At 38.3% G+C, this 72,089-nt stretch overlaps 1 protein-coding gene across 2 annotated transcripts; it reads right to left on the reverse strand.

Annotated features, from left to right (window-relative positions):
- Window positions 1-29,576: 29,576 nt before the first annotated feature.
- SLC35B3 (solute carrier family 35 member B3) lies at window positions 29,577-58,078 on the reverse strand. Of its 2 annotated transcripts, XM_084875610.1 has the most exons (10): window positions 57,956-58,078; window positions 54,121-54,414; window positions 51,556-51,677; window positions 45,904-46,058; window positions 44,553-44,660; window positions 38,377-38,474; window positions 35,381-35,473; window positions 34,875-34,986; window positions 31,650-31,719; window positions 29,577-30,735 (listed from the first exon to the last, which is right to left on the reverse strand). In XM_084875610.1, exons 2-10 carry the CDS (start codon window positions 54,319-54,321, stop codon window positions 30,585-30,587), a joined length of 1,110 nt encoding a protein of 369 aa, XP_084731736.1. In that variant the 5' UTR covers window positions 54,322-54,414; window positions 57,956-58,078; the 3' UTR covers window positions 29,577-30,584. The 2 variants fall into 2 exon arrangements, with proteins under 2 accessions (XP_084731736.1, XP_084731737.1); XM_084875611.1 differs by lacking the exons at window positions 51,556-51,677; window positions 54,121-54,414; window positions 57,956-58,078 and adding an exon at window positions 50,815-50,922.
- Window positions 58,079-72,089: the final 14,011 nt, after the last annotated feature.

A 72,089-nucleotide genomic window follows, 5' to 3' on the forward strand; every position in this document is an offset into this window, starting at 1 on the left:
ACTTTGGCTGAGCACTAGGCTTGCATCCTACAATGGATGGCATTGCATATAAAGGGGAGACATAAATCCCCTTCGAGCTCTGGGCTGTTCCACTCTTCCATTCACTTTGGCCTCCACCCCTGCCCTCTCTACAAATCACTTCACTTCTCTTTTCTTCGAGATTGTGTGGATATTCTTAACTCCAACCTCCTCCACCTCCAGTTTTATTTATATTTCTTTTCCTTTCTTCTCTCTGTCCTGTCTCAGAAGTGTCTGCTTTCCAAAATCAATCCCACCACCATTCATGCTGATTTGTTTCCACTGTCACTGAGGCTTTGTTCCATTATTTGTCTCATCTCTCTTGCTTCTTTAAGTTACTTCTGTAAAATGACAACTTAACAATTTGCTAGTGAGTTTGATGTCCATGTCCAAGGGGAAACATCCTATGGGGTGGAGGAGGGCAGTGCCTCCCACACAGTGGAGCACTTTTTCAGAGAAATTTTGGGTAAAAACAAGTTTTATAGAGCATTAGAAGAGGCAATGCACCCTGGTGGGTTTGGCTCAGTTGCTGGGCATGTTTGATTCTCAGTTGGTTGGGGCACATACCCAAAGGGCGGGTTCAATTTCCAATAGGGGGAGTGCAGGCAGCAACTGATCATTGTTACCCTCTTACATTGATGTTCTCTCTTCTTTCCTCTCTCTCTAAAAATCAATAAACTATTTTTTTTAAAAAAAAAAGAAAAAGAAGAGGCAACAGAAAAGCAAGTCCTGATTGGCTAGGAGGGTGGGAATTTCCTGAGAAGACTAGCAGACCCCATTTTCCAGGGCAAGGTAAGAGAGCTAAGGTAAGAGAAGATTGTGATTGGTGTGTATTAGGGTTTCCCTGACAGATGTTTCCATTAATGCAGATTGACCTTGGATTTAAATTTGTGACATGGACCAGGCCATTGGGACAGCCTTTATTTTGTAGGTCCAGATACAGATATGAACTTTATCACTTATTTCCATAAATAGTTTCCTGTTAGATGTCAGTCAACTCAGTTATCACCACAAGTGATCTTTTTTTTCCTTTAAACTCAGCTACTTCTTCAAGCTATCTTCTAATTTTTCAACTATTTAAAAATATAAAAACTGTTCTGACTTCAGAGCTGTACAAAAATAGGTAGGCAGTACTTTGTTGATTTCTGGCATAAAGAGCCCCACAATGGTTGATTTCAAGCTACTAATCATTATGGCTTACAAAATTGGTGAAAATGTATTCGTTCTAGCTAGCTGGTAAAATCTGGCTCTAACAGGATGCTCATAGATTTTAATTTGTTTTTAAAATTTTCCACTGTCAAATAAATTTGTAAAGGCAAATCAAGGAGGTTTTTGTACAGCTAATTATTCACAAGCACGAGTTTTCCTCCTGTGTGTGGTGACTCTCATGCTTCCTAATGGATTGGCCAACAGCTAGAAATTTCCTTCTGAGGAGCATTTCTCAGCAACACAGGATGAAGGTGACATTTTAGACTTTCCTTTTTGCTTTTCTCCCATGTGCAATCAGACGCTAATGCTGTCACTTTTACCCCTTATTTGTTATCTTCACAATCCTAATTCTAGAGTCAATCCCTCCCAACTGGTCTGTCTTCATTTCTGCTACATCAGTCTTCCTAGAGTGAATCTCTGATTTCTTACCTGGACAATGCACTGCTTTCCTCTCTGGATCTCTGCTTCCACTTTGCCCCACCCAGTAGTCCCTAAGATCCTGTTAAGTTGTAAGTCAGAGCACACCACTCCCTTTTAGTGACAAACCATCATACTCAGAAGATCATGGGAAAGATTTTTATTTGGTTATGAATGAAATGAAGGCACTGGTCATGTGAACATCTGAGAAACACAAGTGCAAGGACTCTGAGAAGAGCTTGTTTGGTGTGTCCGGGGACAGGGGTGAGAGTGAAGACTGAGGTGTAGACGATGAGGTCCAGAGGTAGCTGGGGCCAGATCACCTGATTAACATTCTAGTCTGGTTGGTCTATTCCCTATTCTCTGCCCTGCCCAGGGGTCTCATTGCTTCCCCCAAACCTAGCATGGCTAGCTTATGCTTATTCTCTGGAGTAATTGTCAATGGTGCCTCCTTTCACTATCACAGAGCTCAGGTTTAGATGATGTTATATGATTACCATACTGTCACCTCCCTCCAATTTCCATCTGTCACAATCTTCCCATTCCAATGTCTTTTCTGATCCTCGTGACTGGCTGTGGTCTATTCCTGTCTCCTGGTTACAGCTATTTACAATCTTCTCTTCTTCCTCCTAGAGTTCTTCAACACAGAGACTGTGCTTTGCCAGACACCACCAAAGTGCCCGCCCAGGACATGACATGCACAGAAGTACATACCCGACATTATGTGCTGAATGATAAATGACTGACTGACTAGAAGTTCAACAGAAAGAGCCATTACCAGTCTGAGGAGTTTGAGATTTATTTCCAGCCTCCTCAAACACTGCTTTCATCAAACTGACCCTGGTTAATAACCCTCAGTAGTCCTCTTTTCCCCACAGAATCATTTCTAGCTCAAATATCTGGAAGTCTAGATACTGTCTGAAAAGCACCATAGAGTAATGATAGTTAATTCTAATAAATACACTAAGAGAAATATTTGTAAAGGGGAAGATTTTCTGTTGTGCATAAGAACATTTCATACTAAGCATGATTGGCTACCTCCAGTTTTATTTTGTTTTTCTGGAAGTTTTTAGCAGAGTCAAGTCCAAATTCTATCCTGTTCCTGTCATAGTTTTTTAAAACATAGCCTTCTCCTACTCTACTCTCCTGTCTCCTGCATTCATGCTGCTCAGCATGTGCTTACAGACCAGCAGTCTCAACATCACTTAAGTTTGTTAGAAATGCTGATTCTCCATCCCAACTTCACACCCAATGAAGAATCTGCTCTTGAATAAGGTCTCTCAAGTACATGAAGTTTGAGGAGCTAGGTGAGTTTTCTAGTTTTTAAACAATAATCTCTCTTACACCTGTTGTGACAATTAAATAAAGCAAAGTATTCTGGTGACTGTGAAGCACATTACTGATGTGAGTTACAAAATGCTGTATTAATCCCTGTCCTAGCCTGCTCCTGCACCTTTCTTTGCCTGAAGTTTCCCTCTGTCTGGAATGCCTTTTCTTCTTTTTCTCTAGGAACCTGGATCATATCTCTTATGGGCTGAGTTGTGTTCCCCAAAAGTCCCAGGACCTCAGAGTGGCTGTGTTTGGAGGTAGGGACTTTAAAAAGGTGACTAAATTCCAATGAGGTCACAAAGGTGGGCCCTAACCCAATAATCCAGGTGTCCTTGTAAGAAGAGAGATTAGGACACAGACACACAGAGGGATGACCAGAGGAGGTAACATCTGCAAGCCCAGGAGAAAGGCCTCAGGAGAAACTCACCGTGCTGACGCTTTGATCTCTAGATTTGCAGCCTCCAGAACCATGGGAAAATTTCTGTTGTTTAAGCTGCCTAGGCTGTGTGAACTTTATTAGGGCAGCCCTAGAAGACTAGTACACTGCCTCTCCCGGTGTCTGCTTCCTCCACCACCCCAGTCCCACACTCTACTATACTGGGCTGAATCTTAATTAACTTAGCACATGTATATGCCATATGTCTTCAGATATGTTTTTGATTGGGAATACTGTGGAAACTCTATACAGTGTCCATCCTACTTGCCTGCGAATACCGGTTAATCAATATATATTTGCTGATCATTGGTTAAAAGAAGAGGACAATTTAGGACTGTGTTCCCTGTGAAGTGTGCTGGCTAGCCCAAGATAACTCTTCTCCCAGCAGATAAGCAAAGCATGTTTTGCTTTAAGCCTACATTAAACATATTGGTGCTGGTCTCATGGCTTAATGTGAATTCAGTTTGGGGCAGCCCAAACTGTGAGAAGAAGTAACTTTTAATGCCTTATCTTTTTATTTGCTTTGGAAATTTCTAACTTATTTTATTCAATCTCTCAGCCCTACTCCATGCCACAGCAATTTGGGATAAGCAAAGAAAGTGTTCTTGTTCCTATTTGAAAGATACAAGCAGAGGTTCAGAAAGGTCAGGAGGCTTTGCAAGGCCCCTAACTAGCTAGTAGTGTAGAAGACTGCTGGCACTTTGACAACAGATAGGTTCTCTGATGAAATTGCCAATGAGTGGTCCTCAAAAGAGAAAAAAGAAAATTTTCTTCCCCTCATTCCCTGAAAAAAAACCACCCTCAAATATTAAAAATTCAACCAGAGCTTGCATGTGAACAAGTCAGAAACCTTATTTTTCAACTCTTTATGCCACAACTTCTTAGATTTAAAACCAAAAATTGAAAGCAATCTCTGTAGAATTTCTCTGGGGAGAAATGAGTACTTCAGCTTATATTTTTCCTGTAGTTGCTCTGAGCCTTGGGAATTACCTTGTCCATTTTCATTCAGAATGAATGCTTTAATATATTTCTTTAATCATTTGTTGCATCAGAGAATATTGTTTCATGCATATTAAAGACTTGAGCATGTAACAGACCAGTGTTCTGACTAATAAAAGCACTCAAAGCATGTCACTATTCTTATTGCTTTTCTTGGCTTCAGGATAGATGTGTTTTATTTGGCAAATAATGATAAAAATAATGATGATAATGGTGGCTGTATTAAATAAAGGGAATTATTATCTTTTAAAAAGGTGCCATAGCCCTGTACAGATCATTATTCTTCTGAAGGAATTGACCCTCTACCCTATTTCTAGAGTGTTTTATTGCCCATTCAGAGAAATCATTCAAAATGTACTAAGAACCTTCTAGGTGCCCAAGGATCAGACTGTGCAGAAGTCATCAAGATTTCATTCTTATCTGGAAGGTCTTCTAGTAGGGTATGGGCCCACAAGACTTTCACGAAATAAACAAAGGAAGAAAACACATGCTTTCAGAAAAAAGAGGGAAAAAAGGGGTTCATAGAGGAATGGGGCTTAAGTGGCATTTGGGGAGAAAAAAAAAAGATTGGGATGGTGGGCAAATGAAGGAAGGGATTTAGGGAGAAGAGGAAAAATATGAACAAAGGCACAGTGTTGGGTATTCATTTAATGAACATTTACTCTTTCACTCATTGTTCTAAGGTGAGGGGGCCACAAAGATAAAAGACCTGGTCTCTTACCTGGAGTTAAAAGTTGAACAACCCAGGGAAGATTGAGTTGTAGAATGTCAGTGCCATGCCAGAGCTGAGCACGGCTTGCTGTCGACCTCAGAGAACGGCTTCATTGCACAGTGAGGGAGAGACAAGAAGAAAACAGTATTCCTTGGTAAGAGGAATCTTAAGACCAGAAAGAATTAATTGCATGAAGAAGGAGAGAAGAACATTTCAAGCAGATGGAATCATTTGGTGAAGGCAAAGAGGAAATATGAGAGGGAGAACTAGTCACATGTCTCAGTTTAGTCGGAATGGGATTGTGACAGTGACAGTAAGCTATGAGGGTGGAGGAAAGGTCAGGGGCTGGGTGAAGGAAGACCCAGTAAATCACAGTAAAGGATTCTGGTTTTATCCTTAAAGCAGCATGGAACGAAACCACACTCATAGAAAGGCAAGAAGGAAGAAGGCTTGGTTAGGCTTCTATAGAGGTTACTACCCTGTTTCCCCAAAAATAAGACAGTGTCTTATATTAATTTTTGCTCCCAAAGATGCTCTAGGTCTTATTTTCAGGGGATGTCTTATTTTTCCATGAAGAAGAATACGGTACACATTTATTGTTAAATGAAAATAAAGGAAATTTATTACCTCTATATGGTATGGTAGTATGGTAGTTGTCAACACAAACCAGACAAACTGAATCCTACAGTATCAGGAATTTACTCATTTATTCAATGACAATCTGTCATCATCTTCTGGAACATCATCATAACAATCCAATTCCTGAATTTCCTGGTGAATTTCTTGTGACTCCATTTCTTTCAGAATCAGTGGACCAAATCTCTCATGTTTAGCCTAGGGGGCGGGGGGGGGGGGCTTATTTTCGGGGGGATGCCTTATATTTCACTCAGAAGGAAACCTGTAAGTAGGTCTTATTTTCAGAGGATGTCTTATTTTCGGGAAAACACGGTAGTGTAAGAAAAGAGAAAGTTTGTAAAAGAAAGCTAAATGAAGACTTTTCTTTTATAAGAAGTTTAGATTCAAGCTGGAAGTAATGTAGCCACTTCAAGTTCATGCCTTGTTCTGGCATATAAAGAAGAGTCATTTAATGTGCACATGAAAGCATGCAGTCAAAATAATCAAATCAGATTGTGGGAATGAGGGCAGTCGAAGTCATATTCTATGACTTAGCAAACATCACATAATGATGACAAGTGAAAAATTAATGCTATGTCTTAATGATCTCACGATATTGATCTTTCTCAAATCATGCTTGTGCCAATTTCTGATGTGTTTAAATTTCTTGTATTAAATAACATGTGCTAATGTGAATCTGAGCATCATAACTGGTACTTTTTTGGAATTTTTAATTTACATTTATAGAGTTAAAATTTTCAGGAGTAGCTTTACCTGGCAATGTATTAGAACTGTGAAAAGTCAGTGGGCATTTTCTTCCCTCCTTGATCTCAATCAAGAATATTTGAATGGCCTTTCACAATAAGGTAATAGAAAATAGAAATGTACTAAGTATGAATTATATTTTTGTAATCTTTCAGCATGATTCTGAAAATAAATTCACATAATCTTGCTGTTCAGTTTGCAGGCCTGTCAAATGCTCTGACAGCTTTTCCACACAAATGCCCTTTGGGTGGGTGATGTAGTTAATGGCAACCTTCTGTATGCCTTTAGGATTTATTGGTGAAAATGTAATATACTGTCATTTAAAGATTTTATATGTTTGAGGAGTTAGTAAATATGTATTGTAAGTATGAATCCTCCTACAATTTAGAAGTGAGTTCTAGATATGATGAAAGTTGAAACAAATAGTATGTTTAACAAGCTCATGCATATATATATATATATATATATATATAGTAACACTTAAAGCATCAAGATCAAATTAACCTAAATTGCTTAAAAATTTTACATGATGGAAAATTTATAAATTGGTAGAATAGATTTTTTTTTGAAAAAAAAAATACTTAGGAGTCTAGAAAGAGTATCTTAAAGGTCACAATATTTAATGAAATCTCCAAAGAAACTTTTGGGAAAAAATATGAAAGATTACCAATAGAAAAGAGTTGATAAGTGGCATATCTGAAATCCAAATTAAATAAAAATATAAAACATGTTTAAATTATTCTAGGTCATGTAAAAACTGGAAAAAAGTTTTATGGTAGCAAGAACACAGCAAAATATTACACTCTAATAAGGTTTATAAGTTCTGACATTGAAAGATTAAAATAAAATATTAAAAATGGTTACTATAACATGTTTTGGAGATAAAGTTATGCTGTTTTTTTCATCAGAGGCGAGTTGCATAGGAGGTCAGAAAACATTTTACCATATACAAATAGTCTAAAGCCTTACTCATCTGCAAGTAATGACAGCTGCACTTCCTCTTTTCCAATTTGATGCCTTATATTTTTTCTTACTGTCCAATCACTAAGACTAGGACTTCCAGTACTATGTTGAATGAGAGTGGTAAAAGTAGATATTCCTATTTTGCTACTATTTTTAGGGGATGTGGTTTTAGTTTTTGCCCATTAGTATGATGTTGGCTGTAGGTTTGTCATATATGGCCTTTATTATGTTGAGGTATAATCTCTCTACTCCCACTTTGCTGAGAGTTTTTATCAAAAAAGGGTGTTGGATTTTGTTGAATGCCTTTTCTGCATCAGTGCTATTATCATGTGATTTTTGTCTTACAATTTGTTTATGTGATGTATCACATTTATCGATTTTCGGATATAATACCATCCTTGCATCCCCAGAACAAATCCTACTTAGTCATGGTTTATGATCTTTTTAATGTATTGCTGGATTCAATTTGCTAATATTTTATTAAGGATTTTAGCATCTATGTTCATCAAGGATGTTGGCCTGTAATTTTCTTTCTTTGTAGTGTCTATATTTGGTTTTGAAATTAGGGTAATAATAAAAAGACCTTGGAAGTGTTTCTTTCTCTTGAATTTTTTAGAATAGCTTGAAGAGAATAGGTGTTAGTTGTTTTTTGAATTTTTGGTAAAACTACCTATGAAGCTGTCTGGACCATGACTTTTGTTTGCTGGGTAATTTTTTTTTTTTATTATTGCTTCAATTTCATCAGTAGTTATCTACCTATTCAGGTTTTCTGATACATCTTGATTGAGTTTTGAAAGATTGTATTTTTCTACAGATATGTATATTTTATCCAGGTTGTCCAATTTGTTGTAATATAATTATTCATAGTATTTTTTTTTAAATAATTCTTTGTATTTCTGTGGGACCAGTTGTTATTTCACCACTTTCATTTCTGATTTTGTTTATTTGGGTACTTTCTCTTTTTTTTTTTTTTTTTATGAGTCTGGCTAGAAATTCATCAATATTGTTTATCTTTTCAAAAAACCAATTCTTGGTTTTATTGATCTTTTGCATATTTTTTTAGATTCTATGTCATTTATTTCCAATTGTTTCTTATTTATTGTTTCAAGCTATCTTTTCATGTTGGTGTGGCTCTCATTAAGTTTCTCATAATGCTCATAAGTTGCTTTTAGTTCTCACTGAATTGTTTGAGCACCCTTATTACCATTACTTTATCTGACAAATTGTTTACCTCCGTTTCATTTAGTTTTTTTCTGATGAATCCTCCTTTTATTTCATTTGGGGTTGTTTCTTTGTCTCCCTTTTTTATTTTCTGTCCCTTTGTTTTTGTTTCTATATATTATATCAACTTGCTGGGCCTCCCAGACTTTGTGGGGTGGGTGATCTTATGTAGTAGGTATTTTCTGGGTCCCAGTAGTGCAATATCTTAGATATCTTGAGCTGGGTGCTTTAGGAAAGCCTCTTAATTGCATTATTTTGGTTCTCCTGATGTAATTGGGTCTTGAATGTTAATTGTCCCATTCATGGATAGAATCTCTTCTCAGGCTAGCTGGCTATGTGACTCACCCCAGCCATGTTGTGCAAGTTGTTGTGTAGGTGCTAACCTAACAGAACAAAATATAGCACAACAAAAGAAACAAAAACATACTCAAGACCCCTACAACACCAACACAAGCAACACCAGAGAAGGTAGAATTAGGAAAAATATTATAGAATGATAGAAAAAATAAAGAAAAACATATGAAGAACCCTAGCCATTTTGGCTCAGTTGGTAGAACACTGGCCTGTGAACCAAAGTTTGATTTTGGTCAAGGGCACATGCTTCGGTTGCAGGATCTTCCCTGGCCCTGGCCCTGGCTGGGACTTGTGCTGGAGGCAATTATTAGATGTGTTTCTATCACATCAATATATTTCTCTGTCTTTCCCTCTTTCTAAAAGTCAATGGAAAAAAAAATGTTAACTAAAATTTTTATTGGTAGTTCATTTCATGATAAAATTGTATAACTTGTAATGAACCTAAAGCGAATGCAAAAAAATAAAATAAAATTTAAAAGCTATTAAGACTGCATTATAAAATTTTTAAGAGCCTCCTAATATTTAAATAAAAAAGGGAGATAGTATAAGAATATCATGCAAGGAAAAATATCCTGTAAGTAAATTACATCTAGAAAATTTGTACTTTAGAAAATTAATTGTAATGCTGCCAGCAAGACACCAATGAAAAACACACATGGTGTCAAAATAAGCCAAAAGAAAATTATTTGGACAAAAAATGAAAAAGGATCCTAAGTCAAATTTATAGAAAATATTTCTTTATGAACTTTTGGTCGAGAATATGTGTATATTTTCAGAAAACAACTCTGAGACCATTTGGATTTTGGCAACAGAAAGGAATTGACAGGTCTACTCCAGCCATGAAGACAGAAGAGAAGCAGTCCAGAGATGAAAGACGCTGATGTAGCCTTGCCATACTAGCAGACAGCAGCTGTGCGTCACTGCAGGTTGCCCAGGACCAAGCCAGAGAAGGTCGGACCTGCATTACCACCATTTGTCCACCATCCAGAACTGAAATATAATTGCTGACTTGTACACATTAGGAACTGTTTGACATAGAAATTGGGTCTCAAAAGAACAGTTGGCCCATAAAGAAACTCACTACACACTAAAAAATAAATAAATAAATAAATAAATAAATAAATAAATAAATAAAAATAAAAATCAATGGAAAAATATCTTTTGGTGAGGATTAAACAAACACATAAAAATGAAGAGAAAACAAAACAAAACAAAAAACACCAAAGCACAAGCAAACACAACAAAAAGGGGGGAGAGCAATATGTATCAATAGATGCAGAGTTGAAATAAAGAAATAATAAAAAATTAGGGGAGTAGAGGAAAGAAAATTGTTTCAGATAAGAGGAAGAAATGAAATGGAAAAAAAAAAAAAGAAAATTTCAAAAGGAAAAGAGAATAGAAAGCAGATAGTCCTAAAATGTGAAAAGGAAAAAAGATAAGAAAGCTGGACAAAAAGAAAAGAGAAAAAAAAAGAGTATTGAAATAAAGAAAAAATTGAGTAGGAAAAGGGAAGAGGAAAATTAGGTATACGAACAAAACAAGAGACTAGAGTAATAATTTTAAAAGCAGATGGATGAAGATAAATTTTAAAAAGAGAAAAAAGAAAGGAAAAATATTTAAAATGTAAAGGGAAGAAAAAAAGAGAAAAGAAAAAAAAAAAGTGAAGTGGCATTTGTTTCAGCAGAGATTAGTGCCCCACGGGATTTTCCTTTTGAAATAGGAATTTTAGGGTGATATAGGCAGGTTTAGGAAATTTTAGAAATTAAGGGGCCCCATGGAAAACACACTTGGCTACAGACCTTAACACAAGGGAAGGGAGATAGGGAGAAGTTACATTTATTGTACATAAGATAAGGAACTGGGAGTGACAAAGGTCTATATTTACAAAACAGAGAAGGAAGACAAAAGCCCAGAGGGAATAGGAGCACAATGAGGGAGGAGGGCCTCATAAGTCCCTTGTAAGATTTAACCTTTGAGCTCAGGTTTATATAATAACCAATTCAAAAGGTAGTATTGACCAATCAGAGGGATATCAGGATACAGGGACTTTCAGCCTTTATAAACCGTGGAAACGGGAACTTGGTGGGACTCTTTCCCCCTCCCTTCTTGGGAGTCTGTACTTGTTCTTCAATAAATTTCCACCTTTGCTGTACCACCCTCTGTCTGAGGATTCATTCTTTGACTCCGACAGACAAGAATACAGGGAACCATCCTGCCCAGGGGAACCGCGTGTTTCAATCCAAAGATCCTGTATCGCGGTGGATCTTGTTCTTCTGTTCTGAAAGCTCAGGCCTTCCTGTGAGGTGCTCAGGTGCTAACCACTGTCAGGGACTGTCCTCCTTTGGTTTTCGGTAACCTGCTTGTCCAAGTGATCCACCATGCTTGTCTGTCTCCTCTGGACTGGGCTGCTAGCTGGAGGGCCCAATCTGTCCTTGAAAGTAAGTTTGCTATCAGCACGGGGCCCAGGGCTGGGTCAGCCAATTTCCCTTGTTCCCTGGGCGCTGCCTCTGCCCACTTTTGCCTACTAGCCAGCTGTCAATCTTCATTACACAGAAGTCTGTTTTTGACAGGGCCTTAGGCGGGGGAGCAGCTTTCCTGGAATATGGTGGGCGTGTTTCCCTGTCCTAGAGCTACTCCTCCGTGAGTGGCCCAATTAGTACCTGCCCTGGACTGTACAGAGATCCTTGTATGGAGATGAATGGGTAGGCTGGAAATCTGGAGTTTTATCAGCTCTCCCATGTGGGGAAAGTACCAGTCTGGTTCCCAGAATAGTGGAATGGACAGACATTCCCACAAACCAGTTACTGAGGCTCTTGAGACTGTTCAAACCTGTGGGTTGGCCTCTGCTTTTGTTTCCCCTGAAGAGGTCAAAATGCTGGGTGTGGCAGGAAGGGCTCCTGAAGCAGGGCTGTATTACCTAGGGAGGGGCTGTTTCTTTTTCTTTTCCTGCCCTGCAGCTACTGGGAGTGGCTAGCTCCTCTTGGGGAAAAAACGGCCTTTTAGGTTTGGGAGCTTATGACCAAATACTCCTGGCTGCTGCTTTTCCATGTCTCCCCTCAGTGTTTCCCACCCCTGTCTCTCCTTAGGCACCTGGAGCCCACGAATGCCTCCCTGAACCAAAACCTCGGGTGAGTAGCTTCAATGAAAATTCCTGTGCTCTGGGTTTAAAAAATAAAAAGCAAAAACAAAACTGCGGCTTTCTCTCTGCCCGGCTCTGGTCTATGGGCTCCAGATGCCACTAGAGCCAACTCCCTGTTGCCTTTCACAGCTGGATGTTGCTGTCTGGGCTCTGGTGCTCTGAGCCTTGGAGCCCAGCCTGGGTTCCAAGCCTCTATCTTAGTGGGATCAGGCCCTCCCATAGCTGGGAGCTCCTTCCTCTCTCTCAGCCTGCTGGCCTGCTGCTCTGGAGCTGGCTCAGCTCCTCTCAGGACTGCGCCCTCTTTACTGGTGTCCAGGTGTTTCCTGTCCTTTTTTGCTGTAAGTCTCCTCCTAAGCTGGACCTCAGTTGGTAATTCCAGGGGAATGTCCTCCAAATTAGTTGTATTTCCAGTCTGGCCCTGGGAGGAGATGCAGATCTGCCTATTTGGCCACCTTTTTTTCTATCCTCATTTAAATTTAATTACTTTCCTTTAGGTTCTATCTCCTGAAATGCAGTCACATTTGGTGGTTAGGGCTTCAACATCTGAATTCTGTGGGGTCAAAGTTCAGTCTATAACACTCATCAACATGAATTCTAAGAGGACCTAGATCACAAGGAAGGTTTTTAAAACTGTTACTAAGGTACTTTCTTCTCCTACTGTCTTATGTATTTACTAGAGGCCCGGGGAATTCATGCACAGGGGCAGAGGGTGTCCCCTCAGCCCAGCCTGCACCCTCTCCAATCTGGGACCCTTTGGGGGATATCTGACTGCCAGGGATCAGGCCTCAACTGGCAGTTGAACATCCCTTTCACAATCCTGGACCACTGGATCCTGATTGCTTGCCCGCCTACCTAACTGCCCCCACTGCCCCCCTCTCAGCCAGCCTGTTCACTCCTAACTGCCCCCCCCCACTGGCCTGGTCACTCCTTACTGCCCCCCGCCTGCTGGCTTGGTGGCCCCCAAATACCCCTCTTCCCCAGCCGGCCTGGTCGCCCACATAGCCTGCTGTTCAGTCATTTGGTCATCTCTCACTAACCCCTCTGCCAGCCTGGGTCATAGGCAGCCATATTGTGAGGGTGTGAGGGTCAATTTGCATATTGCTTCTTTATTATATAGGATATACAAATATTTTTAGTCACATAACTTCTTATGCCAGGAATCTTTTATAAACTATAAATGCATTTATAATGATACTAGAGGTTTGTTGCTTGAATTCATGCATGGGTGGGATCCCTCTGCCTGTCCAGAGGTCAGGGCCAATTGGGGCCAGTGGCCCAGGAGGGACCACAGGAGTGACCGCAGGAGGGCTCCAGGACATGTCTGGCCCTGTCTCCTCCAGTCTTGATCGGCCGTACCCCAGCAGCAAGCTAACCTACCGGTTGGAGCATCTGTCCCCCTGATGGTCAAGGGAACAATTTGCATATTAGACTTTTATTCTATAGGATCAGAAGCACTGACCTGTTCCTTTGGAGATTAAAGTAGCATTCTAATTAAAGCAGTGGACAGTAGCCTAGGCTGGGGCATGCAGAGGTGGAGGAGAGGTTTAATGAAGGAGTGGCATAAAGCAGATAGGTGTGGGAATCAGCAGTAGAGGGAGAGATGAAGGAACCCTGTTCAGGCTTGTTTCTTCAGGGAGAATAACAGGCGTGACATTTAATTAAAAGCTTTCTGTTACTATTTTTCTCTTGTCCAGAGCTTGTCAGTGGAAAACATGGTTTGTCAGAAGGCAGCTCAGCTCAGTGTCAGAAATCTAAATTCTGCGCCAACCAACCCTGCCGATACCTCAGAGGAAGACCTTAGACAATTTCCATAATTCTCGGAGCCCTCAGTTTCTTCTTTTCTAAAGCAAAGTATAGATCTCAATAAGACCTGGTTTCTGTGACTCTAAGACTGACTTCTGGAAAATGAGTATGCCAGTTCCAATGTTTCTAGAACTTTGTTATGTAACATAAAAACTTTCCTTCCCCTCTTAAGCATAGGTAGCTCTATAATGTCAAGCCTTATGCCCCACTTGATTGAATTCTGAGGTATAATCTGGAATCCACTGTAACCTGTAAAGTAGTAAAGAAGAAGGAAAAACATGGTATAAAATCCAAGTAAATGGCCTTATTTCCATAGCCTTGTTATGTAGTTAGCTTATTATTTTAGAAGTAATCTACTTTTAATTAGAAGTAATTAGTAGAAGTAATCTACTTTTAATTACCCCAAGACTGTTTCTGCAAGTTCATACTCAAAAGGATAGAGTAAATTTAAGCTCTATGAGAAGAGAATGTTTTATTTATAAGTATTAGTTTTATTTAGCAAATGCTGTCCTTAATTTATTAGGAAATGCAAAATATGTATACTTATATGGGACATATATGTATACATATATGTCACAGAATGACATGTAAAACACTTCATATCACTATATGGCAATCATTTGTGCTTCTTAGGAGATTCCATATATGGCATCTATTTACTGCAGATGTTCAAAACACCGTATGCCTTACTCTATCTCTTCCTCAGAGGATCCTTTCCCATAGCCCCTATCAGTCAATATTGAGGGAAGGTCACATCATCTAATTTGCCAATCTCATAATCTGACTTAGCTTTTTGGTTACTTGAACATTAATATGACTTCTGAAGTCTTATAGCTGTATGGCGTGGGATTTCCTGTAGGGATGTTCTTGTTTGAGAGAGACTTGGGAAGAAAACAAGAGAGAAGCAACAAACAGCTTTGGGGACAGAAGGAACCAGAGGAACTTTCTGGGATCCTAGTGGCATTTTTGTCCTTCTTTCAATCCCCTGAGAAGCCAGTTTACAATTTCTGCTCTTGAGTTTTTATAAAAAGATACCACAATGCCCTAGTAATAAGTCCATTGCCACCCTCTTGACAAAACTATTTAAATCTTATTTTGTAGTTATGCACTCAACAGTCCCTAGATCACCATTGTTATCTTGGTAAACCACTCTGGAATTTAACCACAATTTTATTGCTTTTTAAGCCAGTGACCTCTTATTTGCTTCCCCAGCAAAAGCAATTTTAGTTTGCTCAACTAGTTAGCAATATTGAAACAGGAATTTTAGGGGAATATAGGCAGATTTAGGGAATTTTTAGAATTAGAGTCCATAGAAAAAAAACATAGGGCTACAGATTAAGAGAAGGTAAATTTCTATAACACAAGGAAGCCAGGTGCAGTTATATTTTCATAAGACTGGGAGCAGCAACAGGTATATTTCCATAAGTCAAGGGAACTAGAAGTAGCCAAAGAAGGTCTATATTTACAAAATAAAGGAAGGAGAAAGCCCAGAGGGAATAGGACAATGAGTGTGTGTGCCAGGGCGCCCCCCCCCCCCCCCCCCCCCCCCCCCCCCCCCCCCGCGCGTTCCAGAATCACTATGGTAACCAATTCAAAAGGGTATATTGACCAATCAGAGGGGATATCAGGACACAGGAACTACAGCCTTTATAAACCATGGAAACAAGAAGTTGGTGGGACCTCTTCCCCTTACCCACATGGGTGTCCATTCTGTGGGACTCTTTCATTCTCCCCATGTGGAAGCCTGTACTGTTCTTCAATAAATCTCCACCTTTGCTATACTACCCTCTGTCTGTGGATTAATTCTTCTACTCCCATGGACAAAGAATCCAGGGTCCCAGTCCAAAAACTCCATATCAATATTGTGCTAATCTGGCCAAGTATGGCCATAGGCTGAATTTTAATGAGTTTCTAACCCTAGTTAGTAATTTGACACAATTTACAACAGATAGAAGCAGTTAGGTTTCAGAACAGACATAGTATTGAAAATCTATCACTGTTGATAGAACTAAAAATGCCCAACAAGTGTAAGTTAGTAGTCTCAGTATGGGAAATGGATTATGTTTTTGTAATATCTGCCTTATCTTTGAAAGATTTACATCCACAAGTGCTTTATAGCGTTCTCAACCTCACCAAGGTCAGAATCACCTAGGGAAGAATTTTAAACATAGATTTAGGACTGCCCCAGATCTATAGGATAAGAACCCATTGCAGGAAGTTTTGGGAACCCGTGCGTAGTAGTGTTCCAAAGGTAATTTTGAGGTTCAGCTAGGCTTAGGACCACTGTTTTAGGGGAACTTTGTAATTAAAATGTATTAAAAATAAATTATATTTCTATATTTCAGCAATAAACAATTGAAGTTTATAGAAGTATAATTTATTATCTCTTCTCAGCCTTTTCACATAGCATTGCAAACATGAAATACTTGGGTATAAGTCTAATAACATGTACAAGGTATATATGCTGAAAGCTGTTACGCCCAGATTTCGTGATCCCCAAAGACCACCAGGGAGCCGAGTCCAATGCAAAAGCAAAAGAGTTTTTATTTCAGGCCAGCCCAGTTCACCCCCCACATACCGATGCAGCGGCAAGGTGGAGGGAGAGGGCGAGTTTCTCTAGAACAAAAGATTTATCAGTGTGGTGAGGTCACTGCTTTGGCTGACCCCGATTGGTTGGGTGAGGGCTAGGGTCCAGTTACATAGTGACATAGTAGGTCAGGAGTTAACCCTGTCCTGCCCTCTCAAAAGCCACAAAATACTGATGAAAGAAATCAATGAGGATCTAAGTAAATTGAGATACGTAGAAAATTCAATGTATTTAAACTGTCAAATCTCTCAAATTGATGTGATTTGCAACTTATTCCCATTTGAAATTCTAGCTGCAATTTTTACAAAGAAGTTGACAAGCTTTTCTAAAATGTAATAGAAATACAAAGGAATTAATTATACTAAACAATTTTTAAAAAGCAGAACAAAGTTGTAGGACTCACACTACCTATTTAAGACATTTTAAAGTTACAAAATCAATACAGTGTAGTATTAGCAAAGAGGGGCTTCTTACTCGCAAAGGCAAAACTCAAACGCCAAGGCCTCCCCATCATCCTCTACAACTGAGCTCTCCCTGGAACCCAGGTTTCCTGGGCAGCGACTACCTGCAGCCTGCTGTGCTCCTTTGCTGTCAATCATCTTCACTCACTCTTCTCTGCCCAGCCTCTTAGTGCTGGGTGGTTAGGTCTCTGCTTCTAATGTTCTTCTCATTACAGATGTTTTCAGCAAATTAATATATATATATATTTGATTTTTTTACAGAGAGATAGGGAGAAGGATAGTAAAAAACTGATCAGCTGTCTCCTGCACACGCCCTACTGGGGATGTGCCTGCAACCACAGTACATGCCCTTGACTGGAAACCAACCTGGGACCTTTCAGTCCGCAGGCTGACGTTCTATCCACTGAGCCAAACCAGTTTCGGCAAATGTTATATATTTTTAACATTTAAAATTGTTTTTGTACTTCCCTATTCTTTCAATTTTTCTCAAAGAGCAAGTAAATCTTTTCAAATTAGGACATCTAACCTTTGATAAAACACCTTAATGAATAAGTAATGATTTTCTCTTCTGCTTTATTTTTCTGATACAGTTTAGATAAACATAGAAATTGTGAAACTTCAAAAAAGATATAATTCTTTTTAGTCTTTTCATATTTGCAAAGCTTTTAATTTTATATGTAACACACCAGAACAAGCCTGGGGCTGTGGATTTTCTCTCAGATCTTGAGTAGGAGATTAGGCTATTTCTTATCTACTAGAGTAATTCTTCATTCCCTTCTTTAAAAAAAAAAAAAAAATAAATTTTATTTTTTAGTATAGTTTTATATTTTATTTTTATTCTTATTTATTTTATTTTTTACTTTCTTTTTATCTTTTATTTTATTTTATTTTATTTTTTACATGCAATAAACATTAATATTTTAAGAAAAAAAGATTTTAAATATAATAATATCAAAACTGTACTAACATAATATATAATATCACAAAAGTTGTAGGAAATATTAAAAATTTGCAAATAACAGGATTATTTCTATAATATTCTAAAATATTTTTTTTTCATGTATTTTCGTTCGTCAGTATATGTTGTTCATTATATCCCACAAATGAGTGAGATCAGGTGATATTTATCTTTCTCCAACTAGTTTATTTTGCTTATCATAATGCTCTCCAAGTCCATTCTAGTTTTAGGTTTTAGATTTACAGAATAATTGTGCAGGTAATACACAGCATTCCATACACACATACTCCACTGCCCACTTCCCCCCACACACATAGTTTCCCTATTATCAACATCTTTCACTAGGGTGGTACATTTGCTATAACTAATGTTCCAATACTGATACATTATTATTACCTATAGTCTGTAGTTTACATTAAGGCTCACTCTTTATGATGTGTAGTTCTATGGGTTTTGACAGAACATATTAAAATGACATGTATCCACCATCACTGAATAGTTTCATTTATGCTTCATTTATTCATCTTTCCCCTCCTCCTCAACTTGTGGCAACCACTGATCTTTTTCCTGTTACTGTAGTTTTGCACCAAATTCTATTTTTATTAAATTTATTGCAGTGACAGTGCTTAACAAAATTATACAGCTTTCAGGTATACAATACAATTCTACAACACATCATCTATATACTATATTGTGTGCTTAGCACCCCAAATCAAGTCTCCCACCATCACCATGTATCCCCTTCTCCCTCCCTTCTCCTGGCAATCACCACTATATACTCCACTGCCCCCCCCACCCCACCCCGCACACACACACCTCCAACAACCAGCACACTGTTGTCCATGTCTATTTTGCAGCAAAGATTTCATCACCTTTTAAGGCAGATCCTTGTTTTCTTAAAATGAAAAAAAAGAATCTCATTAAATATAAGTTATTTTGTAGCTGTAATGTTTTTCAAGGACCAGGTTGTATTTCCTTCTTTCATTAACTTGCAGTGAATAGATCGCTGGTCAACTAAAGCTATAGGAGGAAGATCCACCCTTGTTGATAAATGAGGGTCCAGCTAGACCCAGAAATGCCCATGAAAGACTGAGTTCTTTCCAGTCCCAAGTGCAACCAGCAGTAGTGTAAGAGCTTAGTGAAAGGTTACTCCTACACTGGCCAGTGTGGCTCAGTTGGTTGAATGTCATCCTGTGCACTAAGAGGTCACTGGTTTGATTCCCAAGTCCAGGTTTCTTTCTTTTTTTTTATTTATTTTTTATTATTATTGATTTTTTACAGAGAGGAAGAGAGAGGGATGGAGAGTTAGAAACATCGATGAGAGAGAAACATCGATCAGCCACCTCCTGCACATCCCCCACTGGGGATGTGCCCGCAGCCAAGGTACATGCCCTTGAACAGAATTGAACCTGGGACCTTTCAGTCCGCAGGCCGATGCTCTATCCACTGAGCCAAACCGGTCTCGGCCCAAGCCTAGGTTTCTGTCTTGATCTCCAGTAGAGAGCATGCAGGAGGCAGTAAACCATTGTTTCTCTCTCTCCTCCCTTTCTCTCTCTCTCAAATCAATAAAAACTTATTTTAAAAAATTTGTTTTAGAAAAGTTTATTACTTTCTTACATGTGACAATGAAAAAATCATCCAATATACAGTCTAGGGAAATTCAATTGCAGTGGTCAGTATTATAATTTTCTGGATTTTTCCATCAGAACAAAACCCAGTCATGAGTTCAAACTGTAGACCTCAGCACTGCTCCTTTTCAAATAGATACCTTAACGACCCATTTCTAGATGCTGTTCCCACTTAAAATTGCTAGTGCATGATTATCACTGTTTGTCTTGGAATAAATGATCAGGACACCAGCGTAACACAGCGGCTGAAAGCAGGACTCAGTGTTACCACATGCAATCCGCAGGCAAGAGGCCCTGACCTTCGCGTGACCACAGTGCAGTCATTTGGTGAAAAGTAAACTTAAGGGACATGGAAAGATCAGATGGGACATGATCCAAGTTAAAAGAGAAATCCCCCTTTGACTCTGAAAGCAAATAACTTTTGCTAGGTCTCACTTTTATGGGGAACAAAATGAGGAGCCATGTTAGAAGCTGAGAGAATGGCATGACCAACGCTATGCGAGAGCATGAGCAGATCAATAGCTTCACAAAAATGAGTACTTTGTAGTGTTCTAGGTGCCCTTTCTCACCTTCACACTGAATAATTATAAAGGCAGGGTTTATTAAAATACATCTCATTTTCAAAATTGAGCTATCAGCTGTTACAGTATGTATACATTTTTTGATACAAGTTGTTCTCATCAGATGTGTTAATAATATAGCGGTGTTTTAAGATAGTGAAAATCCACTGCTAAGAGGAACAGATCAGGATGATCAGAAAACACATGGCCTTCCTCCAGTGAAACCCTGGCAAGCTCCCAGAGCTGAGTGTATGACTTGCTATTCCAGAACTGTCTTCGTTCAGCAGACATGGAGTTTGCACATGCATTTTATGTAACTGAGGCAGACACACATTAGGGGGGAAATAAAGAGTATGATTCATAAGAAGAAATGGCTGCCTTGGAAATCGCTTCCTACCATAATACTGGCCACTTCATTACAGTGGTAATTAGAGAGTAAAAAACAGAAATGGCCATTTGAAGAGGGAATTAGTGCTTAATTTCCTAGACTGTTTTATTTTAATGGGTGCAATACTGGCAGGATTTTATATTTAGATTGCCAACAGAAGAATGATATGACTAGTGTTTTAGGTCTGTTTTCTAAATGAAAACACTAAATGTAGCATGTGATGAAAAAGTATCTGGGATGGAATATATATCTTTGCAGGAGGGTTTAAAGAAACACATGCATGGAGGTAGGCAAGTTACATTCATTTAATGCATCTCTAAACATTATAGCTTTGCTTTCCCCTATTTTTCCTTTGGAAATTTGTATAAGTACAATCATACAGTTTATTAACCTTTTGCACTCATGTTCTTTACTTTTTGGAATGCAATGATTAAATGTCAATAGTTCCTTTACTTGAAATTTTATGTTGTACCGAGATGCTTTTTTAATACACTTCAAGATGAGACATTGTGGGCTCATGAATTTCATGCCCATATTTCTAATACATATTTGTCCAGAGTGTGTAAGTTAAAATAATTCTGATATTTGCCAATGAATACAGATCTATATGTATAATTATAAAGGCAGTGTATATTAAAATACATTTCATCATTTCATTTTCAAAATTGAGCTATCAGCTGTTAAAGTGTGTATCCTATACTAGATGTACTGGTTAATAATGCTGGATTTTGTAATCAAAGAAAACACGATAATTTAAAGAGAAACATTAAAAGTGCTTTATTCAAAGTAATGTCCATTGCTAGCTATACATTTCCCCCATCTTTCAGGTAATTTGTGGATAGGTCCCATAGAAATTTTCTGTTTTGAGGCAAACCATTCAGAGACCCAATTTTCCACTTCGTATGTTTTGAAATGCTGCTCAGAAAGTGCATGTGCCATCAATCTGAATAAGTGGTCATCTGAAGGAGCAAGGTCTGGTGAATATAGCGGGTGGTTAATACTTCCAAGACAAGATCTTTTAACATGTCTTTAATTGGTTTTGAAGTGTGTGATGGTGCATTATCATGAAGCAAAATTACTTTGCTGTGTTTTCTGGCCTGTTCTAGTCGTTTCACAATCAAAGCCTCATTCAAATTGATTATTTGTTGTTGGTAGCGATCAGTATTAACAGTTTCACCTGGTTTTGGAAGCTCATAAGGCATTACACCTTCCTGATCCCACCAAACACAGAGCATTGTCTTTTTTCCAAAGCGATTTGGCCTTGCAGTTGATGTTAATAGTTGACCTGGATCAACCCATGATTTTGTGCGTTTGGGATTCTCAAAATAAATTCACTTTTCATTGCTATTGACAATTCGATGCAAAAAAGACTTTCTTTTGTGCCGTTGAAGCAACATTTTACTGATGACTTTTGGTTTTCCATTTGTCTTTTGTTCAGTCGATGTGGCACACATTTTCCTTCCTTTAAAATCTTTCCTATTGCTTGTAAATGAAGAAAATTGTTTGCTAAGCAATGTTTATTCTTTTTGCAAGTTGTTTTAAGTTTGACATGCATCTTCAGCCAATAATGCTTGTAATTGTTGGTCTTCAAACTTTTTTTATTGACTTGGATGTTCTCTGTTTTTCACATCAAAATCATCACTTTTAAAGAGTTTAAACCAGCGTTCACAGTATCTTGAATTGGAGTATGTTCACCATAAACTTCCTGAAGTATATGATAACTTTTTCTTCAAAATAATGAAAACTTCCCGCAAATGCTCTTTTTTTTGGCACAAAATTCAACATTTTAAAAAATTACTTTATTGATTAAGGTATCGCATATTTGTCCTCATCCCCCCCATTCCCATCCCAAACCCCTCCCCACTGTTGTCCGTGACCACTGATTAGGCTCATATGCAAATTTGACATATGAAGTTTTGAAGCTTGCTGTCAATACAAGAAAATAGCATACATATCAAATCGCATATATATCAACATATGTGTAACTCCATCTATTAAAAGAATCTGCATTACTAATTGCTACACCTAGTATAATAAAGAGCTAATATGCTAATGGTCACCACACTGTCATGCTGTAATGACCAATCAGCAAGAGGCTGCATGAAGATCGAGGCTCTCAAAGGTGGCCCTGTGAGAAGGTGGGAGGCGGGGCGCTGGGCCTCTAATATATCTATATCTATACATACATATATACACTGGTATACATATGGCTGCATCTAGAACTGACAATAGAGTGAACCTTTCTGTAGTTCTATTTAATCTTAAAATTCCTCCAACTGACTTTTCCTTTGGGTACTTCTCTGTCCTCATCCCTTTAAGTAGAGATCTATCTACAGGTTCTGTGGACAGAGCAGCTTTAGGGAATATAGCTTATGAGACATGTCTTGCCATGATGGGTTCAGAGCAAATGGGACTTTTGCTATGGCAAATGTGAAAATGGAATTATACCAAACAATTAAGTTAAAGCTATTTTCAAGAGGGAAGTTCTGAGCTCAGGGATTTTGTTAAATGTTACAGTCCCAAAATGCCATGGGCTGCAGGTAATTCAATTTGAAGGCTGAGGACATGTTTATTTTTCCATAAGGCTGCTTTTGTGCGGGTGTGACATGGCATTTCCTCAAATATTGGTAATGAATATGAGTGCACTGGGCCTCAGGTGTCCCATTTGAATGGATAATTATGATGGAAAGTCTACCAGACAAGCAACGAGGATACAGGAAATTCCATGAGAAAATCAGATATGAGGCTGACTGTGACTTGGCTCTGGAATCTTTCTTCCTTGACTTCAAGTTACCTTCTCCTGATGCCTAACTTTTTGTTTATTTTAAAGTAAGTCACTAATAAAATATAAATTACATTTGAGCAAATGCTTGGGATAAATCAGGTCAGCAGATAGTGGTTGTACAGTATTTTACTAGAGAAACTTTGCTCTGAGTTTTCCAACTTATGAGGTTAACAACTTTTTTTTTTTTTTTTTGTAATACTTTATGAGAACAATACGTATTGGAAGATAGGTTTTGGTTCATTTAGAATCTCCTCACTTGGAAGTGACATCAGTAAGAGATAAGGAATGACTTATGCTTAAAGCAGCACACATTGGCAATTATTGTCCTACTAGAAGCCTGGTGTATGAAAATTCGTGCACTGTGAGGGGCGGGGGTCCCTCAGCCCAGCCTGCCCCCTCTCACAACCCAGGAGCCCTCAGGGGATGTCCTCCTCTGTGGGAGGCAACTCGGCTGATGAGGGGAACATCACCCTGCTGTTGCTGCCACTGCCAGCTGCTACCATAGCTGTCAGCCCTTGGCCCACTTCTTAGTGCTGGCCCCGCCCCCTGCCCACTGGTGGTGGTGGTGGCGATCTGGGGTCAGGCTGGCTGTGGGAGATTGAAGCACAGCAGGCTGTACCCTGTCCAGCCTCTGTGGAGGCATGGGACCAGGCCTGAGCTTCTGCCTTTGTGGAAGGGGCAGGACTGGGACTGGATCCGCTGTGTCCTGCCCCGTGCTGCCTCTGCAAAAGGGGCTGCAGCACTGGACCAGCAGCCCCGGCCCAGCCTGCCTCCCACGTGGCCCAGGTTCTAGGCCCTCGCAGCTGCTGTGATTTTGTCTGGATAGATATCCACCCTAATTAGCATATTACCCTTTTATTAGTATAGGTAAGATTTGGAATATATAAAACACAATGGATAGGCTAAATAGAAGAACGAATGTGTTGGAAGATCAGATGGAGAAACTCTCCCGGAAGCGGGAAGAACAGTAAAGAGATGGGAGACATGAGAGTAGCTCAGGGACATGTGAGACAAAAGTAGAATTGACAAAGTCTATAGGAGTCCAGAAGGGGAGGGGAAAAAAGAGTTAACTCAGACCTTCTCAGGAGCTTTGTGAACAGGTAAGCCCTCAGAATAAAAGGAGGGGGCAGGGTGGGGGGTAGTAGTCATGTCTCAGTTTTAAGAGAATGGCAAGCTGCTAAGAAATGAGTGAACAAATATAATTTATGCCAATAACAGTTTCAGAGTTTATGGAACATTTAGAAGATTCAATCCATTTATTCGATGTATACATTTCAGCCTGTGTATCTTCTCACTCATACTAGTCCCAGAACAACAGACGAGCTCCATCAGCTGCCAGTGTCCACAGCGCGGTGGCACTCCTCTGCTCCTGTTCCCTGGACCCGGCAGTACTTACTGGCTGTTTAAAGACAGACATCTCTATGACTTGTACTGGGTGTGGATGTGTATGTAGGCATTTTATAGTAAGTTCCTCCCTACCGCATCTCACCCTATTAGATCAAACCTTCATAAGAGTTGACATTTTGATCTACTTCTTTAATTTAATGAACAGCAAAATAGTCCTAAGATTTTATGATTTTGTTTTACTTAGCACAGTAATGTAGACAAACAAACATTATATTGATTAAAGTATACTTAGGAACGGAACTAGAGAAAAGATGATTATGTCTTTATGAATCTTTTCTGGATATATATATACACACACACACACACACACACACAAAAAAAAAAAATATCCTACACAATTAAGGTACATATTAATAAACCTTTTCAGAACATAAAAATCCATTCCCAAGTGCTCATATTCTGTTGAATCAGAAATGAAACACACTATTATATATACCTGAACTGATTGCTTTTGTTCCTTTCAATGCACCTGGCATTAGGAGAAAATGGAAGATGAGTCCTGCAATGAGACCTACAATAATCAAACTCCCAGGTCTCATTTCTGTCATCATCATGAATAATTATCCACATTTCTTTACTTGTTTTATCTGTGTAAGTCTTATCCATTGTATTACACTGATTGAAATTAATTATATTTTAGAAATGTTGGGGGTATCACAGGATTAAGATATTTGATAAAACATTTTGTGATTAAAGTCTCAAAAGAATCCCTTAAGTGTAAAGTCCTACTTCCCGAACCCGCTGGAGTTCAGTTCCTTCTAAAGCAGTGGTGAACCACCGAAGCGAACCTTTTCTTCATAATGTCACTGCAGAACAGCACAAAAAGTACTCTAACTACACGCCATGAAATTAAAACAGCAGACCATGACTGGCGGGAAATTATAGGTTTTATCTTACTTTCATGGATATTTTAAAAAGGAACATTTATGGAGAAAGTAATGAATATTAAATCTTTTATACACTCACAATAATTCAAGAAATCTTTTCACTTATGCAAGCAACTCTGTTGCATTTGGACAAAGAAACTCTGAAAGTCTCTTAAATCGGATTAGGTTACACAGAATGGGAAGTTAGGAAATGGAAGGGAATCAGAAAAACATTACTCAAATAATTCAAGATGTCCTGGTTCTGCAAACGTCTGGAATTTATTCTCTAAGATAGGGGTGTCGAACTCAATCAGAGAAGGGGCCAAAATCTAAAATCCAGCCTAAATCTCGGGCCGAATGGTTTACTGAACAGTCATAAACTGACAATGTCATAAACTGACAGCGGAGTGCAGTGATGACAGCGCGGTGCGGGCCACATTGCAAGGCCTGGCGAGCTGGATTTGGCCCGCGGGCCTTGTGTTTGACACATGTGCTCTAAGACCTTGAGACTTAAGTGTGGTCTATGGACCAACAACATCAGCTTCTTGTTGGAGCAAAATATCAGGCCCCAAGCCAATCCTACTAAATTAAAATCCTCCTTTTTAAGATCTTCAGATGATTGACATACACATGAAAATTTTACAATCACTACCACTGTGGGGAATTATTATTTTAAACACGTAAATGTTAACAAGATACCCTACATGTATTTTTAATTTTTGTAATTCTCATCCGAGGACAAACTTAGAAAGAGAAAGGGGGAGAGAGAGAAACATCTATTAGATGCCTTCCTTATGTGCACAACCAGGAATAAAACCTGCAACTCAGGTATGTGCCCTAGCCAGAACTGAACTGGCAACCTTTCGGTACATAGGATGATGCTCAACCAACTAAGCCACTCTGGCTGGGGATAGTAATATATTTTTAAATAGATATCACAGCAATCTTTTCTAGAATGGGTATGCTATAAGACTGGTGATAGATTCTTTTCTGCATGCTCAGCATCTCATATAATGTCTAGCTAATATTGGCCTAGTGAGAATGGAAAGATAAATGATGCTAAATAAAAATAAGAGCAGTCAATTCAGTGATGCTACACAATTTGTTAAAAAGGTTAAGATGGTTGGCTCAGTGGGCAAGTACAAGGCCATTCAATTTAGACATGAGAAGAATAAGTGAAAATATGAAACAATTTTGCTCAAACATATTGAGAAAAATTGTCAGATGCTTCATTAGAAAGGCAGCATACAATAAAGATCCTGAGCAATACTATGCATAAACTGATAATTTGATAACTGTGTAGTTTACAGAGCAAATGTGATATAGAAATGCACATTTTATTTTTATTTTTTGTTAATCCTCACCTCAGGGTATTTTCCCATTGATTTTTTAGAAGAGTGGAAGACCGAAGGAAAGACAGAGAGGAACATCGATGTGAGAGATGCACATCAATTGGTTGCTTTCTGCACGCACCCTGACCAGGGCCTGAGCTGGGGAGGAGCCTGAAACCAAAGTATGTGTCCTTGACTAGAATCGAACCTGTGACCCTTTGGTCCGCAGGCCGATGCCTATCCACTTAGCCAAACTGGCTAGGGTAAAATGCATAAATATTTTCATTATGCTAAGCCATATTATTGGTCCATTATCCTAGTTAAATCTTACTAAAATTCTTTTTGACCAAGTCAGAATCTAGAATGCAAAGTGGATTTAAGAGAAATCACTTGAGAAAATTAAGAGATTTAGATTACAGTCCAGAGAATACTAATAATTATTTAAAAAACATTTATTGAGCATAAAGCCTGCAGTGAACTTCTAACTACCTGGAGTTAGATCAAGTTCCACAAGACTGCCTCACCTGAGACACCAGCTGCAAACCCTGAGGACCTAGGCTACTCACACCTGCTACCAACTGGTTACAAATTCAAGGGGTTCCCACTATCCCCTCACATCTGACTGTTTGCTAGAACAACTCAGAAAATTCAGGAAAGCACTATAATTTCCACTAGTTTATTATAAAGAATAAAAATCAGGACCTGACAAGATCCCCATGGAGCAAGATTTGGGAGAGTAAAAAACACTAAGCTTCCATGTTTTCAGGATGAGTCGTCCTGTCATATCCATATATATTTCCAAGCAGAGGACCTCTCCTAAGAGCTGGTGTCCAAGGTTTTCATTGGGATCTCACTACACAGCCATGACTGACTGTATCATTGGCCACATGATTGAACTCTATCTTTAAACACCTTCTCTCCTCCCTGTCTCCCGGCCCCCCCACCCCCTCCCCGTTTGGACTGATATAAAGTGGTTCAAAACCCCAACCCTATAGTGACAAGGTTAGTCTTTGTAGCATGATCAGTCTCCACCCTGTCATTATCTAAGGGCTCACCATGAGTAACAGACACTCCCAACACTTGAGAAATTACAAGGATTAACATCTCCCTTCCAGAGAACAGGGACAAAGGTTAGCCAGATTCTTTATTACACAACATGGCCTTCCTGAGGGCTCTGGATCACCACTAGGTCCAATCTTAATACAGTAATCACAAGAGTTAGCCAGATTCTTCTATGTATTTTGTTGACTGAATATGTCAAAGAATGGGACATAATATGGCAAAATTCAGAATGTCATTTATCCAATTATCTTTTTTGATCTAATGATATTCTTTGATATTCTTAGTCTTGACTGACACAGATATTTAGAGTGCCTACTGTATGATATACACTTAACGTGAACATAGCTGAAGAAACAATTTATATCTAATACTACTTAAGACACACATTTATCTGTATTTAACAAATATTCCAAGCAAAACATCTTTGCTTATTCATTGACTTATGTCTCAAATTCTTTATTGAAAGGTACCTCATCACTTAATATGTTACTTTGGGTTACTTAAATGTTCATGGGGGGGTTCAAAGAATAGAAAATATCCCATAACAATTATGTCATTATGAACTCGTCTTCCATTTCTGTATTTGCAAAAATATGAACATGAATAATCATATCTACTGAGAGAGGCAATATAGTGATTAAGAGCATGGACTCTGGAACCAGAATGCTTAACAGACAGTTCTGGCTCTAGGCAGCTCGGCAAGGCCAGGAATGTCGCTTACTGCCTGGGGCCACAGTTTCCTCACCTTTAAGAGGAGGAAAATACCCTCATGGAGATGTTGTGAGGATTAAGTAAGTTATTACACATAAAGCACTTATATAATAGTGCCTGACACCTACCAAACACTTAAACATTAATCATTTCAATTATTATTTTAAATTCCCTTGTTATTATTTGGTTGTTGGGATGACATGAGATAGTATTAAATCAAAGATCATATAATAAAATCTGGTACAAATATACATTCAAATGTTGATTTCCTTTACTCTAGAAATTATTCTATACGTCAGACTATTCATTAATACAATTCCATGGATACAAATAAGTGAGATAAAGTTTATCTCCATCTGATGGCAGGAAGAAAAAGGAAATGGAGTATAAAGGGTTAGGCTGAAGAACTGATGTTTAAACAGTGCTAAACAGTTTAAAATTGGATAGTCATGAGTTTCTAATAGGCAAACAGTGGTAAAAAAATTAGAAAAGCATGGAGGTAAATGGTGTCCATATTAAATTAAAATTATACTATTTTATCAAGGATTTGGAAAAAATAACTTTTTTTAAAGCACAAATTCTTATTGTCTTAGAGTTTAAGGCAGCATTATAAAGTAGAAATTACGATTCTTTTCATTTTGAAATGGAAACTTAAAACTGATTATCATTTGGGAATAAAACACCCACAGTATTTTAACATAGAACAAATAAAAACCAGTCCGAATTCCTTATGCTAGATTCTTAAGTTATCATGAGCTCTATTGTACAAATGCACATATCACCATACAATAGAATTTTAAGAACTGAGATTAAATATTCCAAGTGTATTATACTGGCAAAATGCAAATAATATCACCAACAGCACAAATATGTTTTAATCTATATTGCTTACACTGAAAATGAAGATTAGTAGCATTTTAAAAAATACAGTAGAAGCAATCCCAAAAACTCACTGATAAAACATAAGGGCAAAAAATCTTAGTTTATACTCAAACTGTGCGAGCAACAAACTGTACAAATTTGCTGTATCTATTTGTATTTCTTAAGGTTACCTTATTTCATCTGCAACCTGACAAAATAAATTCCAAATTAAATTGTATAAGAAAAATGATGGCATTTTATTATTTTATAATTTAAGACATCAATTATTTTCCCTTCAATTAAAGAATCCCAAATGATTAAATCTTTTAGTACCCCTTTGATGAATAGTGGCAAATTTTTCTTGTGATATATACTTACAGGGTGCAGAATACTGACTCCTTTTACTATACTGGAAAAATTAAAGCATGTTTTCTCTAAAGGATATTTTTAAGTTATCAGAGAAAGCCCTAAATTTTAAAGCTATGTAAAGCCTTACTCCAATCTTCACTTCTCTCTTTGTAACAAAATTCTGTCAATGCATTCTTTAATAAAATAATCACAGAATAATTTTTATTTATAATGAAGTTATTATCATTAGACTTTAAATCAGTTTACTCTTATAACAGAGAATCAATTTAAATACCACTAAAATGGAATGAAGACAAACAGTCTATTACATATCAGTTTCTCTGATATGCCATAATGATATCTAATTAGTCTTACACCATGGTCCATTTCCAGTGAAATTCTCAACAAACTGCTCAAAATTACAGTCTTTTATACTGACACATCATTGTAAGGTGTGACAGATGCTGCTCTCTTGATTGCTTCAGGAGCCAAACAGTCAAACAAGTGCTCTGAGGAAAAGGGCTGACTTCATATGTAATCCAGTCACAAATGCCTGTCAGTTCCTTTGGTTTTTATAATAATCCCTTTGGCAAGTTGATTAATTGACCACTGGTCCCTTAGAATTCTATAATAAACAGCAGGCATCACGGCCTATACAGTTTGTGCCAACGTCCTTGATTTTTTCACTTCCACTGTTTTGTTTATCAGATCATATATTGATGGTAGTTTTATTTTATCCATATTTTTGCTGTAAACATTGAGAAATATACCAAGGACAACTAACAAACCGGACCATATGTACCTAAGAGAAAAAATATGTATTAAAAAGAGATTAATATTAAGATAACAATTTATCATTCACCACAGAATTTGGCGATAAATTCACAAACACCATGCAATAAAATAAAATTTTGAAATGGGATACCTGCAATAATAGTTTTAAAACAAAGATAGTTTTAATCCGATTAGAATTTTGTATTTTATGTTAAGTTTATATAGAAATAAGGTATTTTACAAATTACTAAATATAGTTTATTTGAATTTTTGGATAATGTATACCTACCACATGTAGAAAGAGTAATCAATTTATAGAAAACAAAATACATAGATGGAAACTTATTTTGTGGTTACCTTTAATTTTATACATTGATAATTTCTAGGTTTGAATCTTCTCAATTCCTAATCAAGGTAAGTGATTCTTTAGATTAGATTAGATCTGACTGATTAGGAATTGCTAGCATCATTGCTTTAAATGATGCTAATTTCAAACACATCTTAACATTACAGAAAACAATAAAGGCTTTCACAAAAAGCCACAAACTAGTAACTAAATTATTAGGGCACAACAGATAGAATTCTTCTCTACCTCACTCCTTTGTGGGAAAAGGCAGGAAATAAACCAATAATTAAAAACATATATATATAATTTATGTATTTGCACTAGGACAAGGGGGAATGAATCCCTTAATCTCAACACACAGCTCATATTTGTTTATATTCAAACAGGATCACATTTGCTCTGGGACTCTGGTTGAGAATTTAAGTGTACAATATGATTTCTTCAAAATAATTACATAAATTTCTGAAACAGAAGACATCAATAAATTAATGACAGAGATACAAAATACAGTTATAAAAAGAATTAAGGCTGTTTCAGAGGAAGTATGGAACAAAGTATCTAAAAGCTGAGAAACTTACTGAATTAAAAATACTTACTGAAATGTGAATGGCTTAGCAAAGAATATAAATGAAAGTACAATGGTCATTGCTTTCCTTCCTGTTGTCACTGTAGGAAGAAAGGTTGGTTTAGAATGTGCCTATTATCCTGGAAATATTTTGGAAATCATTCATTCAACACATATTTACAAAGCCTACTATGTGCTAGGACCTATATGAGTTGCAAGGTAACAATGGAAAGCAAAAAGCAAACAGCCCAGCCTGTGTGGCTCAGTGGTTGAGTGGCCGCCTAAGAACTAGGAGGTCAAGATTCAATTTCCGGTCAGAGACTATGCCCAGATTGCAGTCTCAATCAATCCCCAGTACGAGGCGTGCAGGAGGCAGCCAATCAATGATTATCCCTCGTTACTGATTTTTCTCTCTCTCTTTCCTCCCTTCCTCTCTGAAATCAATGAAAATATATTTTAAAAAAATAACGTTAAAAAAAGTTGCTACTACTATGGAATTTATAGTCTAGTAGGGGTACAGACTATAAATATTACAGATAAATGTTAAAGCACAACTATAGTAAATACTTGAGGCCATGTAGTAAATACATGGAGGCCATGACATGAAGGAGACATATGTGGGGTGGGGAACCTTTTTCTGCCAAGGGCCATTTCGATATTTATAATATTAGTGGGCCAAGCAAAATTACCAACTTAAAAATTAGCTTGCTATATTTGTTCAAACATTTAATTAACTCACCCCTAATGCGTGGGCAGGGCCAGACCAAATGATGCTGCTGGCTTATATGGCCCTTGCGTCGGACCTTCCCCCTTGCCTTAGAGAGACTTAGTTTGGCAGGGAAGCAAAGCTTTCCCAAAGAAGATATGATTAGGGGTTATTCTTGAAAAGTAGCAATCTAATATCTTAATAGTGGTCATCTCTGATTAAGCTGATGGATAATCCTTACAGTCTTTATCTGTATTAACTTTTACTTATCCTTGAAGTCATTACTTCAAATGAAGTCTGTTGCAAGGCCTGAAACCTTCCTCCCTAGTCCTACCCAGATGGATATAAGAAACTGCTTGTATGGCCATTATGGCTTTTCCCTTACTTTTCATTATCAGTTGCTATCTTCCCAGTAGACTGTGTACTTTAGTTAATTCCTTGTCTCATTCATCCTTACATTCCCAGATTATAATCCTAGCACTTATTGTTCAATGATGAAAGAATGAATACCAAATGAAGAAACTGTTTTGGAAATAAGTATCAGAGCCTGATTCCCAAATCTGTCTTTTCTTTTACTTTAGTAAATGCCCCTCCCCCCTCCTCTTTTTTTAAATGGACATACCTTTCAGCCTCTCCTACAACTAGGTATAATCATGTGATTAGATTCTGGCCAATGAAAATGTGAGAATAACTGCTGTCTCTAGGAGTGTAATTTATAGGAAATTTCCATAAAGAGAACTGTGTATTTCATATTCTCTTCATCTCACTGACTGGGAATGAAGATTAGATGGCAGAGTACATAGAAGAAGCCTAGATTCCTGATGAGTATGGAAATACCATACCAGCTCAAGAAGCAGTATACCACATGGGGTAAGAGCAAAGATTAAGATAAAATATATGTAAACTACATAAAATAGTGACTGGTGCAAAATAAGGACTATGTGCACATTAATTATAATGATTATCATCACTTCTGGATTTCTTTTCACAAGCTAGAAATAGTCCAGCCTGACCCTTCAAGACCAGGACTGCATCTCACAATTCTTTTCTTTCTTTTTTAATCCTAACCTGAGGATATTTTATTTTCCCATTGATTTCCAGAGAGATTGGGAAAGGGGGAGAATTCAGGGAGAGGGGAGAGAGAGACACACATCCACGCGGCACAGGTACAATGACTGGCTGCATCCTGCACAGCTCTGGAAAACGTGCACCCAAGGCACGTGCCCTTGGCTGGGAATGGAGCCCGAGACCCTTTGGTCTGGGGCAAACTCTAACCACTGAGCCAAGCCAGCCGGGGCTCATATTTCTTTATATGAACCTCAGGGTTCAATAAATGCATACCAATTGATATAAGTAACTGTTTTTAAAACAGTATTATCTTACAAGCAAAATTGGAACCCAAGCTAAGTATATGAATTTGCAATCTTTCTTGACAGCATGAGGTAAATTGAATAATTAGTAATATGGCCTATTCCATAGCCAAATTCCCTCTATTTATCAGTAGGGATGTAAATTTTAAAAAGGAGAGTCACATCAGAGCAAGTAAAAAGAAAAGTTAGAAAGTAAATATACTCTTACAAAGACAGAGGTATTTGTTCATTTGTTTAGCTCTGAGGTATTAAATTATGTGTTTCTCTAGGACCATAGAAAATTAAAATCAGATAAACTGACTAATATACATTTATATATGCATTATGAATTAAAGTTCTACAGATCTCGGCTGGAAATAAATCGAGTTCAATCAATTCATTCCCGAAAGAGAGAAATGAAGCCCATAGAAGAGGAGAGACTCGCTCTCCAGGCCACAAGTCATTAACCTGCATCAGAGCTGGGACTGGGCTCTACCTTCTCAGACACGCAAGCCAGAGCTCTTCCACTTCTTGCAATCCTGGCTTCAGGGCTCTCTCCACATGGGAGATGCCAAGAGCACTCATCCTCTGTACTGCTCACGTGGCAAACAATTCAAGGTAGTACCGGGAGCCATCTGCTGCCCTCTTCAGGTCTCACCTGTAGCCCCTCATTTGTTTTCCTCACTCCCCCACAGCGGAACAAATACAAATTCCATGCTTCTAAAGTAGAAGCAAACTCCCGGCACTGAGCAGGTGCCTAATAATTGCTAGTGAAAAGAAAAGCTCATTTGGTTGATGTCTTGGCAAGTGTCCAAAAAGCTTTGTTCAAAACAGATCTGTCATACTTTAACTTCAACAAAACTGAAATTTTCAGTTATAAAGTGTATAAAGCAACTATGTTTCTATGAAGATGTTCTTCCATTATACTTTTTAATAAGAATTTATTTTAATGTATTTAAAGGATACTATTTCGATAAATGCATATGTTTGACTTTAAAATTAAACTTTCAGATAAGAAATTAAGATTAAACATAATTTTCTTTAGAATTAAAAAAACATACTATAAGCCCAGGAATAAATTGGTAAAATATGACAATTCTCTTTTTAATGAAGTTTAGGAACTATCCTTATCTTTTGAAAAAGAGCATCAGAAAAAATTTAAATGCTTATTTTAGAATCTAAGCAAGTATATTATTCCTACCTGTTACAGCAAGAAGTGCACCGAAATTTTTAATCAAAGCCAGAACAAAGGAGATTCCAAAATACCCAGTGAGGGAAAAAAGAAAAGCATAACCATAGGTTCGCATTAGATTCTGCAACATATAAAAAAGCCTGTGAGAAAAATGCAAAACAAACCCTGAGGTATTACAAATGAAATAAAACCACATTTTCATCAACTTCTTGAGCAATAATATGCCGTTCAAACAGTGCAGTCAAGCAAAGATTCTTATTTAGTTCTGATTTAATGGAAAAATAATAATGAAATTTAAAATCCACAACTTCTACATCATTAATAGCTTAAACATTACAGGGTAGAGCAAGGATAAAACAAATTTAAGTATAAGTCATTCAATTCTGAAATAATTTTTGATCTGCATATAAAGGAGTTACCAAATTACATAAAAATAGTATTCTGAACAAGGGGAAGCAGATATAAAAGGAAACTAATGAAAGATGTTTATTTTTTAAAATGTGGTTAGTGTTTACCTTTGAACAAAATGTTACTGCAGGGCCTAATCCACTAGTGCATGTCAATCCCAATAAAATGTATACAAAACCGATTGAATACGAATACAAAACCTAGAGTAGACAAAAATAAAGTGGAAAAAAAGTAATATCAAACCAAAGGTGAAGGATTTTCAACATGTGGCTCAATTAATCTATTAAATTAAATTTGTAGAACAAATCATTTTTAAAGTAACATCACTTTTTCAGTATGGCTTAACTTTCTGGAAATGATGGTTGATCCTCTTTAAAAGTCTATGCTTTATTATTTTATGTGCTATATAACACAGCAGTACTAAACCTTTCGTATATGGTTCTGTGGTAGGCAATTAGACAAACATGAGCAGAGCAAGGACGATGGGCCAGGTACAGAAGGTCACTGGGGTGGAAAGTGCCAGGTGCCTAGAAAAGGACAATTGTAGGGTGGGACCTCACCCCCAGGGTGACCTTTCAGTTGGATTCCCCGACCTTTCCTCTTAGAGATAACATCCAGGCCTCAATTGTATTTCAGCTCCAGGCCCAGAAAAGCAGCAAAACCAGACAAGGGACACCAAGGCTGACCTCAGGACAGACCAGCTGCATTGACTAATGAACCCCCTGCTCTGGTGCACACCAATCAATTGATGGAGACCTAGACACTGAAAGGACACACCTGCAAAGCTGCTGAGTATTCTATTGAGATCTTCTCCTGGGACCTCCCCTAAAACCCTTAGCACTGAGTACCCAGTGAGCTTTTCCCTTCCCTAACCCTCCACACAGGCATGTTAGTTACCATTACTTTTTCACTCCCAAGCTCCACAGACCCTTCTGTTACCTTTATAACTTGTTTCCTAAGCCCATCTCTTTTATAAATTACTTCTTCTACCTCTGTGATTTTATAAATAAACTAGAAGCCTGGTACAGGGATTCATGTGCCCTTTCACAATCCGAGACCCTTCAGGGGATATCAGAGGCCTGGTGCATGGATTTAGCCCCATTGCCGCAGGCCAGGATGAGGGACCCCATCAGTGCACGAATCCATGCACCAGATCTCTAGTATGAATATAATATATTTGGTTAATTGCTTCTTGCCCTCCACCTTCCACCTTCCCTCTGAGATGTTTCCATGCCTGTGTGCTGAGCATCTTACCCCTGGTGGTCAGTGTGCATCATAGCTACCGGTTGAATAGTCGGACAGTTAGCATATTAGCCTTTTATATATAAATTAGAGGATTGGTGCACAAAATTCATGCACAGGTGTGTGTGTGTGTGTGTCCCTCAGCCAAGCATGCACCCTCTCCAATCTGGGACGTCCCTCTCACAATCCAGGACTGCTGACTCTCAACCACTTGCCTGCCTGCCACCTGATTACCCATAACTGCTTCTGCCTGCCAGCGTGATCACCTCCTAAACCACTCCCCTGCCAGCCTGATCGATGCCTAACTGCTCCCCTCCCGGCCAGACTGTCCCTAACTGCCCTCCCCTGCTGGCCTGGTTACCCCTAATTGCCCCTTTTGCTAACCTGGTCACCCCCAATTCCTCCTCCCAGCCCCACTAGCCTGTTTGCCCCATGCAGTCTTGCTGTTAGTCATTTGGTCATCCCTCACTAACCCCCCTGCTGGCCTAATTGCTCCACTCAGCCTGCTTGTTCAGTCGTTTGGATGTCCTTCACTAACCCCCCTACTGGCCTGGTCATAGGCAGCCATCTTGTGAGGGTGTGAGGGTCAATTTGCATATTACTGCTTTACTATATAGGATGTGATACCAATCATAATATCAATGGCTCTTTTACTTTATTTGGGGACATGAATACCCAAGAATAACTATTGGTAGTAATATTCTGAAAAATAAAAGGAACAATGGTGGCTAGTCATAATAGATAGTAAATGTTGGATAAAACTACTGTCACCACAATACGGTTCTGGTGCAGAAATAAATATAAAAGAATATAATTCTGGATGCTATGTTAGAATATGAATAAAGAAGGCACTTAAAATAAGCTTAAAAAGTGGATTATTCAATAAGTGATATTGGGATGAGTGAACAACCATATGGAAGAAAGTTTTAAAGTTTTGGGTAGATCAAAGATTTAATAAAGAAGGAAGTTATAGCCCTAGCTGGTCTGGGTCAGTGGATAGAGCACTGGCCTGTGGACTGAAGGGTTCCAGGTTCGATTCCAGTGAAGGATATATGCCCGGGTTGTGGGCTCTATCCCTAGTTGGGGGTGTGCAGGAGGCAGCCAATCAATAGATTCTCTCTCATAATTGATGTTTCTATCTTTCTCTTCCTCTTCCTCTCCCTTCCTCTCTCTGAAATCAATAAAAAAATATTTTAAAAAATGGAAATTATAAAATTAATAGGTAACATGAGTAAAATTCTTAAATCATAGTGTTAGGAAAGCCCATTTCAATCATAACATATAGCCAGAAGCCAAGAGAAAAAGATAAACCTGTCCACATAAAAATTATAAACTCTAAATAGAAAATAATACCAAATACAAAGATAGGAGAAAAATGATGAATCAAAGTATCTTTTTAATATGTAAAAAAGTATATAATCATTAGGAAAAATTTATCAAATACCATACCATTAGCTATTAGCAGTGGTAGTAGCATTTTTATTTTTTACCTTCCTATGTTGGAATGCATTACATTTATAAAAATACTGATAAACTAGTTTTTTAAAAAATGTATTTTTATTGATTTTAGAGAAGAAGGGAGAGCGTGAGATAGAAACATCAATGATGAGAGAGAATCACTGATTGGTTGTCTCCTGCAAGCACCCTACTGGGAATGGAGGCCGCAATCCAGGGATGTGCTATTGATCGAATTGAACTTGCAGGCTGATGTTCTATTCACTGAGCCAAACCAGCTAGGGCAATGATAACCTAGTTTTAAAATGCAATGCCAATCTTTAATACCATAACTATTTCATAAAATTAAATATATCACCATTTTGAGTCTGTATGCTGTGAAGAAAAAAAACACTAGAATATTTACCATTTCCGAGTTAGAAGCATTATGCAGTTTCATAGCCTTCTCTTGAACATTTCCAATAACAGCATCAGCACATAGTGCCAGGGAAATAAGGATCACACCTTCAAGAGGCACAAGAAAAAAACAACCTTATTTAAGCATATGAATGATAATCAAGATTTTTCAGAGATGCAATTGGGCTAAAAAATAAAAGCAGATCTTATTCACATGTTTCAGAGAGCTGAGCATTTTTATCCACAACCAACTGTAACAGGCACATAAGTCACATAGGTGATGTTAATGAAAAAAAAGAGTAGTTAATACTAATAAACTGCATTTATGCTGTCACCATTCTGTGCTTCACTCTCATGTCAAATAATAGTTCTGCTTTTAAATTAGAGTTTATGTTTGAAAGGAATATTGTATTAAGTAAATATAGAAGAAATTCTTAGATTTACTGGGATTGGTGGTTAGTCAGATGGAGAGGAAAATCATTAAAAATACATTTATTATTAAAATGTTTAATTTAAAACACATAAACATGCATACAGTTGTGAATGCCTTTTCTTCAATAGAGGTACTAAAAATTCTGCACTTTCTCTTTTATTTAAACCACACTCATAAAACAACTCTATGATTTCCAAGTTGTTCTGGTTAAAAAATACATACATTATTTATCTACCTACCTACCTACCTACCTATCTATAAAATATCATGAAACCTGAAATTTAAAAAAAGTACACCAAAAACTCAGGAACTTCTGAAACAATTAGGGTGCAGAATCCTTTCATATTTATATGATATCTCCAATTTTTATAGTTATTCCATCCAAATGTAATACAATAATGATTTTATTAACTTATCAATCAAACTGTTTCAATTAACTTAGTTTTTACAGAAACAATTCTTTCTTTAAACTCAATTGTTTTTCCATTGTTAATCCTCACCTGAGATATTTTTCCCATTGGTTTTTAGAACGAGTAGAGGGAGGGAGGAATTAAGGGGGGGGTAGGGAGAAAACTTGGGAAGGGAGGGGGAGAGAGAGTGAGAAAGAGACATCAAAGCGAGAGACACAGATTAGCTGCTTCCTGCACTCACTCTAACCAGGGTCAGGGATCGAACCTGCATCTCAGGCACATGCTTTTGATTGGGAATCGAACCTAATACCACTTGGTGCAAAGGCCAAAGCTCTAAATACTGAGCCACACTCAGTTTTGAATAATTCAAGTAAATATTTAATAATTGCATAATTATAACAGGCCCAAATGGCATAAATAAATCCAGAAATCAATACACTCATACGAAAGTGAGTATCTCTGGAGAAGCAGGTTCTTTGGGGAGCAGTGATGGTGACAGGAAGAAGATTGAAAGTGCAATTGTTTACTATAGTAGATACTGGTCACCAGTCAGGGTCCTTTACAGAAAGATTAAACAGCAGCCTTGGTTACATGTGTGAGTCTGATGAAATTTAGGGATATGCACTTAATTGAGACTTCAAGTTTTCAAATTTATTCTTCAATTTGGCTTTTCATAATCTAACTTAGGCATTTTACCTATTCATGCATTTTTATTCATCAAACTTGTTTCTAAATGCTTTTTCTTATTTCATGTATCAAATCTAACCTCAAAAGAAAAACACATGGTATTATTGAAGATCCTGAAAACATGGCCTAGTTCCTAAAAGACATCCCCAAAGTGCTCTGAACAATGGAAACAATATGAGGTACTTAAAAAAAAAATTTTTTTTATTGATTTTTTTTTTTTTTTTTAGAGGGAGAGGGAGAAAAACATCAATGTGAGAAACATCAATGGGCTGCCTCCTGCATGCCTCCTACTGGGAATTGAACTGGCAAATTGCACAGGACAATGCCCAACAAACAGAGCCACACTGGCCATTATAAAAAGCTGAAATAATTTTATAAAACTACCTGAATTATGGGGGTGGGAGGTGGGGGCTAGAAGGTGTCAATGAGGAAAAAGGGAGGCAGCTGTAATACTTCCAACAATAAAGATAAATTAAAAAATAAATAAAAAGAAAATACCTGAATTGCATCCTAAAGGTGGACATTTATGTGAATTTAAGTCTGATATACCTCTTTATACATTCAAAGTTTTATTTATGTCTATCTTAATCATTTTAATAGTTAATCTCCTTTAGATAATATACTCTTACAGATCAGGGATTACGATAAATGCTCAACTATTATTAACTAGAGGCCTGGTTCATGAAATTTGTGGATATGGCGGGGAGGGGGATGGGGGGGAGGGAGGTGATGGCCCTCAGCCAGTGTGTGTCCTCTAGCAATCTGGAACCTCATGTGGGTCCCTAGGCCTGGCCACGGATCAGGGCCTATTGGAGCTTTCCTTTCCCCGGCTGCCGGCAGCTGGCCCAGCCTCTGCCGCTGCCACCACTTACAATCTGTGTGGTGCTGCTCCTCCCTCCCATGTCACTGGTCACCTCCTCTGCGGGCACAGAGCTGGGGTAGGATCACTTGGCTGGCCCTGACCTCCCTCTGCAGGGCTATTGCTGGCTGGCCTCACACTGCCACCACAGCACTGCTGGCTGGTGACCTGGGCCTCCCTCTGTGAGGCCATCAATAGTGGGGCCCCCAGATCGATCGCCCCGCAGAGGAAGGTCCCACCCCCCACTGTAGTGCTGCCAGCCTGGTAGCCTGGGCCTCCTCTTTGAGGCGATTAATTGGGCTTGACAATCAATTGCTGCGCAGAGGGAGGCCCCGCCCACCCACTGCAGTGCCACCAGTCGGGTAGCCTGGGCTCCAGGATTGACTACCAAGCAGAGGGTGGACAAGGCCTCCCTCTTTGGTCTGACTGATGTGGAGTCCCCCCACCCCCAACAATCACCCCACAGAGGGTGGCCTGCACCTCCCTCTGCATGGTGATTGTGGGGCAATGGCGGGGGGCCCCCCGACCAATTACAATGCACCCACCTTGGCTGGCCTGGTAACAGTGCATGTCATTGCATGGTCGTCTGGAAGGTCCTCCAGATGGTCATTCTGCTGTTTGGTTGTTTGGTCAATTTGCGTATTAGGCTTTTATTATCATCCTATATAATAAAAGAATGATATGCAAATTGACCATCACTCTGACACACAAGATGTGTGTCCCCCAATATGGACACAAGATTATGGCCAAAAGATGGCCAGCAGGGGAGGGCAGTTGGAAGGGACTAGGTCTACAAGGGAGGGCAGTTGGGGGCAATCAAGCCTGCAGGGGAGTGCAGTTAGGGGTGACCAGGCCAGCAGAAGAGGGAAGTTGGGGATGACTGGGTCTGCAGGGAAGTGCAGTTGGGGGGGACCAGGTTGCAAGGAGAAGGCAGTTAGGGGTGACCAGGACTGCAGAGGAGGGCAGTTAGGGGCAAACAGGCTGGCAGGGGAGCAGCTAGGCGACAATCAGGCTGGCAGGGGAGTGGTTAGGGGGTGATCAGGCTGGCAGTTAGGGACAATAAGGAAGACAGGCAGGCAAGCAGTTGAGAGCCAGCAGTCCTGGATTGTGAGAGGGATGTCCGATTTCCAATTTAGGCTCAATCCTATTGGGATCAGTCCTAAATAGGCAGTTGGACATCCCTTGATGGGTCCCAGATTAGAGAGTGTGCAGGCTGGGCTGAGGGACACACCTCACCCCTGTGCATGAATTTTGTGCACCGGGCCTCTAGTATATAATACAAGCTTAATATGCAATCATCCGAATTCTGGAACGAATGGTGGGACGATGGGTCACTATGATGTGCACTGATCACCAGAGGGCAGATGCTCAATGCAGAAGCTGCCCCAAGCCTGCAGGCCCCAGGACAGCTAAGGTGTGTGCCAGCAGGGATCCCTCAGTTGCCCCATGGAGGGAGGCGATTGATGGCAGAGGGGTCAGGGCTGGCAAGCGAGCAGCACCAGGCTGGCCAAGGCAGGGCCAGTGGGGGTCCCCCCAATCACCCCACCGATCGCCCCACTGATCAGCCCTGATCTCTGGCTAGGCCTAGGGACCTTACCTGTGCATGAATTTTGTGTACCAGGCCTCTAGTAGATTATAAAACAGGGTTAGGTTCTAATTCTCTTAAGTATTTTCACATAATTCAGAGTTAGCACTTCAGCTATAGTGAGAAGCTATAGATCACCTCTTTCCATAATTATAATCACCACCATCACCCCTTCCCACCAGGGTACATGCTCTCATACCCATTACCTCATTGTCTCTTTCTGTTCTCTCACCACCTGCATATGAGGCCACTATCTCCCATCCAAGTACTAACCAGGCCCGACCCTGCTTAGCTTCCGAGATCAGACGAAGTCGGGCGCGTTCAGGGTGATATGGTCGTAGACTGAGGCACACTATCACCATTACCTCTAGGTAAGAGAAGCGCAAAGGAAGGTGGCACTTTAGCCATGGTTATATTTCTGACTAGATTGTGAAGGCATGTCACTGTTGGCAAGTTCTATGCATTGTCTAAAACTGCCTTTTCCTCAAGTAAGAGTCAATTTTCTCAGTTTTCAAATATACTCTTCCTTTTAGATTTGCAGATATGAAAATGAAGTGTTTCTGAAAAATCTAAATCATGTTGAAAAACCTGCAGCAATAAGTTTTCTTTGAGTAAAACTCATGGAAGTAAGGATCAGTTGCACCGAATGATCCAAAGTGAAAGAACAGAGGTTCTACCATATCTTCTGGTTCTTAAAGGACAGCTCCAAGAAGCTGAACTGGTTACATTTTAATCCCATAATGTAGCCTGGTTAAACAGATTAGTAAGAAACGTTGACCAACAACAGGTAAGAATAATGAAGCTGATGTAAATTATTTTCTTCATTATGTAATACTTTTTCCTCACAAATAATTATACTTACTATACTTTGTACTATATATAATATATATGTAATACACATATTTTTTCTGTTCTGAGTTTCTTTGAAGATTTAGATATTTAAATACAATTTTTGTCAGGTTAGGAGCTGGGGAAATGGGATGATACTAAAATAATTTTATAAGAAAAACTAAACAGTTGAGAATGACAATATGTATATATAAACAGTTTCTCTATAAGATCTTTAGAATGAAAACAAGATTCTAAAACTTTTTATCCTTATTTATTTCTAAACATACTATAATACCTATTCTGCTTGTGAAAAAAAAATTAATTTACAAAATTCCACAGGGCACACTACTGTGGAAACTTTAAGCATGTTAAGGTTATGACCATATTTATATCACCCAGTTTAATATTTAAGCACAGCATATCTTTCCCTCTTTAGCTAAAACAATGACAAATAAATGTAAATAAATGGTAGTTCCTATTACAAAAAAACAAATGTCTATTGAAGATAGTCAACAACTCGGATCCAGATTGGGATTCTTTGAGGCATGTCTTATTAGAATTTTGTTGATATGTGAATAGATCAGTAACTTCTTCAACAGGTACCTGCTCTTATTGGTTTTCTCTACATAGCCTTTATCTACTGTAAACATAACTAACCAAATAAACATTTTTCCAGTGATTTAAAAAGAAAAAAAAATAAATGTGCAAGTTTCAACCTAAAAAAATGAGAATAAAAAAATTACTGTGATTCTCCTACAATTCATGTGTATATTTCCAATTCAGCCATAAGAAATTGATCTATCATGTACTGTACTTGATAACAGATTTTGATTGAGCCAAGAACTTTCTGTCACATCAGAATCCATTTGTACTAAAAACAATTGCTATATTTCCAGAGTTGTGATATTTTTACTACATCTTATTTGGAAAGTCTGAAAGCTTTATGTTAGATACTAGAGGCCCAATGTACGAAGATTTATTCAACAATAGGCCTTCTTTTCCCTGGCTGCTGGCATTAGAACCTGGGCCTTTGCTCTGGCTGCTGCCTTCCGCCTTTGTGCACTGCCCAGAGGCCTGGAGTGGCCAGGGTGGGGGTGGAAAGCCTGCCTCGTTGCCATGGCGACGACTCAGGCATCCTGGCCCAGTGCCATCTTTGTTGCATCAATTTGCATATTCCCTCCTTATTGGCTGTGTGTGCAGCCATCTTTGTAACAAACTGATGATCAATTTGCATATTTCATCTTTATTAGATATTCCATCTTTATTAGATAGGATGAGAGTTACAGGTGTCACGTCGTCATTTAAAATCCTTATAAAGTTGTAAAAATTCTTACTGTAAACTGAACTGTATAAAATCTAGGAAGACAAAAAAATTCCTTACCTGTCAGGTTGAAATTGGGTGCAATTGTGCTGTCAGCAAGTGTAAACCATATCAGGCCAAGGCTCATACACACTGCAGCAGACACATCTGCAACATTGTAACGCTTGCCTGTGTAATAGAAATGTAAGTCATCTTCAGAATGGAAAGACCTACTCAGCATAGTTTTAGATCTATGTGTTTAACCAAGGAGGTCAGGAGTCTTTTTACATCTACTGTCAAAAATATATGAAGAACACTGAGGTCAAGGCATGAGATAGTCACAGAAGATATTCTGAAAATTAAATGATCAGCGAGCACTGATGCTTCAGATATTATCTGTTATGGTAGTGAGAAATATGAACATTTAAAAAGTATATGGAAATTAATATGAACACTTAAAATGTTTATGGAAATTAATGCCTCCTTTTCCTTATGTACAATATAATATACAGCTATGAATTTTCTTCTATTTTACAAGTTTACAAAGTAACCAGAGTAATTATTCAGGCTATATAACTGTTTAAGTTTACAAATAACATGATCAAATAACTACTAGATTAGTATTAACTTGTTTTAATATAGCCACATTTAAATAATAAAACCATGCAGTGTAACTTCTTGAAAGGAAAGGAAATATTATACATGCTCAGTTAGTTATGACATTAGATGCGGTTTTTAATAGGGACTGAGATCATTGTTTTTTCCTGTGTGAATAGTTATCCTGAAATTATATGCAAAGTAGTTGACAGATGTGCTTTAATTAAAAGGGATTTTTGGGAAGACAACTAATGGATAAAATGAAGTCAGGTTGTGTAAGGATGCTGGTGGAACAGAAACATTTGATTATCAACACATGAGTATTCCTCATGACAGTGATATGAACAACTTGTTCTGCTGTTTCTTGCTTTGACTGCCTCCTCTTTCACTGCTATTTCCAAAGAGCTTGCAACTTGACTGGAGCTCTAGGAAATCAAGAAGCCAGCAGAGTTGGTAAAACAGAAGTTCTGCTTAGGTTAAGCTTCAACATGAGAACGACCCATTTGTATAAGGAGGTAGAGACTGAGCCCTGAAGAGTGCAGGACTGAAATAACTGAAAAAGGAGCTTTCCCGGTACTCAGGTGCTTCTGAGCTTTTAATATGTGAATACAGTATTTCTGGAATTGTAAGTAGACTCCAGACTAAATGAATAAAACAAAATACTATTTTTATTATATCTGAGTTCAAATTATTGATTTCAGATATTATCACTCAGAATTGTTATAATATCTAGAACGTTTATTAAACTGACCAAAGTTTAATATTTTTCCTAATGCTAGATGCTATAATATAGCCTACTAGTTTCAAACAGGATGAAAATACATCATTACTATACCTTGAATAAAAACTCCTCCTAGCATTACAGGAATCAACTTGCAGCACTTGAAGATGACTTGGGTCGGATAATTCAGGTAGCCCAAGGAAGTATTTGATAACCCCATAGTACCCACAGTAAGAAAAGCTATTATCATGTAGGTTTTTCCTGGTATTCTGTAAAAGACAATTTTTAAAATCTTCATTTTGGGACCCAATTCATACTTGTTAGATAATGTATTTACAATGTGTAAATGTCTACTTACTCTTTTTATTTCTGTGAAGTATTTTTAGACATATTGGTTAAATATCACTATTTTAAAGTTAAAACCTTGTTTATCATATAAAAGAATATCACTAAAAGTAATGATTCACCCATATTTAATCAATCTTAATTGAGAATTCTCAACTGTGTGAAAAAGTGGTATATTAGCCACTTACATTCTTACTGTAGGTAGAGGTATAAAAACTATCTTGACTAAATTTAGGAAAAAATAAATAAAGTTTGGCCTTTATAATGGTAAAAGGCACCTTAATTAATTTATAACTTCTAAATTGTTCTGTTTCTTAATGTTTCCATCTAGCATTAGGAAAAGTACATCCACCCATTCTGTTAGAAAAACTGGAGCAGAATTTCTCTAGAAAAATTACATGTTTAAAACTCTGGACATAATATTTATTACTATAATATTTTATGATTTATTTCCATCTGTATTCTATAAAATGTTAAAACAGCCAACTTTCTGATGAGGAATCAGACTCTCTTGTTATGATCTCAAATCTTCTGCTTTGAGTTCTATCTGGATTTTCTAAAGAAAATTCTTAATTTGGCATCTTCAGAATTTGGGGCTATCACTGTGAGCATATGCTCACCTTGACTAGACATTTAATGGTCTAAAATAATACTCTTGTACATTGGTGTGACTAACACAGGAAGCACTGTTCACATAATTACATTATGCTGCCTCCTTAGATCTAGTTTCTATTTTGGGATTTGTGTTCATGTTTAAATCAAGGGAACAAAATTCTTTCGTATTTTAATATGGCTAGATGTAAGGCAAATAATTTACTGGAAAAATTCAATTAGAATGCATCATTTCCACTTACATTTTAATTCTGAGGCCTTTTCCTACTTAACTACTAATACAGTGGTCAACATTTAAAGTCCACATGGAAATGATCTGGCATGCCCACATGGTCAGTGTACACGAACACTGATTTTCACTGTTCGTGGGGTTTAACCCCCAGTGCATTCCATTACGGAAGCAGGACAGCTCTGCTTCTCTCTGTAAGGACAGATGTCACCTTAGTCAAACACTGGCCAGAAAATAAAAAATTCCAGCCAGAAAAATCACAAGGAATGATTAGAAAAGCAGCATAGTACAGGTAGGGAAAAACCACAGCCTGAAACTCAGAAAACCTAAATTCAAAAGGCCCAATTCTGAGAGCAACTTGCTCTATGAACTCATGAAAATCCCAGCACTCCTCTAGATCTGTTTAAAATTGGTTTATGCGTTTGTTTGCCACTGAAAACTCGCAGAAACTGGGGAAAATTGTAACTTAAAGTAATAAAGTTACAAGGTAATCTTTGTTGCAAACTAACAAGTGATATATTTAGGGTATTATACTTTACCATGTGCTTCACCACCATGTACATTTGATTCTCAAAATGAAACAGAAAGTTAAAAAATTTCCCTGAGCTCTTGACAGAGCTGATTAGAGGCAGTGCAAGACTCAAAGCCCTGTTTTCTGACTCCAAATCCTGTATTCTTTCAAGTACACTGGTATTCATAAAAAAAAGAAAGACAAAAACTAAGCAAAGATCTATAGAGCAGTGCCATGTTAAGCACCAAGGCTGTTTTATCTTCCTTTCCATTTAGCCCGCGATATCTGACTTCGCCGATATGCCGGTGTTACATTTCTTTTATGTATCTATCGCAATCTGTACTCTGTATTCTTTTAGAAATGCTTTCTCTTCAGTCAGTTGTCTGTGGTTCATGTCCCAGTGCAGTTTAAAAAATTTCTTTACCCGTAACAGTGACAATGTCAGTAAAAGCGTGTGAAAGTGATTCAAGTGAAATTAGTTTTCCTAAAAAACGTAGAGTCGTTCTTTTTTCGTCATCAGAGGATGAGGATGAGGATTTGAAGAATGGCATGATCCAAGAGGTAATCAATCAAGGATTATGCCTTTCACCTATCCGTCTGGCTCTAGGATTGAAGACTTGAATGTAAAGTCATGTCCAACAGTAGAGAATTCTTATTAACTGTTTGTGCCTAATGAATTGTTTGAGGATATCGCCAAATAAACTTATATGTGTTGCAAAAACTGGGGATTGAAAACTCGCAGCATTTGTGTAGGACAGTGACAAACAAAAATGAAATGAAAAGATTTTTTTGCATTGATTCTATGGATGGGACTAGTTAGATTACATCTTTACATTTATATTGGTCCCATAATCCTGTATATATGCAAACTTTCCCCCAAAATATAATGTCAAGAAATAGATTTGAAATATTATCACGAATGCTGCATTTTTCAGACAGTAGGGAGACAGATGTTTCCAATCATTTATGTAAAATAACTAATAAATAACATGGAAATAAATTTCAACAGATAGTATGACCCATCTGAAGCTATATGTATCGATGAATCTTTGATACCATTTGTGGCTGCATAATATTTAGGCAATATTTAAAACAACAACGACACAAATATGGTATTATTTAAGTTGTGCTATGGATCTGGGTACACATATGCTTTTCATGTATATGCAGGGAAAAGTTTAGAAAAAGAATATACAACACCAACTAATGTTGTAATGTCTCTTTGTAGAGTTGTATTCAATAAGGGACACACGTTGCACACAGACAACTGGTACATGAGTTTAGATTTAGCATATAAATTACTTGATAATAACACTCATTTAGTAGGAACATTACATTCAAATCGACGGGAAAATACTCATGAAGTCGGGGAAATACTCATGAAGTGATATAAAAGAAATTAAAATGGGGAGAAATTATAGCAAAAGAGAATAAAAAAGGAATAACAATTTTAAAATGGAAAGATAAGTGGGACATCTTACGTCTTTTAACAAAACATACATCAGAGATGGTGAATGTTGAAAACAGATCAGGTCACAACTTGAAACCAAAAGGTGTAGTGGGTTATAATGCAGAAAAAGCAGCAGTTGATATATCTAATCAAATGAGTGCCTATAATAATCTGTTATGAAAATCCATGCAATGGTATAACAAGCTAGCTTTTGAGCTCCTACTAAACACTGCTGTTATCAATGCTCATATTTTATTTAAAAATATTAGCAAGAAGAATATGAGTATCACAGAATTTCAGAAGAAATTAGCTGTCCATCTAACAAATTGTCAGGATGAAGAAATTCCAAGTAGCAGTACTGTAAATATACCTCAAATATCTCATCACAAACTACAACAAAAAACTGCAAGAGTATCTAAAATTCAAAGATATTGTAAAAAATGCTATGAAGATAATGCAGCAAGATTTGGACAAGATATTGCCAGAAAGTTGACAAAACAAGTTAACATTCTGTGAAACCTATACAGGACAACCATTTTTGTGTATACCGTGTTTTAATAATATTCATTAACATTTTTTTTTTTTTGGTAACAATATTTAGGCCCATTCTTTTTATGATCTCCAAATTACTTAACATTTATTAATAGAAGAATATAATTTTTAAAAAATTGTATTTCGTCAGTCAACAGTGACTGATGAGGCCTGAATGAAAAGTATACTGTCAGTCACCGGTGACTGATGAGGTCTGAACAGAAAGTACAGTATCAGTTACCAGTGACTGACATGGTGCTTAATGTGTTAAATAAATCCAGAGATGAATTATTCCCAGAAATGAATTCAGAAATATGAGATTAGGCGTATTTTCATTGTGACAGACCTCCAAAGACGTTTTATAAAAAGGTTTTCCATGGGCTGTAGAATAAAAAGGTTTCAATTCATAATTGTCTTGATTATACATATATTCTCTCAAATCTCTTCGCTTTGTTTAAATCAAACCCAAATGATGTTATCTTTAAATATATATGATCATGTGGTTTAATGGTTGGGATAAACATGGCTTTGGGCTCACTCTCCATCTCATTTGGGAAGCTGAGAAGGAGGTGTACTTTTGAAAATTTAAGAAATGCAGTTCCTTTGTCATTTTTCATTAATAGAGACAATATTAGATTCTTTTACTTTAGAAGTAACAGAAGACCAGCAGTTTGCAATAGGTAACGAATCATGGGGTTCCTTATGTATTAGTTTTGACATATATATTTAATTATTTTCTGTTCTATCACCTATGGCTAAATCTTATAGAGTTTCAGAGCATGAAAATAGTGAAGATATCCTCAGATTCAAACATTTTTAATATCACTGCTATAATAATTTATTGGCAATATAGAGAGGTTGAGAGATAAAATTAGACTTAGGAAAAAATACTGAAGATACAAACTAAAACATTTAAAATGTTATAGTTATCTCCAAATATCAGAAACATTTATTAAAGAAAAAAGCTGTGAAAATTTTATATTTTCACTGAAAGATTAAACATTTGTATCAATGAAGACAAAATACCAGTACAGTATTAGAGTGATTTATTACATTTTAAACTGCCTCACATATATGTGAAATATTTACATATTAGCTCTGATATGTCAGAATAATCACACTTACCAAAAACTTATATCCAATTTCCTTACCACTTTCTAATTATAATTAGAGGCAAGGTTTTATTATGTATTTTTCTATATGCCATTACAAATATATGGAGATGTTTCTACAATCCAAATGGCCATTTAAAACATATTGTCAGTCCTAGCCGGTTTGGCTCAATGGATAGAGCATTGGCCTGTGGACCAAAGGGTCCTGGGTTCGATTCTGGTGAAGGGCACGTACCTTGGTTGCAGGCTCCTCCCCGGCCTGGGCCTTGGTGGGGCTCGTACAGGAGGCAACCAATCGATGTGTTTCTCTCACATCGATGTTTCTCTCTGTCCTTTCCTCTCTCTTCCACTCTCCCTAAAAAATCAATGGAAAAATATCCTCGGGTGAGGATTAACAAAAACAAAACAAAACAAAAAACAAATAAACAAAAATCCCATATTGTCAAACAAGATTCTTTGGTTTTGATGAAAAGGAATATTATGAAATTTCTCTGATGTCTAAGAATGCAATTTCAGCCACTGAACATTACAAATATGACAATGTTAAGCAAAATATATCTCACAAAACAAAATTTAACTATACATTTTAAAACCCACTACAAAAACAGGTACTTGCATTTCAATTTACTACTTTGATGCAGTTAGCACTATAAATCTTTCAGTAATCACACTTATGTCTGTGAGGTTTATAAAAACACACATGTACATATGCTTTCTCATTTCAAAATATACTTACTACATGTTGAGCCTAAATTATATTTCTTATTTGATAACTTATAGAGATTACTTTTTTCAATGTATAATGAAAATATCATTCATATTTTTAATAAGTTGATTAAACTGCTAAAAATGTTTGGGTATTAAAATGTTTTATTACATTTATTTCATGTATTACACTCTGTATGGCTAAAAACTAAAATTTAACTACTACTAGTGAACTTAACTGTCAAAAAATAAAAACAAACCAACTACATACCTTCTTCTTTTGTCCTGAACAAGCTGAAGTTCTATTAGGCCAAATATGGAGTAAAATGCAAACTGTACTAATGTAAGGTACCAGCCAAAGGGCTTAAAACCCTCCACTGAAAATATTAATTCCTGTCAAAAGATATATGAATACTGTTAAGTTCAAGAGCACAACCAATTTCTTCACAATAAATTCCAATAAACACAACATTTTCATGACACTTCTCAGAGGTATAACTAGAGAAGTTAGGAGGCTTTTCCAAAGAACTGACACTAGATGTCCAGGTATGAAAACCAGGAGAAAAATTAAAAGGGTGAGGGATAGCAACAAAGCAACATTAATGTGTGCTCTTTCTCTCTCTCTCTCTTTTTAAATTTACTGATGTTAAAGAGAGCGAAAGGAAGGAAAAGAGAGAACATGGATTTCTTATTTCACTTAGTTATGCATTCATTAGCTGACCCGACTCTAAATCCTCACCAGGGATCAAACCCACAACCTTGGCATACTGGGACAATGCTCTAACCTACTGAGCTACCCAGCCAGGGACTTTCCTTTCTCTTTTTAAAAGACCAAAATTAGAAGAGTTGCCCCCAAAGTGAGAAAGGTATCTGATTCAAGAGCTCATTTACTGTTTAAAAAGCATATTCGTAAGAACATTATCTCAAGCCTGTTTTCCTATAAAACTATAATCAGTTCAAATCAATTTAATATTAATTTTTTGAAATCTTGTGACTCAGAATATATAAAACTTCTTCTTGTGAGGAAATGGTTATTTTGCCTAAAGATAGTGTTGTACCATAAAGTATTATTTACATTAACTCTTTAAAAGACATTCTTAAAAAGTCATTAAGAGGTGTTCTAATAGTTATTTTACTAAAGCAGATTTCCCCCACAAATATGCATTTCAACTGTATTTTAAATAAATTAAAAAATAAGATTTATGTATAAATTTTCTTTCAAAGAAAAACTAAACAGCTTCTAAACAGACCCTGAACTAGACTTTGTACATTTAGGATGCAGTGTAATTTGTCAAATTTTGATTTCATGTTAAGTAAGTCTTCAAAGTATTTAAGATTTCTCTGGTTTATGAACTATAAAACATAAAAATAGTTTGATTAAGTATTTTGGCATTCAGATTATATAACTATATAGCTAACTTCAGTACAAAACTCCAACCATTTTCTTTAAACTATTTTAATATGCAATTATGTGTCATTTAGTAGCAACGTCTATTTCACAATGATAATAAGGTTACAAACATATTTATAGTGATTTATCTAATTTTAAAAGAAACTTTGCACATTAGCTATAAATTAAAATCTCTGACCATTAATATATAATGAAACTTGTACAATAAATTTCTAATTCATTTTCCTTTGCAATGATTAACTTTGCTCTCAAGTTATTTGGTAAAAATGATATTTAAAAACAAAATGTTTTCAGCAAGAATTCTAGATTTTACTTGGTAAAATTTACTATTTTTTATTGTTCTTCACTGTGATATCTGAATTTTTATAGCATTTTGTAGTGCAAAATCAGTTATAAAAATTAACATTTTTAATTCATGTTTTTGTTTTACACTAATACTCTTCATAGCTTTTTTATAAGCTAAGGAATAGTCACAAATCACCTTTATTTATACTTATATTTTATATTTAAGACAACGATTAAGCTCAATCTAATTAATACTACAGCATATCAGAAATATCTGTGTTTGAAAAAAAAACAAAAACACATCACCCTCCTTTTCCTGAATTATACAGGGGTCTCTCATGTTGGGGAGTTGCATAAAAAGCTAAGTTGGTAATGGCTGAAATTATTAATGAACTGACCATTAATAATATTAGTCAATTCCAAAATTTTGTTTACACTGGCCTAGATCCTCCCGTCCAGCCCCTGTCTTTGAAGGTCAGGAATTTACTGCTGGTTAAATGTACACAACTATGCCATAACACAATGCAAATGTGAGTCAAACTGTGGAAATGTTAGAATGTTTGGCACAGTTTAAAAAAAAAAGGTTCTGCCAAAGTTAAAATAGAAAAAGAAACTAATAAGAATGAAAACACAATAGGTGTTCAAAAAAAAAAAAAGGATTCAATGATCACAGGATCAAAGCGATACTCTTGGAAAAATATAAAACATCTGTATAAGCTTTTCTCAAAATTGACCTGCTATTATTAAGCTCCAAGAATGAAGAATGAACTGGAATACACCTTTTGTGCTATCATTATAGTAAATTTTTATGGAGAACTATGTGCCAGAAACCAATCAATACTTGAATTATTCATTTTTTAAAACAAATACATGCTTACATTATCTATATTTTATTAAATATTTTTTCATACTTTTAACATTTTCTTTGCTCTTTAACTCACTTAAAATATAGAATTCTGAAATTGTGACCTCTGTGAAGCAGATTTACTGTTAAGAGGCCCTCTTCTACTATTATACTGAAAACTTTAAATTTGTGAATAAACCAGTAACTTATAAAGAAAAATATCTTGAACAAAACTCTTAAGTGCTCTTATTGACCATAACTGTTATAATTACCATAAACAAATAACTATTTCTTACCTGTAAATATCCATAAATGAGGTAAAATACAAAAACCCCAGCAACACATATGAAAAATTGAGTAATTTTGCTAAATCTGCTAAGATTAATGCCAAGCACTACAATGTCATCTATTGATTTGATGTGTGGTGACATTGTTTGGGTTTTGGACGGGACAGTTATAGAAATATATTTCCTGGAGTTGTTGAACTTGAGATCCATTGTTCTTATTTTGCCACATTCAGATTTTCCAAAGGTATCTTTGTTGGTTTCCTCTCCTTTCTTCAGTTTTTCTTTTGCTCGCTGAGCTAAGTCCTAAAGAAGGAAATAGGCATGTAAGCAAAACATTTGAATCATAAAGTATTATGCTCCGAATAATATTTCAAATCACACTTTAAAAATTATACAGATAAATCTCATAGTCTCTGGATATTAATATATTAATTCTCCTATTCAATCTTCCAATCAACCAAAAACATGTCAACTCTCCATCTTCACCTAATAAGGACCATAAAATTAAGCATATTCCATTCTCATTTCCAAAAGCTAATCTCATATTTATTCCATCAAAGTAAACACACCTTTATGTTGTTATATGTAGAAAAATATAATTTAAAAAAATATATGTATTTTATTAATTTTTTACAGAGAGGAAGGGAGAGAGATAGAGAGCTAGAAACGTCTATGAGAGAGAGACATCGACCAGCTGCCTCTTGCACACCCCCTACCAGGGATGTGCCCGCAACCTATGTATATGCCCTTGACCAGAATCGAACCTGAGACCTTTCAGTCCACAGAGCGATCCTCTACCACTGTGCCAAACCGGTTTCGGCAGAAAAATATAACTTTTAAAGCCCATGACAGTTTGACATCTTCACATTAATGTCAATTCTTATTTGCAGAAGAGTAAAGAACAACTAATGCTTCTCATATACTAAGAAATATATTTGCTAATGACATTTTAAAATAAAGTCAAACAACTGTAAATGACTTAAAAAGCTAGGTTTATGAGAAACTAAAGAAAGGAGGATATACTTTAGCAACAGCATAGCATCTCTTAGGTAAAAAAAATGCTGTCTTTGGAGAAAATAATTTAAAAAGTCTTTAGGGAGGTGTTGTTCAATGGTTGTAAAGTTTTAGTTAAACAAAATGAGTAAATTCTAGAGATCTGCTATACAATATAGTGCCAATAGTTTAAAAAAAAGGTGTTTGCTGTGCGCTTAACATTTGTTAAAAGCACAGATCTCGTGTCAAGCATTCTTAATCATACAAACACACACAGAAGGGGAAATAAACTTTTGGAGGTGATAGATGTTTATTACTTTGATTATGGTGATAGTATCATGCATATGCATATATCCAAATTCATCTAATTGTATACATTAAATGTGCAGGTTATTTTTAAATATATGTCAGTTATACCTCAATAAAGCTGTTAAAAACAAAAGAAAAAAGTCTTTGGGATTGCAAAAAGCTGAGAAACACACAATTTTCTGTTAGCCTGTAAAAAAAAAAAAATCATGAAGGCTCCATAGATAACTGTTGATTTTCTTTGGATTTATACATGGTGGGACAAAAGTAGGTCTACAGATGATGTTATGGAAAATAACACAATAATTAATAATTATAAGACTAGAATGGACTCTGTTTTGAATACTTAAAACTATAAACTTAAAAGTGTAACATATTAAATGAAGGACTCTACTGAACTTTAGTAAAAACTATTTAATCAATAGTATTCCTCTTCTTTCTAATACTTTATCACTTCAACACACCTACTGGCAACCTTATGAGCCACAGACCTATACCCGACAAGCTTAAATCCCTGCAGCACTGTTACTTCTTGGACATCTGTGCCAAAATATTGACATCCATACTGAAATTTTCCACAGAGCATCTACAATGAACATGGAGATAAATCCACTTCTGTTGCTTTTATGAGGCATCAGCACTAGAAAACCTGCCTTTTAAAGCTTGCATTTAGAATGCAGTTTTATTAACCAGAACATCGCCAAAACCAGTTTGGCTCAGTGGATAGAGCATTGGCTTGTGGACTGAAAGGTCCCGGGTTCGATTCCGGTCAGCGGCATGTACCTTGGTTGCAGGCACATCCCCATTAGGGGGTGTGCAGGAGGCAGCTGATCGATGTCTCTCTCATTGATGTTTCTAGCTCTCTATCCCTCCCCCTTCCTGATGTTTCTAGCTCTCTATCCTTCTCCCTTCCTCTCTGTAAAAAAAACAATAAAATATATTTTAAAAAAAATCAGAACATCATTGGTCAGATGATGTGACTGATGAAGACCCTGTGAGCTCTGAAACCCAAGAATTGTGATCTTAAATGTTTGTTATATCCCTTACATTTCAGACATTAATGACACTAATCAACATCTAAAGAAATAAGACCAATGTCCTTGTGGTGCAGGGGAAAAAAAAAAAATCAAGCATAAAGTTAACACTGGTTGACATTTTAAATTAAATGAACAACATTTTGCTTTGCTTTAGAAGTTTACAGTAACTCTTGAAACCAAGTACAAAAAAAACCAGAGCTGTGACTCACTGCCTGAGGCCTCTTACTAAAGATAACACAGATATTTAATGTTAGTTACCTAGAGGCACAAATAACAGCTAAAATTGAATAAAAAAGCAGTATTTCTAGCACATAGTAAATTTAAAAATGTTGTGATAATGTTGATTTACAACGACTTACTGAAGTCAAAAGTATTTCATTAAATTTCTAAATCCAGTCTTTTCCAACCTTAAAAAGAAGTCTCCACAGCAAAAGGGTAAAATATGAGGAAATTATGCCATTTCAGTGTAAGTAATCTGAAGTAAGCTTGATTCTGTATTTTGTCACACTCATTACTACAAATAAAAGGATCTTACTATTATAGTTAGATAAAGTGGACTCTGGATACTAATCATGACCTATGGGGAATGATTATAAAACAGAGAATAATAAATGCGGTCCCAATTCTTTGTACACATATCATTACACAAAAGAAACCATGGGGTACTTTTTGAAGGTTGCTCTTTTTTTCCAAGCGATAAAGCTAAACTTAGGATTTTATCTATAGATTTCATATATATTAAGTATAAGACAGACTTATATAAATTATTTTCAAATGCTGCTATCTCTTTCTCTTCCAAGTCACAAACTATCTCAATTCACTTGGAAAATGTTTATCCCAAAAACAGTTCTCGACATCTGCTATCCTCCTGATTATGTCCAACACTAAAAAAATCAAAACTCTCTTAGCACACCAAATCTCCAGGCCTTCGTTCAACATTGAAAAGAAAAATAAAACGGTTGGGGAGAGAACTGAGCTGCAAAGACTGGAGGATCAGCATAGCCTCCAGTGCAGGTTTACGACACGAATAACCTGTAAGAACAAACACCTTGCACTGCTAATCAAAAGGACGGCAGTGCCCTACATAACGTGGAACCCGGAAGCAGCTCCTAACTGAGCTGCAGGCTCGGACCGGGACGGACACTCCCCCGAGTCTGCGAGGCCCTGAGCGGGGCCGCGGGCCTGCGACCCGGGCACCAGGCAGGAGGGAGGGAGTCCTCGCAGGCGGAAGGATGGGGCGAGAGCAGCGCCCCTCCCTAGGAACCATGATGGCAGGTTTCTGATCCGCACAGAGGGAGTGACCCGCGCTCTCCATCCCAACCCCCGCCTCTCCCCGCCGGTCCCCCAGGGGTGAGGGGAGGTTCTCGGGGGCCCCGGGGGCGGGGCGGTCGCGCCCCAAAGAGGACGAAAGGCCCGAGAGGCACGTCCACTCGCGAGCCTTCCGGGGACCCCAGACTGGGTGGCGCCAGCCAGAGAGCGTCTCCCCCTCCCATGTCCGTCGCCATCACCTCCTGCTTCTCCTCCGCTTGGGCTAATCCTGCACCTTCCGCCAGGTTGCCGCCTCCGCGCACAGGTCCTCGCGGTGCCGGCGCCCGCGCGCCACTTCCGCCTATGTGTCTCTGCGCGCGTGCGCAGTCCCACGGCCCCGCCCCCCGGGTCGCCTCTGGCCATGGTCTGGGCTACCTCTCGCGCATGCTCTCTCTCCTCCAGGCGTGCCCACTGGCTGGGCCCAATGGTGCGAGGACAGCGCTCCTCACCCATTAAAAAGGCCTAGGGGCGGTGACCGCCAAGGGGGTCAAGTGTGCTCCGCTTGTTCCTGGATCCAAGCCTCAGCTCTGCAGCCTCCTGGTTAGCAGGGGCCTGGGACTCCCTGGCTTCTGCAGCCCCTGGGCGCCCAAGCAGGAGGAGGCCTCCTGTTAATGGCCCTGCATTGCAATTTGAGAAGCGGCCAAGAGGAGAAAGATGACCCCGCATTTAGAAATCTTTGGGGTTCTCGCTTTCCTCTATTGGATCCTAATGAGATGAGGCAAAGTCCACATGCCTTTCTCTGCTTCCATGTTCTTACCTGACTTGCACCTGCTTTCTGGTGTAAATGGACTGAGGTAACACTTGGGTTGCCTCTGATGTTATAATTCAGCTTGTAGCTATCACAATCCCGGTCCTTGCAACACAACAGACGTGCTGCCAGCATTGTTTTGACAGTGTCACTTACTGCTCAGAATGTAAATTCCATAGCTTGACCATCTATCAAACTCTTAAACATCTACATTGGGTTTAGGGCTACATCTGCAATTATTGGGAGGTAATGATGTGAAAAACCAAGATGGGATGGATGGGTGATAATTTGTTTTTAGTTAACACTAAAATGATACGGAAGGCACAGACTGCTAGGACAAAGCTGGAACATTTTTGAGTGCATGCTTTGGATAACTAGAAAGGAATGAATTGGATTAATATATGTTTAATCCAGTCAGTTATGTAAAGCTTTTAAAATCTCGCAGGCATTATACAGAAAGAGCATGTGTGTTTTGTATTGGGTGTTTGGTTTCTGTTGAAGTAACACAGATATCTTCCATTGTAAGTGATGGGTGTGGCCAGGCATTTTCATTCATCCTTATTGACTAGTAGTAGGCAATTAGACAGGAGCAGAGCAAGGACAATGGCCAAGTACAGAAGGCCACCAGGGCAAAAATCTCAGGTGCCTAGCAAAGGACAATTATTGGGTGTAACCCTCTTCCTCCCAGGGTGACCTTTCGTTCCCTAGCATATTGCTGGTCATTTGGTTTGGACCCCCCTGCCCTGGCGCCACCCAATCCATCAGAGGAGGCCCAGACCCTGAAAGGACACACCTGGAGAGCTGATGGATAATCTATTAAGATCTTCCCCTGGGACCTCCCCTAAGATCTCCACTCTTGAAACCCTTAGGATGAAGGATCCAGTGAGCTCTCCCTCTCAGAGCATGCCCATGCCTTTCCCTCCTCTCCCCCTACCCTTCAGGTGGTTACCATTAGCTTCCTTAGTCCCAAACTTTGCCTCTATAACTTGTTTCCTAAACCCATTTCTTTTATGAGTTACTTCTCCCACCTCTGTGATTTGATAAATAAGTGTTCTCTTATAGTTGAGACTTGGCTCTGAATTCTTTCCTAGCCAGAACTCAAGTACTGAGGTTGCTGAACCCAGGTTTGGTCTGACCCCAGTGGTCTAACGCCTGCTGTCATTCCTGCCACCTACAATAGACTAGGTTAGGTAGGTGTTATAAGCATTATATAATGTTGAAATTAAGGCTTGGAGAATAAAAATTGCTTAAAGAGATAGTAAATGAGAAAGGCTTTCAGTGATCCATACTGTTACCGAATGAAGTGGATTTGATACTGATCAGCATTTAAATAATTTATTGAGCCGTATTAAATAGACATGAATATAGATCATATACATGATCCATCATTTAAAAGTATGAGCTCCCTGCCCTCAAGGAGTTATGGATACACATGACAAAAAAAAGTAAATGTTGGTACAAAACAATTTACATTACAGGAGGTGTCATAAGGTACCATCCACTCAGGCATGCACGACTGCAGTAACCTAACAGGTCTTTCTGCTTCCCTTTATTTCTCTATATCCCAAATTCATTCAGCAGCTGGAATGATCCTTTCAGAATCTGTGACCAAATATACATGTTCCTGCTGAAAGATCTTTTATGGCTTATAGTTTTACTCAGATTAAAGTTCAAAACCCTTATGTGGCTTCTAAGAAAGAACTTGATGTGGATGGACCACAGCTACTCTTCAAAAGCCATCCAGCCCTCTCCAAGCATATAAGCATCAGTGCTCAGGACTTATTCTTCCTTCTGCATGGAATGCTGCCCTCCCCAATGTTTGCAACACGTACTTCCTCATTTTCTTCAGGCCACTGCTCAAAGGTAACTGATCAGACAGTTCTTCCATGCGAGCTAACCCTGCAAGGGTTACACACACACACACACACACACACACACACACACACTGTCTTCACCCTGCTCTACTTGTCTTCATGGCAGTTATAATCACTTCCTACATATTTATTGTCAGTCTCTCCCACATCTTTTCATTGTTGTTGTTAATCCTCACCAGAGGATATTTTTCCATTGATTTTTAAGGAGAGTGGAAGAGAGAGGGAAAGACAGAGAGAAACATCCATGTGAGAGGAACACATAGATTGGTTACCTCCTGCATGAGCCCTGACCAGGGCTAGGGTCTGAGGAGCCTGCAGCCAAGGTACATGCCCTTGACTGGAATGGAACCCGGGACCCTTCGGTCCCCAGGCCAACACTCTATCCACTGAGTCAAACCGGTGCTAGGGTTCCCCCACATCTTTTGTGCTGCTGCAATTTCGTTCCATAGAACAGGAATTTTGTCTCGTTTATTCACAGCTATACTGCCATCATCAAGAACAGGTGATTGGGACATAGCCTCCACTCAGTAAATACCTCATGAATGACTATGACTAAGTGCCAAATGAGTGTTAAGGCCACCAGAGCAGGAATTAGAAGCAGTAAAATGTTGACTGGAGTGGATTATGAAAGCTTCCTTCAAAAGGCAGAACCTAAATGATGTTGAGGGTTCAAATAGGTTTGGTATGGGGAAAAGAGGGAAGAAAGGGTAGTCCAAGCAGAATCAACCAAAATAAACAGAGGCATTAGACAAGGCAGTAATCCAGTCTATAGAACTGCTAATATGCTGATCTCTAAAAGCATAATTAAACAGGAAAACTGCTAATAGCTGATCTGTGAAAATTCACCCTCCTTCCAAGGGCTAGTTTCCCTTAGCAAGACCATTTGAGGGCTTGTCAAGTGGTCCTGGTGAAACTGAGTTCTAGTTGCCCACAGCAACAACTTTAATAATACACTCTTGCATCTTTTATATTTTCTTCCCATTTTCCTCAATTCTTCTCACTAGGATAACCACCCAAATGATCTAACTTCACTGAAGTAATTGTCTTAAGGTTGCATTTGTGAAAAACCACGTCAGTAAAGTTGGTGTAAGAAGAAAACATCAGCTGAAACGGTTTGGCTCAGTGGTAGAGCGTCGGTTTGTGGACTGAAGGGTCCTGGGTTCGATTCCAGTCAAGGGCATGTACGTTGGTTGCGGGCACCTCCCTGGTGCGGGGTGTGCAGGAGGCAGCTGGTCGATGTTTCTCTCTCATCGATGTTTCTGGCTCTCTATCTCTCTCCCTTCCTCTCTGTAAAAAATCAATAAAATACATTAAAAGAAGAAGAAGAAGAAGAAGAAGAAGAAGAAGAAGAAGAAGAAGAAGAAGAAGAAGAAGAAGAAGACTTCAATGCAGCCTCTCAGGTCTCAAAGTGGGTCACTCCTCACTCAGATGACAGCAGGAATACCTCCTTGTGTGCTATGGCATCAAGATTGCTAAGGCTCTTCTTACCTGTGGTACCAGAAGATGAACATGAAACATTAATCTGCATGGTAGTTCTGACACATGAATGGGAAAGGGGCAATGGTACTTACGAGGAAATTTGCTGGCTTTTTAAAAATTTTATTTATTTATTTATTTATTTATTTATTTATTATTTTTAAATTGATTATGGTATAACATAATTGTCCTTATTCCCCCATTCCCATCCCAAACCCCTCCCTAGATATGCCCCCCCCTCCCGTTGTCCATGGCCACTGGCTAGGCCCATATGTATGCACACAAGTCCTTTGGTTGATCTCTTCCCCTTACCCCCATCATCCCTTACTTTCCCTCTGAGGTTTGAGAGTCTGATCGCTGGTTCTCTTTCTCTGGGTCTGTTTGTGTTGTTCATTATTTCCTCTAGATGTGTGAGATCATGTGATTTTTTTTTTTTTTTAACTTTCATGATCAGCCAGCTATCAACTCAGGGCTCAAAGCAAAGGCTGGAAAGCCTCCATATCAGTATTTAAAGAGACTTTCCTCTCTTGCAGCCTCAGGAAAGACTGCTAAACATCAGTTCAGGATTTAATCATAAGAGTAGCAGGGCTGCAAAGGTGGAGATCTCTATGCTAAAGTCAGTGCCCTGATAGGGGAGGAAAGGGACTGTGAGCTCTAGGAAGGGGACAACTGTGTGGGCAATACCAGGAACCAGGAACCAGGAACCACTAAGTCCCCATGAGCCTCTTGGGATGGTGGAAGCAATCCTTTCCCTTTGACCAGGAGAACAACTTTCCCTCACCTGAACACCATGAAAAAGCTTCATCAGAGACAGGTGCCTGACAAGATCGTGATTGTCCTCAAGGTCTGCTCCAACTTCCAATTATTGTCTCCAAACCAAAAATGCAGCCCACTTTGGGGAGGAAATAGCTGTGTCATGTGAAGCATGACTAAAGCTAGCTGGTAATAACGAACAACAACTATATGAGACCACTTGCCAGAATTCAGGAGTGAATGTAGCAGGTATTGGACTTGGGAGAGAGGAAAAGGGAATGGAATATCAGGCTGGATGAGGGAGGATTTAATGACATAGGAGCAATCTCTATGGCTCAGAATTTAATAGGGGGTGAGGACACCTACAGTTAGTCCCAATGCCCTGCGGAGATAATTCCTTGAAGCTTGAAGGCAGAAAGCCTACAGTAAATGAAGCAGGGATAGTGAAATGACCTTGATAATATTGAGGAAGGAATCAGAAGCCTCAGGGTGATGGTGCTTTTAGAATGAATTTGTTATGTGAGAACAAAGAACTCAACACCTGCCCATGTTCCCTGGGAAGGCTTGGTGGACACTGCCTTCAATAAGGCAAATACAGAATACACTAGGGAGAAGGATGCTGGCATCTCTGAGAAGCTTAATGCCCTCTGCAAAACAAGGCAAAAGTAGAAGATGAATGTATCTAGGATCCTTAATAACAAATAGGGACGACTTGGGTGATGTAATTCCAGAGGAGCAGTAACCTAGTGAACAATCGAAGCAAGATGGATGAAATTACCAAAACTAGCATCAGAGCCAGAATAGCAACCATGTTCCCTTGGTCTACAGACTTATAATCAAACTGTTCCTAAGGGTGAGACTGATCTGTATCTTGAGAATATTGTTTGCCTTGATTTGGACAGAACAGTGGGCACTTGATATTCAGTTAGTATGGAGTGAGACATGGCCTGGCCTCTCCCTCCTGAATAGTGTCTGTCGTTGGTCAGAGGACAAGAAGGTATAAAATTGGCAGATTGGATACAAGGAGTTCTGGGGAAGAGGCAGGTGGATATACCTAAGGGGTGGGCACAAAGTCCTGAATCTTTGTGTCTCATTTTATGGCCTATGTAAAGCCCTCCTGCAGGGGAGGCACTCAGTAAGCAGGTAGTCAGGATGACTTGTCCAATGTGTGTTAGCCTTTGTTCTCAGCTGTTTCAGCATTTGCCTGATATGCTCACATATGGAAAAACCATGGGGTTAAGGAGGGGCGTATGCCTGGCCAAGCAGATAAAGCTCCTACTGACTGAAGCCGGTGCAACTACTGCCTCTTATAACGTCCAGCCTGTCAGCAGCAAAGATAGATGGTACATTCCAAAAAAGGAGTAGCAAGCCACTTGTTTGATTACATAAAAGCTCTTCTTTCCTGGAGAGAGCAGTGATTCCTCTTTGTGTAATTGACACCTCTCTTGATGTGACTCTGTCCTGTTCACAGTGCCTCTGCCAGCACTTCAGTCTGATAAACTTCCAAAAACCTGATTTTTTGACATATTGCATCTGACCGAGGGACCCTCTTTATGGTAAAGGATGTGTGACAATGGACACATGATCATGGGATCTACTGGTCCTACTATACATTGCATCATATGGAGGCAGCTGGCCTGATAGGACAATGCCATGGTCTAGTGAACATCAAGTCTCCTCAGGGACAATACATAGATAGAGTTGAGAGGTCATTGTCTGAATATTTATAGGCAAAGAAACTGCAGCTGACAGATATGGTCTTGTGCTTCCAGTAACTAGAATATATGCATTTGGGAGCCAAAATGTGGAAATAATATTGATATCTTGCACAATGCTTCCCAGTGACTCAACTGCAGAATTTGTGCTTCTAATTTCTCTACTAATTAGATAAAATCTTGGGAAGACTCTTCTACTATGGACTTTAATAGTAATAGGAGTCAATGAATATATGCACCACTTGATCATTTGTATGCCTCACACTAGTGGCCAAGAAGATGGAGAAGAAACCTAGGTTCTTAGCAGGACCTGCTTCATAGTAGACCCTGAGTATTATGAATGTTGCTCCATCTAGCGGGGACAAGGGGAGTATGTCTACAAAGACAGAGGATTCACTGGAGTGTTTCTCTTGGTGTTGCCTCGCTCAGTCAAATTGGTGAAAAGGCATTTGCAGCAACAATGACCTAACAAGGGCAAAACAACTAAAAGCTCCAATGTCTCAGTCACCCCAAAAGGCTATCAATCAGTTGTAGTGCTGACCAAGGGTGAGATAAATATAGAATGGATGGTAGATGAATGAGAAGGTAGCTATCAACTACCGTCTCAGGCCAGATGGCAGCAGTAGGAACTCTAGCTTATTCTATTAAATATTGAATATTAAATCCTCTGTAGAGACTGAATATTCCCAGTCTCACCCAGTAACTTCCTACTGCAATGTATTGTCTCAAGTTTGCATCACATATTTTTGTTTTCTGCTTTTCTGATGCTGCAGAAGCCTAAAGAGCTCATTGCACCCTTACCTCTCACACACATACATGCACTTACACACACACACACACACACACACACACACACACACACAGCTGCTGCTTAGAAGTTTTGGAGAAGTTAACATCTCCAGGCAGTGATCCACCACTGGGAGATGGGCACCTGTGTATAAATGCTCCTGTCTTCTCTTCCTTGCGAGAAGACTTCTGGGAGGCCTTTCTCATGTTTCTCACATTCTTATGTCCTGGGCAATCATCTTTCATAGTATTAAGAGTTAGGTTCTAGAGTAAGACTAAATTTAAATCCTTACACCACCTCTTGCTTGTTGGATGTCTTTTGAGCAAATTACTTCAATCTTCTATCGATAAGTCTCAGTCTCCCTATGTATAAAATGAGGATAATAATAGTACTTCATTGGCTAGTTCTTGTGATGGTTCAGTGAAAAGGGATTAAATGGTTAGCGCAATACTTATCATCAGATGAGCCTTCAGTAAATGTCAGCTATAAAATAAAAATATATATTAATATGATATACTATCATTATACTTCACTCATTTACATATTATTATCACCAGCTGCCTCTTTTCTATTCCTGTCATAAAGGATAACGTAGACAGCATTTTCAAGCTAGGCAGTTCATTGGTAGATGTGTGGGCTAGGCTGCAGTGAACAGAAAATCTAATTAATTCATCTTTCACTTGCTGTGCCTGCTATTGGGCATTGGGCAATGAATAAGACAGATATGGATCCTTGCCCTCACAAAGCTCACACTCTTGTGGTGGAGACAATTATTTACATAAGTAATTATAATGTGATTGGTGTTAATGATAAGATAATTAGCTACAGCCGAAACCGGTTTGGCTCAATGGATAGAGCGTCGGCTTGGGGACTGAAAGGTCCCGGGTTCGATTCCGGTCAAGGACATGTACCTTGGTTGCCGGTATATCCCCAGTGAGGGGTGTGCAAGAGGCAGCTGATCGATGACTCTCTCTCATAGATGTTTCTAACTCTCTATCTCTCTCCCTTCCTCTCTGTACAAAATCAATAAAATATATTAAAAAAATAATTAGCTACAGGATGTGATGGGAGTGGTAGACAGTGCTAATGAGGCTGTGGCTATAGATTCAATTCCCTTGTAGGCTGGTTGACTTCCTGGCCACAGTCTCTGCCCTGCTCTCTCCCAAAGCACAGAGGTTCACAGAGCTGGGCCACTCGGACACCAGCCCCCATGCTCCTTCTTTCCCAGCACTATAAATTGTGTCTGAAAAATTCTATGTAAAGAGGTAGCATTTGTAACGACAGGGAGAAGTATTTAAGCCATTTAGCATCTGGTTTGAGAATATCTTTGTGGACATTTTATTGGTTTGTTTGTAAGAAGGAATTTGATAAGTCTCTTGGAAAATTATTCCTAAAATGCTTTCTATGGAGTATTGGTATCCTTTTGATGCAAATGTCAGTGTTTAATTTTTTTCTTATGGCTATCTACACACACAATATGAAAACAGTTATTCACAAAGATATAAACACCCCTAGTTCATTGCAGCATTATTTATGGTGGCAAAGACATGGAAACAACTGAAGTGTCCTTCAATAGATGACTGAATAAAGAATGTGGTACAGCCCTAACCGGCTTGGCTCAGTGGACAAAGTATCGGCCTATGAACTGAGGGGTCCTGGGTTTGATTCCAGTCAAGGGCATGCACCTTCGTTGCGGGCACATCCCCAGCAGGGGTTGTGCAGGAGGCAACTGATCGGTGTTTCTCATCAATGTTTCTCACTCTCTATCTCTCTCCCTTTCTCTCTGTAAAAAAGTCAATAAAAAAAGAAGAATCTGGTACATGTATACAGTGGAATGCTACTTAGTATTAGCCTTCCTAACATGAAGTTCCTTTCATTTCTTAGAGCAATGCTGTCAATAGGAATGTAATGTACACTACATATGCAATTAAAAAATTCCTACTAGCTACATTAAAAGGGTGACATGGAACAAGTAAAATGAATTTTAGTCATATATTTTATTTAACTCAACAATAGACAAAAGATTTTAATTTAAAAATGCAATCAGTAAAAAGTTATTCATGAGTTATTTCACAATTTATTTTACATAAAGTTTTAAAAATCTAGTGTGAATTTTAACTTCTGATACTGTTCAGTTCTGAGGAGCCACATTGCAGGTACTCAAAGGCATATGGCACATTAGACAGTGCAGTTTTAGAGCAGTTTGATGAATTTTGATGACACATTTGGAGGAAAATGGAGTTTAAAGTACTAGAGAAAATCGAGGAGCAGGGATCAAAGCTGCACGGAGGAAGGAGAGAAAAGAGAACTATCAGGTTAGGATAGCTTAGAAGAGGCTGTGGGGACAAAACAGGTATCTCATTGGAATTAACTAATTATACAGTAAGTATCTAAGTTGCAATTCCACCACTTCAGCTTCCTAAAAAGCTTTGGTAAATCTGCATTGCTCAGTAATGCCTTTGCGCAGGTGAATTATTTCAGGTGAATTTAAAGGAGGCTAAAATCTGTGGCCTGCTTGGGGTTGGGTAGTACTTGAGACTGCTACCAGGGATGTAGGCCTGAGTGGGTGGAACATTGAGTAATTCCTGTTTTGCTCAAGGTAAACGTCTTCCTCATGCAGTCCTCTAACTTAGTGCAATTCTTAAAGGGTAGGGGTACTAACTGTTCAACCTACACAACCTTTCCTGAAGGCTGATCTTTATTTCATGGCTGCAACCAGCTTCATTTTGAAACTGACTTCTATAGTACTGTACTTTCCATTCTGTTGGTGTCTTGGCTGCCCCCAGTGGACACAAGATGGCCACCACAAGATGGCCAACAGGGGAGGGCAGTTGGGAGGGACCAGGCCTGCAGGGGAGGGCAGTTAGGGATGACCAGGCTGGCAGAGGAGAGGAGTTGGGGGCAATGGGAAGGGCAGTTGGGGAGGCCCAGGCCTGCAGGGGAGAGCAATGGGGATGGGGGGGAGAAGAGAACCAGGCCTGTAGAAGAGGGCAGTTGGGGGGGACCAGGCCTGCAGGAGAGGGCATTAGGGGTGACCAGGCCTACAGGGGAGGGCAGTTAGGTGCAATCAGGTTGGCAGGGGAGCAGTTAGGCATCAATCAGACTGGCAGGAGAGTGATTAGAGGGTGATCAGGCTGGTAGGCAGAAGTGGTTAGGGGTGATCAGAAAGGCAGGAAGGCGAGTGGTTGGGAGCCAGCAGTCCTGGATTGTGAGAGGTATGTCGGGCCTAAACGGGCAGTCAGACATCCCTCGAGGGGTCCTAGATTGGAGAGGGTGCAGGCTGGGCTGAGGGACACCCCCTTCCCACCCTGTAAAATTTCATGCACTGGGCCTCTAATATACTCATATGTATAATATTATCATTATTCTTTAAAAAAATCCTCAATTAGTGAGTTTAAATCAGCTTTTATGACCATAATTTAGCTGTCTTTAGTTTAATTTCATTACAATAGACTTTAAAAAAAATCCTCAACCAAGGACATGTTTTATTGATTCTAGAGAGAGAGGAAGGGAGAGTGAGAGAGGGAAGAACATTGGTTGGTTGTATCCTGTACGTGTCTGACCGAGGATCAAACCCCCAACCATTTTTGGTATTTGGGATGATGCTGCAACTAACTGAACCACCCGGTCAGGGCACAATAGACTTTCATAACATAAGTTTTTTGTTATTTCTTTGGATATATATATCCAAAGTTGTGTATATATAGTTTTTTGTTTATATTGTGATTATCATAATATTGATAATTACTGTTTTTTAACCTTTTTTTTTATTGATTTCAGAGAATATGAAAGAGGGAAGGGAAGATAGAAACATCAATGATGAGAGAATTATTGATCAATAGCCTCTTGCACATCCCTTGCTAGGTTTTGAGTCCACACCTGGGCATATGCCCTGACCAGAATTGAACCAGTGACCTCTTGGTTCCTGGGTTGATGCTCAACTGAGCCATACCAGCTAGGCTGTATGTGATTATTTTAATGTCACTTAGGTCTTGAGAGCAAAGTAAATTCTTCTGGAAATAGAATAGCTAGCTTTTATTCATTTACATTTAAAATAATCTATGATAGAAGTAACATGGAAAAAGAAATATTATTTAAGATATCTTATAACAGTATTCTATTAGATTAGTCAGGAGGAGGGGGGAGGCTGAAGATCAACATAGCTTGGAAAAACATGGTAGCATTTGCTTTATTCTGTTTTAACATGCTTTAATAGAGAAGATGGTGTTCTTTCTTATCTTTTTTCCTCCCCACCCCCCTTTTTTTGTTGTTGTTGTTGTCTTATGTTGGTTCAGTGTAATGGAATAAAACAGTATTTTTCAGGCTTATTAGGAAGCAGAAGTTCCATTCACATATGTGGCAGCATAAAGAGCAGAAGTGCTGGGGACTGAGCATATCTCATGTCACAATACATTTAAACATTAGCTATCAGCTCTATTTCTAAGGGTGTGCTGCTGAGTTTAACCTCTCCGAATACCTGACTCCTGGGAGACCTCCTGCACATCACTTTAACAAATAATGGGCCCCAGATCTAAAAGGCCACTCTGTTTGTTTTTTTAAAATAAATGGCATTTTCCTTTTATATTAACAATCATTCTTGATAGGAGCTTTGAAAATACCAAAAGTTGCACACAAGCTGCGTCCTCTCATTAACGCGGTGTGGGTGGCAATATTCACTAATTATTATCCATTATTATTGCTATTGGTTCTGAGACTGAGTAGGGTGTCGCTATTCCTTTAAAAGCAACTTATTGCCACAGTATGTTCAGTTACTGGAAAGAGTAAGGATTATCTATTACAATGCTACATTTTTTCTTTGGCTATTTGTTCGGAATTGACATTTGGCATGCTGGCATACTTTACCTCTTAGCACAAGTAACATGGGAGGTTTTTATTGCTTTGCACACATTTAGAGAGGATAGGCTATTTGGACAATTTAAGTAGCCAACTCAGTTTTGTATTGCATTACCTGCTTTAAGCAAGGTGATTCCTCTGAAACACATTCTGTTACATAAGAGAGATGGTAATAATGAAAACATTCATTCTTGCTTCCAATCCAAGTATCCTGCTGGGATAAGAGTTTTGTAACAACATAGTCTGACAGATGGTTAGTTTATAAGCTTTTCGGCACCAAAGTGATTGTAAATAAACTGAATTGGACTTGTTTTGAGATAACACTTATCACTAGCTATGCATCTCTATTAACTTCTATGTGAAACTACGTATACATGCATATGTATATTATACTATGCATGTTCATGAGTGTTAAATGCTTTCAGTAGAGTTGTTTAAAAGGCCTTTATTCATTCTGTGAAGTAAGCAATTTTTATCAAGGCATGCCTGAAAGTAAATCTCATTTCTGTACATGTATACTATAGCTATAGTATTGATGATCTTTGATTAAATTGTGAGGGGAGTGTAGCAAATAAATACTACCTGGAAATCCAAAGATCTGAATTTGAACCAAGGTTCTTCCACTCCCAAGTTCTATGACTGTGAGAAGCAGCATCCTCCTAAAGATCTCTCATCATTCTTCTGTTTGGTAAGTAGCTGAACAGTTCTCCTTCTTAAGGCACCACAACTCCTACATTCACTTCTATTTGCTTCTATTGGCGCAGTCGTCACACTGTGTTTGCAGTTTTGTGCTTCTCCCCACTGCCCTACTCTTTTACCGGGCTGTGAGCTCTTAGAAAGCAGTGGCCATGTCATGTGTATAATCCCCACTGTCTGATACAGTGCTTGCTGTATAAGGGATATTCAACGACTATATGTGCTTAATTAACAGATTTGTATACGAGGGAGTTGGAATAGAATGCTGTAAAAAACTCATTGTTTTCTTACAACTTGATATTTAATTACAGTTATTTAATACAATTGGCATTTCCTCCTGGCATCTTTTACAGATACTGAAAATCTTTCCCTCACTCTTGGTGGCCAGAGCTGGGTAACATATATCTGGCAAATGAGATGGAGAGCAGGGGGTTTGGATAAGATACCTACATTTTTTGCTTAAGCATCTGGAAATGTAGGTATCCATTGTTTGTTTATTTGTTTCTCTCTCTCTCTCTCTCTCTCTCTCTCTCTCTCTCTCTCTCTCTCTCTCAGATTAAGAGTTCCATTTCGTATATATTAAATCTAAGATGTCTATAAGACAAAATTAAGAAGTCAGGAAACAGTTGGATATTTAAATCTGGACTAAAAGGAGGAAATGAAAATGTACACAGAGCAAAGAGATGTTTAAATCTGTGGAGTAGTTGGTTTGACTTCAGGGCCATAGAAGAGAGGCAGCAAAGGAGGCTGGTGCCACACTCTGAAGAACCTCAGCATCTCAGAGCTGGTACCAGAGCCAGCCAAGGAAAACCCTGGAAGGCAGGGGTAGGAGGGAGGGCAGAGTGCTGTCCTGGAAGCCATACAGCCGTGTTTTTTAAGAAGGAAGAAATGGTTAACTGTGTCCTGTGTGCCAACAGGTTGATCAAAATAGAGACGTGAAAGTGGTTTCAGGATTTGGCACGGCAATTCTGTGGAGTGGTGAGGAAAGAGGCTGAATCACAAGAGGCCGAAGAGGGACGTGAGCAAGTAAAGACAGCAAACACAGCTCCTTAGAGGAGTTTGCCATGAAGAGGCAAGGATAGCTACCAGGAGAATGAGGCTAACGCCAGAAGACACTAAAGCCTGAAGCACATCTATCAATATATGTTAATGGGAACTTACCCTTAAAAAAGGAGAATAGTTGATAGTGCAGGAGAATGAAAGTACAGATGAAAATGTAGAATTCTCAAGAACAACATACACATTTATGCACATCCATATGTAATTTTATAATTAATTACTTATTGGAATATACATAGGATGTCCATTTTTTGGTGAGACAGTTTTGCTAAGTGGTTAAAAATCCAGACTTTTAGAGACAGATTGTTGGTGTTTCAAATTAGCTGTGTGACCTTGAAGAATTTATATAACCTCTCTGTGCTCCACTTCCCT

The sequence above is a fragment of the Pipistrellus hanaki genome, assembly GCF_964339955.1.
Source record: "Pipistrellus hanaki genome assembly, chromosome: 2".
Taxonomy (NCBI): Eukaryota; Metazoa; Chordata; class Mammalia; order Chiroptera; family Vespertilionidae; genus Pipistrellus; species Pipistrellus hanaki.

Excerpts from the sequence above, each read along its gene's own strand:
- SLC35B3 (XM_084875610.1), bottom strand. The coding sequence starts at position 54,321 with ATGGATCTCAAGTTCAACAACTCCAGGAAATATATTTCTATAACTGTC. Across the intron at positions 34,987-35,380 it reads CAGTAACATTTTGTTCAAAG|AATCTAATGCGAACCTATGG; the intron begins GTAAACACTAAC and ends TATATGTTGCAG. Across the intron at positions 30,736-31,649 it reads GCTAAGCCATTCACATTTCA|GTACATATGGTCCGGTTTGT; the intron begins GTAAGTATTTTT and ends TTTTTCTCTTAG.